Below are 72,089 nucleotides of genomic sequence, written 5' to 3'. Positions count from 1 at the left end.
CTTTTTTCTCAATGGATTATAATGTTATTGCCATTGTTTATATTACTACTTAGATTGTCCTTTATTTGGCCATTGGTACACACTTTAAGAGCTTCTCTGGTGGCTCAGAGTAAAGAATTTGCCTGTCAATGCAGGAGATGCAGGTTCAATCCCTGTGTCGGGAAAATCCCCTGGAAAAGGAAATGACAACCCACTTCAGTATTCTTGCCTGGGAAATCCCCTGGACAGAGGAGCCTGGCAGATTATAGCCCATGGGGTTGCAAGAGTCAGACACGACTTAGCAACTATAACCAACCATACATAGATAGACACGTAGTTCCAAGTGCTGTGTCTTCAAGTTCACTAATCTCTTGCCATGGCTAAGGTAAAGTTAATCTTATCCAGTATAGCTTTCATTTTAAATATTGTAATTGAATCTATAGAATTTTGATTTGGACTTTTTATATTTTCCATGTTTCTTTTTACTGTTTTGAACATAGATACACAGTTATAATATATTTTAATTTCCTTTTCTGTGAATATTAACAGCTGTGTCAGATTCAGGTCAATTTCAGTTGGTTTCTCCTTCATTATGGGTTGTGTTCACCGGATTCTATGTATGCCTGTAATGTGTTACATGCCAGACACTGTGAATTTCACCTTGTTGGATACTGGGTATTCTTGTATCTCTAGAAATATTTGGTACCTTTTTATTAGGATGCAGGCTAGTTACTTGGAAAGTTTGATTCTTTGGATTTTTTAGGTAGCACCAGAACCATATTTAGTTCAGGAGTAATTATTCCCCACTACTAACACAAGAACTTTCTGAGTACTTTACCCAATGCTCTTAATTTTGGTATTTTTAAGTCTGGCAAGTAAGAAATAGGTTCCATTCTCAGCCCTGTATAAGTGCTGGGTACTGTTTCCTCCAGCCCTTTTGGATAGCTCTTACCCAGTTTTATCTTCCCTGGTGGATCAGATGGTAAAGTGTCTGCCTACAATGCGGGAGATCCGGGTTCAATTCTTGGGTCGGGAAGATCTCCTGGAGGAGGAAATGGCAACCCACTCCAGTACTCTGGAAAATCCCATGGGTGGAGGAGCCTGTTAGGCTACAGTCCATGGGGTCGCAAAGAGTTGGACATGACTGAGCAACTTCACTTTCACTTTTACCCAATTTTGCAGTTTCACACCCCACACATATGTATCCCTGAAGGTATCCTAAGTTGTCTCTCTGTGCAGTCTTCTCCAACACCACAATTGCAAAGCATCAATTCTTCAGTGCTCAGCTTTCTTTACAGTCCAGCCCTAACATCCATACATGACTACTGGAAAAACCATAGCTTTGACTATATGGACCTTTGTTGGAAAAGTGATGTCTCTTTTCCAGTTCTCTGTGCAGTTGTCTCTCTGGTGCTCTCTCTAGCAAACTTGAGCTACTTCATTATTCCCAACACTTCTTTCCATCTCAACTCAGAGAGTCCACGCTGCTCTGCTGCTGAGACCTGAAAACTCAAGTCAGTAAGCTGGGACAATTGTGGGGAATACATCGTCTGTTGTCCATCTTTAAGGGTCACCATCCATTGTAATCTGATGTCCAGTGTCTTGATAACATTTGTTAGTCCTTGATTGTTCACACATGAGAATAAATTAGTTTCCATTATTCTATACTGACTAGAAGTGAGATTTCTTTTTTTAAAATATCTTTAAACATTGTGAGCATAGTTATTTTGTGGTCTGTGTCTGATAATTGTTGTTGTTGTTCAGTCACTAAGTCATATCCGACTCTTTGCAACCCCATGGACTACAGCACACTAGGCTTCCCTGTCCTTCACCATCTCCCGGAGTTTGCTCAAATCATGTCCATTGAGTCAGTGATGCCATCCAACCATCTCATCCTCTGTTGTCCCCTTCTCCTCCTACCTTCCATTTTTCCCAGCATCAGGGTCTTTTCCAATGAGTTGGCCCTTCACATCAGGTGGCCAAAGTATTGGAGCTTCAGCTTCAGCATAAGCCCTTCCAATGAATATTCAGGGTTGATTTCCTTTAGGATTGACTGGTTTGATCTCCTTGTAGTCCAAGGGACTCTCAAGAGTCTTCTCCAACACCACAATTGCAAAGCATCAATTCTTCAGTGCTCAGCTTTCTTTACAGTCCAACCCTAACATCCATACATGACTACTGGAAAAACCATAGCTTTGACTATATGGACCTTTGTTGGAAAAGTGATGTCTCTGCTTTTTAATATGCTAAGTTAGTCATAGCTTTTCTTCCAAGGAGCAAGCGACTTTTAATTTCATGGCTGCAGTCACTGTCCTCAGTGATTTGGAGCCCAAGAAAGTAAAGTCTCTCACTGTTTCCATTTTTACCCATCCATTTGCCATGAAGTGACGGGACCAGATGCTGTGATCTTAGTTTTCTGAATGTTGAGTTTTAAGCCAGCTTTTTCACTCTCCTCTTTGACTTTCATCAAGAGGGTCTTTAGTTCCTCTTCACTTTCTGCCATAAGGGTGGTGTCATCTGCATATCTGAGGTTATTGATATTTCTCCCAGCAGTCTTGATTCCAGCTTGTGCTTCATCCAGCCCGGCATCTTGCATGATGTACTCTGCATACAAGCTAAATAAGCAGGGTGACAATAAACAGCCTTGATGTACGCCTTTCCCAATTTGGAACCAGTCTGTTGTTCCATATCTGGTTCTAACTGTTACTTCTTGACCTGCATACAGATTTCTCACAAGGAAGGTCAGGTGGTCTGGTATTGCCATCCCTTTAAGAATTTTCCAGTTTGTTGTGATCCACACAGTCAAAGGCTTTAGCATACTAAATGAAGCAGAAGTAGATGTTTTTCTGGGATTGTCTTGCTTTTTCTATGATCCAACTGATGTTGCCAGTTTGATCTCTGGTTCCTCTGCCTTTTCTAAATCCAGCTTGAACATCTGGAAGTTCTCGGTTCACATACTGTAGAAGTTTGATAGTTACATTTATTGACATTTTGTGTCTCATTTTGGTATATTTTTCTGCTTGTTATTGCCCATGGTGCCTTGTTTTTTTATGTGCCTGGTTATTTTGGTCATCATACTTGAACAATTATCTGCAGCAATAACTTTAGGCTAGGATGGGGTCACATTCCTTCAGAAAGATTTCCATTTGCCTCTGTCAAATGGAGCACTTGGGGGATTACTGGGGCTTCTCTCAGTTGAAGATAATGTTAAATTTTAAGGCTTGTGATTCCCTACATATCAGGCAAGTAGAACCTGCAATGAAATTCTGTTTGAGGGCTCGGCCACATTCTACACCCTTTTGGGGTGTCAGCTTATTGAAGGATGGCTCTCATGTTAGACTCCCTTCTTTGTCTACATCTTGACCTTTGTTTTGTGTTCCTCTTGTCTTAAGATATTATCAGAACAATTTTCTGATTTGGAAAATATTCACATGGTAAAAGTGGCCTCCAGTCCTCATTTGTCTCTCTAGGTCTCCATTTTACCTTTATTTTGTCCAGGTAATGCCTTATTTACTTTAAGGCTTTTAAAATAAGAATATATTGTTTATTTTTTATACAGGGTTTTAAAAATTGCTTTCAGATTGTTGGTAGGAATAACCTAGCCAGTCTTAACAAAATCCTGGAAGTATGCTGTGGAGCTGGGGAGGGTGGCCTCAGACATTGGCAGATGGAGGCGCTAGTGAACCTGTCCAACCTGCTCATACACTTTCTGGTCCATCCTGTCTTTGAAAGCATCTTCTGGGTGCATGTCCTTTTTCTTCTATTTGCTGAAATTTATTCTTGAGACACATCCATTAGGAACACCTGACTCTGTTTCTTGAATTTATACTTAATTTATTAGTAAAGGGGTCATGGTATGAACCTATCTGGTTGATTATACAATACTGACAACTTCTGGTGAGCTCTCCAATGGGCCTGCAGGCTGGCTTTTGGAGGAAGATGGCTAATTCTGCACTGAGGCTCTTCCTAGATAGGACTGCCTTCATTTCCAGTTTTCTTACTAGGGTTCAGCCAGGACGGTGAACAACTCAGCATAGTTAACATACAGAACATTTAAGACATTCCTAAATTTGGGAGTAGAGGAGTGGTTGAATGAGGAAACCTTTGAGCTGTGCAAGTTCTTGTTCAAACAGAACTGTGCGCTTGAGTGGGCAGCATTTTATGCATGGACCCTAAAGCTCTGCTCCAGGGTCAGATATTTACACCACATGGAATGGCTTTCTATCTGTGGGTGGAGGGAGTTCTACTTTCTCTCATATGTTCCCAGAGAACACGGGGACCCAAGTATTATGCTGCCAGGCCTGTCTCAACCCAGAGCATAGCAGCAACTACACCAACCCCAGGGCTTTGAAGAAAACTAGGACCAGAGAGCACTTAGCAACCAGCAGACACAGTTTATGAAACCAGGAACAAAGCCCAAAGACAAAAACCAGGAGCTCTAAAGGGGAAATGCCATTAAAAAAAAACAGAGAGGTAATTTCTGTGGTCTTACTATGAGAGTCCAAGATGACAAATTAGAAGAGCTAACATATATGCTAGGTATCATCTTAAGTGTTCAGAAATACAGATTCATTTTGTTCCCATAATAACTCCACGAGGTAGGTACTGTTGCAATTCTCCTTGTATTTATGAGGACACATGGGCACAGAGAGGTTAAGTAACTGGCTAAAAGTCACACAGCCACCAAGATGTGGTCTGTGTCCTTAGCCGAGCCCACAGTAGTTGTTGGCTGGGTTATGCTGAGGTCGAGAAAGAACATGGACGCCCCTCTTCGACAACGTGAGGGGGGAAGGCACTAGGTCCAGGGAAAACACGGACAGTCAAAGACAGCTGCATTCGCAATACCTATCCTTGCTGATATTATTGCTGGAGGGAGTCATTCACACTGTGTGATCAGGGAGGGGACAGGATGCTAAAGGGAGTGTCCCCGGTGGAGCAGGAAGTGGTTTTGTTCAGCGTTCGCTCACTTAGAGACGTGTGTGAGAGATGAGGGGAAGATACGGGAGTGCCGTTTGTCCTGAGCCCTAGTTTCACTCGCCGGATGAGGACAAACTTGACCTGTGAAAAGCTGCCATTAGACCTGGAAGGGGGCTTCCCTGGTCGCGCAGCGGTAAAGAATCTGCCTGCAATGCAGGAGATCCGGGTTCGATCCCTGGATCGGGAAGATTCCCTGGCGGAGGGCGTGGCAACCCACTCTACTATTCTTGCTTAGAGAATCCCATGGACAGAGGAGCCTGGCAGGCTGCAGTCCGTAGGGTCGCACAGAGTCGGGGACACGACTGAGGAGACTAAGCCCGCAGCAGCAGCCGCCCCGAACAGAGGCGAGGCGCCCGGGCAGGTCTCTGTCCCCATCTAGCGGCCACTGTGGGGAACGACACCCAGAGGCGACCCTGCCGCAGAGAGCCGAACTCAAGTTGGGAGGAGAGAGGAGGGGTTCTGAGCTCCGGGGTTTCAGGGGAAGGGCGGGAGGTTGTGTGAACAGAAATCCCCTTGAACCATATGCAAAAGCGGCTCCGGGGCATCTCCCCGCAGCGGTCACCAGGGCTGCAGAGGCTTTTGTGAGGCACCCAAGTTCAGAACCACAGCCGGAGTGTCGGAAAGTGGGGCCCAGAGCAGGTGGCTCCAGGCTGGGGGACCCTCCCCCTGTGTCGCAGCCCGCTGAGCAGAGAGGCCGCAGGCGGGGCCCAGCCCTGCGCCCTCTGCTCACAGGGGCAGGACGTTGGAGGGAGACCTGCACCCATGAGACCGTCTGCTGGTGGCGCTCGGGCCCTCTTGGTATTCCGAGGGCCGGGCGGGCCTCCTGACGGGGCCCCGGCACGGCTCACCGCTCCTTGTCGGTCAGAGGCTGGCCCGTCGGCTCTGGGGCCTCGCTCCCCTCAGCAGCCCGCAGACCGGCACAGGCCCAGCCTGTCGCCCAGGCTCTCCTTCCGTCCCTTCGCCGTGAGACCCGGGACCCTGCGTCCTCCCCTCTCTGTAGCTGCCACCTCCACCCTCCCGTGGGTTGCCCTTTTCCCTGGAGGCCTGGCTGCAGAGGGGGTCACAGCCCCCCTGCGCCTCCCTTCCTGGGCCTCGGATGCCCGGCACGCAGAGCATCCTGCTTCAAGGGCTGCCCTCCGGATCAGGCAGGGAGACGTTCAGGGCACACACAGCAGGGCTACCAACACTACTAACTAACTGCTAACCCTACTAACCAACCACTAACACCACTAACCAACCACTAACACTACCAACTAACTACTAACACTACTAACTAACTGCTAACCAACCACTAACACCACTAACCAACCACTAACACTACCAACTAACTACTAACACTACTAACTGCTAACCCTGCTAACCAACCAGTAACACCACTAACCAACCACTAACACTACCAACTAACTACTAACACTACTAACTAACTGCTAACCAACCACTAACACCACTAACCAACCACTAACACTACCAACTAACTACTAACACTACTAACTGCTAACCCTGCTAACCAACCAGTAACACCACTAACCAACCACTAACACTACCAACTAACTACTAACACTACTAACTACTAGCACCACCAACTAACACCACTAACCACTAACACTACTAACTAACCACTAACTACTAATTACTCGCACCACCAACTAACTACTAAACTACTAACAATACTCCCGAGAGCAGCAGGCAGCAGAGCGCCCTCTGGCGGTCTCGGAGGCCCCGTAGCGGGTCTGTGGGTTCCTTCTGCCTTTGACTCAGTGCTGACGCCTGGAGGCCCACCTGGGCTCCTGTCTTTCGCTTTCTTCTCTGATGGTTGACTCTCAGCACTTTCCCGTTTTAGTGTGCTACATTGCAAGATAATCGTGACCTGACCAGAATATGTATTTTTGTAAAATACTGTTCAAATTCCCCCATACTATGATTTTTAAAACAAGTCTTTGTCATTTATAGCTTGTTCAAGCAAGATTTCTGAATTCTTTACTCCTGACATCCGGAACAAGAGAAGAATGCCCAGTTTGTCAATTCTATTGAACATTTTAGCCAACGTAATCAGGTAAGAAAAATGTACTAAAGGCCTCCAAATTGAAAGGAAGTAGTTGAATTATCTGTCTTCAAAAATAAAATGATTACATTTCATGAAAATTCCAAGAAATCCACAAAAACAATATAAATGCTGATTAATGAATTTAGCAAGTACTATAGGATACAAAAGCAACTCACAGAAATCAGTCATATCTGTATAAACCAGCAATGAACAAATGAATTTCTGGGTGTGCAGTATAGGCTTTGGTATTTTTTTTAAAAGCCCCCTGTGTGAATTGAAGGGGCAGCCAAGTGAGGCACATGGCACTGGGTGACCAGATGAGCTCTTAATTCAAGGCACCAGCAGAAGTCTGCTGAGGCAGTTGGTGAGTTGGGAGTTGGTGACCTATATCCAGAATACTATGATGGTATGCTAGCTGGTCATACAGCTCGCTTCAGCTCTTGTCTGAAGCCCTTTTCTAATACCTATCTCCTGGACACCCTAGTGAAGTGTCAATGATGAGTGTGATGAGTGGGGATGAGAAACCTCTTTGATATGTGACAGCCTTCAAAGCCCATCCCATGGGCTCACACCCTGCCCAATCTCCTGGGTGGTCACTGTCTGCACAGTGTAACAAAAAGAATGTCTTAAATGCTAGCAGAACATTGTGACTAATTACAAAGGCCATACCTAGAAAAGATACATGCACCCAAATGTTCATATCAGCTCCATTTGCAATAACTAAGACTTGGAAACAACCCAAATGTCCATCGACTGATGAATGATTAAAGAAGAGGTGGTATGGAATATACTCAGCCATAAAAACAGAACAAAATAATGCCATTTGCAGCAACATGGGCACAACTAGAGATCATCATCAGTTCAGTTCAGTTCAGTTCAGTCGCTCAGTCGTGTCCGACTCTTTGTGACCCCATGAATTGCAGCATGCCAGGCCTCCCTGTCCATCACCAACTCCTGGAGTTTACTCAAACTCATGTCCATCAAGTCGGTGATGCCATCCAGCCTTCTCATCCTCTGTTGTCCCCTTCATACTAAGTCAGAAAGGAAAAGACAAATACCATATGATATCACCTATATGTGGAATCTAAAATACAGCACAAATGAACCTATATACAAAACAGAAATAGACTCATAGACATAGAGTCTATGTCTATGACATAGACTTGAGGTTGCCAAGGGGTAAGCGGGAAGGAAGAGGGATAGACTTGGACTTTGGGGTTGGTAAATACAAACTCTTACATATAGAATGGATAAGGTAATAGCACAGGGTACTATCCAGTCTCCTGGTATAAACCATACTGGAAAAGAATATTTTTAAAAGAATGTATATATATGCAGATGACTAATAAGCACATGAAAAGATGCTTAACATCATCATTATCAGAGAAATGCAAATCAAAACCACAATGAGGTATCGTCTCACGCTGGTCAGAATGGCTGCCATCAAAAAGTCTATAAATGATACATGCTGGAGAGGGTGTGGAGAAAGGGAACTCTCTTATATTGTTGGTGGGAATGCAAACTAGTACCACCACTATGGAGAACTGTGTGGATATTCTTTAAAAAAACTGGAAATAGAACTGCCATATGACCCAACAATCCCACTGCTGGGCATACACACTGAGGAAACCAGAATTGAAAGAGACACGTGTACCCCAATGTTCATTGCAGCACTGTTTACAATAGCTAGGATGGAAGCAACCTAGATGTCCATTGGCAGATGAGTGGATAAGGAAGTCATGGTACATATACACAATGCTATTAAAAAGAATGCATTTGAGTCGGTCCTAATGAGGTGGATGAAACTGGAGCCTATTATACAGTGTGAAGTAAGCTAGAAAGAGAAACACCAATGCAGTATATTATCGAATATATATGGAATTTAGAAAGATGGTAACAATGACCCTATATGCAAGACAGCAAAAGAGACACAGATGTAAAGAACAGACTTTTGGACTCTGTGGGAGAAGGCGCGGGTGGGATGATTTGAGAGAATAGCATTGAAACATGTATATTACCATATGTAAAAGAGATGACCATTGCAAGTTTGATGCATGAAGCAAGGCACTCAAAACCGGTGCTCTGGGACAACCCAGAGGGATAGGATGGGAGGGAGGTGGGAGGGGGTTCAGGATGGGGGAACACATGTGCACCCGTGACTGATTCATGTTGATGTATGGCAAAAACCACCACAGTATTGTAAAGTAATTAGCCTCCAATTAAAATAAATAAATTTTTTTAAAAAAAAGAATGTATATATAAATGGCTTCCCAAGTGGTGCTAGCGGTAAAGAACCTGCCTGCCAGTACAGGAAACCTAAGAGACACAGATTCAATCCCTGGGTAGGGAAGATCCCCTGGAGAAGGGCATGGCAACCCACTCTAGTGTTCTGGATTGAAGAATCCCATGGACAGAGGAGCCTGGCAGGCTATGGTCCATAGGGTTACAAAGAGTCAGACACGACTGAAGCGACTTAACACACACACGCGTGCGCACACACACATATGTTGTTGTGTAGTTGCTAAGTCATCTCAGACTCTTTGTGACCCCATGAACTGTAGCCCCAGGCTCCTCTGTCCATGGGATTTCCCAGGCAATAATACTGGATTGGGTTGCCAGTTCCTTCTTTGGGGAATATTCCCAATGCAGGGATCGAACCCATGTCTCTTGTGTTTCCTACATTGGCAGGTGGATTCTTTACCACTAGCACCCCTGGCAATACTACTCAGCCATTTAAAAGAATGAAATAATGCCGTTTGGAGCAACGTGGATGGACCTAGATGTTATCATACTGAGTAAAGTGAGTCAGAAAGAAAAGGACAAATACCATCTGATATCACTTATAAGTGAAATCTAAAGTATGACAGAAATGAACTTATCTACAAAACAGAAACAGACTCAGATGTAGTAGCAGCCTTGTGGTTGCCAAAGGGGAGTGGGGTGGAGAGGAATGAACTGGGAGCTTGGGATTAGCAGATGCAAGCCCTTATGTATGGGATGGATAAACAACAAGGTCCTACTCTAGCACAGAGAACTATATTCAATATCTTGTGATAAACCATAATGGAAAATAATTTGAAAAAGAATTGATACGTGTAACTGAGTCAATTTGCCGTACGGTAGAAATTAACACAACAATGGTAAATCAACTATACTTCAAGAAAATAAATTTTTTAAAAAAGTCTTTAGTATTTTTACTATTATGAGACCTACCCTCCAAATTCTTCAATAAAAATTGCTTTTCAAAAAATAATACATTAATAAAATGACATAACCATTTTTGGGGAAAAATAATAATTTAGCTCCATAAGTGTTACACAGAAAAAAAATCACTGTGGGAGAATGAAGTCAGGGGTGTTAATGGATGTGTGTGGGGGGTTGTGTGTGTGTGTATCTATGTGTGCAGGGAAGTTCATCTCTTTCTTCCCCTCTCCTTTCTCTTTTTCTCCTCTCCACTCTTATCGCCCCAGTAACTGCCATTTCAGACCGCCCTTTGCAGTTCTTGATGCGTGTCTTGCAAAACCTGGCTGCAGAGGAAGGTACAGTAGCCACTGTCCACTCCTCCCTTCCCTGGGACCCCAGATGACTACTACCCAGATAATTCTGACTTTAAGGATATGACTTTTGGGACTTCCTAGTGGCTCAGTGGTTAAGAATCCACCTGTCAATGTAGGAGACAGGGGCTCGATCCCTGGTCCAGGAAGATTTCACATGCTGTGAAGCAACTCAGCAGATGGACCACAACTACTGAACCTGTGCTCCAGAGCCCGGGAACTGCAGCTACTGAAGCCCATGTGCCCTAGAGCCCATGCTTTGCAACAAGAGAAGCCACAAAACAAAGAGTAACCCCCACCTGCCACAACCAGAGCAAGCCTGAGTGCTCAATGAAGACCCAGCACAACCAAGAACAAATAAAAAAAGAAATGCCTCTAAGGCTATGACTGTTGACCATCTTGGGAAACATTCAGGACATAGCACAGCTTATCACTTGAAGAAACAAATTTAAAAGAACCAACAGTTCTCAAAATCACCATCCTGCTTCTGTAGTTCCCAGTTTCATTTTGACTCTGACAGTTCCTGAACCAAGATTCCAGTGGTCTCCCATATTCTTCTTCATTTCTTCTCTACTCAACGTGCTGTCTTTTGAGAATCGAAGACATGAAGATATAAAGTAGAACACCATGAGGTGCCCGTTGATTCTGTGTAACAGTGATCTGAGAGATTTTTAAGAAATAGTGGTCTCCTACCTTAATTTGGACTTCCCTGGTGACTTAGCAGTAAAGAATCTGGCTGTAATGCAGGAGCCGCAGGAGATGCAGGCTCGATCCCTGGGTTGGGAAGATGCCCTGGAGTAGGAAATGGCAACCCTCTCCAGTATTCTTGCCTGAAGAATCCCATGGACAGAGGAGCCTGGCAGGCTACAGTCCATAGTGTCGCAAACAGTCAGACATGACTGAGGCGACTTAGCATGCACCCTAATTCACTAGGCCTCTGCCTTTCAGGCAGGAATGATTTCTATCAGTTTCATGTAAGATTCTATCATAGATAATGTTATAATTTATGTCTGGAGGTCATTCTAATATACTCCCAGGGCCTGGCCTAACATAAGTACTAGTCTGGACCATCATATAATCACTTCAGTGACACCATCTCCATGAAGAGGAAGTACTCATTTGACCACAGTGAGGTTTCTAGAAAATGCTCTTTATTTAACTAGGAAATAATGCAGGTAAAGGTATCTTTAGTTCTACATGAAGGGGACAGCACACTCTGCAAAGGCTCAGATAGTGATAAATTTAAGCTTTGTAGGCAATATCTGGTCTCTGTTGTATATTCTTCATTTTTTCAAACAACTCTTTAGAAATGTAAGAACTTTTCTTAGCTTTCAGGCCTTATAAGTACAGATCACGAGCCAGATTTATTCTGTGAGCCATAGTTTTCTAACCCCTGTTTGGAGAGTCTCACCTCCCAAATCCATCAAAGGCCTCCACCATTTCTTGGGCTTTCCATAGTGCCAGTACAGATTTATGATGCATTTACCTTCTTTGACTCCTGAAGAGGGACTATGAAATTGATTTTTGTATATAGTGTGAAGGAGGAGTAAAGTTTCACTGGTGTACATGGATACCCAGTAGTCCCAAGACCACTTATTGAAAGGCAGTCATTCCCCCATAGACTTGAAATGACACTACCGTCATATATCACATCTTTTAGATAGCTATGGATTTCTCCTCAGTAAGCATGGAGAGCAGAAGACGATGGAACATCCCCTTTATTGTGATTTTATTTTTTTTAAGGAGTATAGTTGATTTACAACATTGTATTAGTTTCAATGTACCTGGAACATTGTCTTGAAAGTGCTGATGGGTAAAAAATCAACCCAGAATTCTATATCCACTGAAAATATCCTTCACAAATGAAGATGAAATGTTTTCAGAAAAAATAAAGCTAAGATTATTTGTCACCAGCAGACATACACTAAAATAAATGCTATAGGACATTCTTTAGGCTGAGGAAAAATGATACCAGGGGATTACACAGATCTTCAGGAGCCAACAAAGAACATCAGAAAATTTGACTATCTGGATAAATACAAAAGACTATGCAGTTAGCACTCTGTATCCTTAAGTTCTGCATCTGCAGATTTAATTAACCATGGACTGAAAATATTTGAAAGATAAAAAATTCTAGAAAGTTTCAATAAACAAAACTTGAAGCTGTTTACATAGCATTTATATTTTTTCAAGTATTTACATAACATTTGCATTGTATTAGGTATTATAAGTAATGTAGACATGATTTAAGGTATATGGGAGAATGTGTGTAGATTATATGCAAATACTATGCAGGGTTGCCACAAACCTCTAATTTGTAAAATACACAGTATCTGTAAAGTCCAATGAAGCAAAGTTCAGTAAAATGAAGTATGCTCGTAACTACTTTAGCTATCTTATGATTTGTGTTTATGTAACTTTTCCACCTGTTTAATTTTAGTCTATGTTCTGCAGATTTAATGTACCATAAACATCCTGTAAGCGGGTTTTCTTTACTTATCCATACTGGCGATTTCTGCCTTTTAGCTGGAATTGAGTCCATTTATATTTAATATTAATATGGCTGGGTTTATGTCTACTGTTTTGCTCTTTTTAGTTAGTCCAATCTGTTCTCTCTTCCTTTTTGCTTCTTTTGTCATCTTTTGAATTGTTTGGGTGCTTTTTAAAATACCGTTTTATTCCTTCTCTTGACTTCTTAGATATACCACCATTTGTGGTCAATGCTAGGGTTTAAAATATAAAACTTTTATTATATTCTACCATCAAATAATATTATACTTGTTTAGGTATAAAATAATGGAATAAAGTTATAAGAGGGTGCTTTACTACTCAAATCTTCTGGTTTTATTTACAGATATTGTACTGCTACATGTTTTAAATATCACAATATACTATTATTTTTATTTTATGTAGTCAATTTCCTTTAAAAAATTCAGAAAATGTAAAACCTGCTTTACATTTTCCTATATATTTACTATTTCCAGCACTCTTCATCTCATCATCTGGAGTTTCCATATGCCATCATTAAATTCTAGCTTGAAGAACTTCCTTTAACATTTATATTAGAACAGGTGTGCTGGTAGCCAATTCTATCAACTTCTGTTTGCCTGAAAATGCCTTTTTTACCTTAATTTTTGAAGGCTGGATTTTCTGGATAGAAAGTTATAGATTGGCAGGTTTTTGTAACAGTGATTTATAGACAGTAATCCTTTGGCTACTTTGCATCAAATTTAATAAAAAGTCATCTGTCATTTTTATTGCTGTTCTGCTCCATGTAACCAGTCTTTTTATTCAGCCTACTGTTGATTTTCTCTTTGTCAGTGGTATTTAGAAACTTGATTGCTTTCCCTTATTTTGGTTTTCTTTGTGTTATTTGACCTTCCTCAATCAGAATATTTATAATTTTTATTTAATCTGATAAATGGTTTACTTTTATTTCTGCAAATATTTTCTGCCCTTCACTCCTGCATTTTCTCTCTTTTCTTTCATGAACTCAAAGTACATGAATGTTATTTTGATATGATCCCAAAGGTCACTGTGATTCTTTCCATCTTTTTCTGATTTAATTTTTCAGTTTATATTGGAATATAGTTGATTTATAATACTGTGTTAGTTTCAGGTATACAACGAAGTGAATCAGTTATACATATACATATATTTACATTTTTTAGAATTTTTTTCCTTATAGGTTATTATAGAGTATTGAGTAGTCCCCTGTGTTTTACAGTAGGTCCTTGTTGATTCTTTTATGTATAGTAGTATGTATATGTTAATCCCAAACTCCTAATTTACCCCTCTCCCCCATGTTTCCCCCTTGGTAACTGTAAGTTTCTTTTCATCTTTCCACCTTTTTGTCCTTATTTATCTGTGTGCTTAAGATTGGATGATTATTGTTACTTTTCACATTCACTGATATTTTTCCCACAGTATTAAATATGCTATTCCGTATCCTGTGAATTTTTCTTTTCACATAATTTTTTAGTTTTAGAATTTCCATTTGGTTCTGATTTTAGTTTCTATTTGTGTATTTCATTTTCTGTTTTTCTCTCTCATTATGGTCAGATTTTCCTTTAAATCCTTGAATGTGTTTGTAAGAACTCTTATAATCTTTGTTCACTCAATTTATTCAGTTACACCTGGGCCAGATTCTACTGGCTAATTTTTCTCTTGGTTATGAGTCACGTTTTCATGCTTGTATGTGCATCTAAAGTTTTAGATTCTATACACATACGTGCTCCTGCAAACACTTAAGGGAATCTTCAGAATTCATAAAGACTAAATTCCTATCTTTATATCTCACACCACTGATTTAGAGGAAACCAAATTATCTTACCTTCAGGATCAAACTCTCAGTTTACTGAGAAAAAGAAACAAAACGAAAGACCGTTTTCTCTATTTTATGATTACCTACAACCATAAACACATTTAGTTTGTAAAGAATGAATATGCACAAAGCAAAGTATCTGGAAGACTTCTAAGCAAACTACTAATAGGATCTACCTCTCAAGAACACAAAGTAGATTATATGTCAATTATATCTCAAAAAAGCTGGGGGAGGGGAAGAACACACGGTAGAGTCTACATGTTTTAATTATGCCTCTCTTAAAGACTGAATGTTTGAAAGCAAACTCAGGTTATTTTTGAAATTCACAAAAAACAAAACATAAATGGTCCTATTATAAATTTAATGAAACAGCAAGTTATAAAAGATCAGTAAGATGCTATTTTTTCTATAGAAATAGACATAGTTAGGATTTCCCTGGTGGTCCAGTGTTTGAGACTCTATACTTCCAATGCAGGGGTGCGGGTTTGATCCCTGGTTGGGGGAACTAAGGTCCTACATGCCACAAGGCCAAAAAGTAAATAAATAAAAAAGAAATAGACATAATTCTATGTATATGGGTCTTCCCTGGTGGCTCAGTTGGTAAAGAGTCTATACATAATGTAGGAAACCCAGGTTCAATCCCTGGATCGGGAAAATCCCCTGGAGAAGGAAATGGCAACCTACTCCAGTATTCTTGCCTGGAGAATTCCACGAACAGAAGAGCCTGGTGGGTTACAGTCCATGGGGTCACAAAGAGTCGGACACAACTGAGTGACTAACCCTTTCACTTTCTATGTACATGCTGAAACGATTAACTGTCCTGCCTTTAATGGTCATGGAAACAAAAGCTTTTGGCAAATTATTACTTAATATAAAATCCAGTGTTCTTGGGTATATTTAATTGGAAGTAGCCTTGCTATTAAAGATGTGAGAAAAGTATGGAAAAAAATTTCTAACCACAAGAAAATCCCATATATAGATGATGTCAGTTAAAATTTATAGCTAAAAACCTCTGTCTAGAAGCACAGAAATACACACACATGCACACAAATACAATACATATAGAAAAAAAGGACAGAATGCAATAGATTGCCATGTCAATTGAGTTTGTTAGTGAGAATCTCCCCTCTTTCCTATTTTATAATTGATTAATTTATCATTTCTTTCCAGATGTGTATATTGTCATTAGAATTTGATCAATAGCAAAGGAAATTTATGAGTATCCATTATCCAATGCTGAGTGAAGAAACAATGACAAAAACGCCACCTATGGTATAATCAGGATACAACTGAAAAAAACAATGTGTTTATTTGTGGTTGAAAGTTTTGTGTTTCAAGCACTGTGTGAGCAAATAGGGGAGTTTATTGATGAACAGTAGGCTATATTTGTTTCGTTATGTAATATCAGCTCTCATGAATGAATGGTTGTACATCTTGTCTACAACATTTGAACACATGTACCCATTAAGCTGTCCATAGTGGTTCCCTTGGGATAGATTGATTTGGGATGAAGTGTTTCCATATGTCTTTCAGAGATGTGTGTATTCTGCAATAGTCTTCACAATGTTTGTACTATAGTGTAATTCAATAGCAAGTACAGAACAAATATGCGCAGGAAAAATTATTCATGACAACTTCCTGTGTTTATCTCAGGAGTACTGACAGATCTGAACATACACAACAGGAGGCTTGAAGAGACAACTTATTTTTTAAGTTCTTAGGCTTGTGACTTCCTTGCACTTCTTTGTAAATTGTCTGTTGTACCTGGACTTACTATTAAGAACCATGTCTAATTTTGAGAAATCCCAAACTCAAGAGACTTCTCTTTAATAAAATAACTAATGTTACAAGGAATATTTGATGAAGTCTGGAAATTATTCTAGCCTCAGTAAATGCAGAAAACATATTTGAACACCAGAAATCTGAAGGAATTTTCATTTTATTTTTAAAAGTTATTAGTATATTGTGTAAGAGGTGAGAATGACATTTTAAGTCTTTATTCTTGTTGGGATTGAATATCCATTATTTTTGACCTTGTGACTTCTCAAAATTTGAACAATTTGTCTACAACAGATATTTATTTTGTAAATCTCTTTGATAATAAGTCTCTTCCTATAGGAGAATAAAGAAATTCCAAGTTCTCTAAATATGTATATGTATGTGAGAATATGGAAATTGTATAAGATAATGATGATTTTGTCAGAACTACCTTCAATATGCATCCAATTATGTTTAAAGAAAAAACATGAATATTTTTACATCACATATAACCATCTGTATTTACACATGTGTAAAAATTATATATTAAATCATAGTGATTATTATGATAAGAATGCAATTAAACTTCACCCTCTGTGTCCATATATGCATGTATGAAATGTGTGTTTATGTGTATGTGTGTGTATATATATATATATTTATGTGTATATATATATATATATATATATGAAAAGTGAAAGTGAAATCGATCAGTTGTGTCTGATTCTTTGCAACTCCATGGGCTGTAGACCATCAGGCTCCTCCATCCATGGGATTTTCCAGACAAGAACACTGGAGTGGATTGCCATTTCCTTCTCCAGGGATCTTCCCGACCCAGGGTTTGAACCCATGTCTCCTTCATTGCAGGCAGAAGCTTTACTGTCTGAGCCACCAGGGAAGCCCCATATATATACATATATATGTATGTATGTATACACACACACACACACACACACAAGTATAAATTGATATTTAGCTTCATACAAAATAGTCTATACTAAAATGAAATTTATTGGGACCTCCCTGGTGGTGTAGTGGTTGGAGCTCTGCCCTTCCACTGAAGGCAGCACAGGTTCAATCTTTGATTGGAAAACTAAGACCCCACATGCCACACTGTGCAGCCAAAAAAAAAAAAAATTGGAATATATTCATATATCATCATTTCTGTCATATTTTCACTTCTGTTTCCTGGAAACTTTGTCATTATCTTGAAAAATTGCTAAGACTTAATATTTAATAGGTAAATAAATAAGCATTGATGACCTATTATTGATGATTATAAAAAATGTGACTGCTTTCATCATCATGACTCTTTGATAGAATACACACCTGGATCACAATGTTAGAGTGATGTAGACACAAACTTTATTTATACAGTAATGTAATCTGTTGTTATATTTTCTAATAAAATATTAAGATTAAATTTTAAATAAAAATACAGTTTAAATTTTTGAGAAGTGGGAAAATCCTATATTTTCTGAGGCATATGTGTATAATTGTCACTCAATATTTGTTTTAAGAATATATATATATCATGTTAGCATAATAAAGACTAGAAAATGTAGATCTTGAAGTAATGGTGTTTGAGGGTTGGCACTATAGGCATTAAATTTCAATAGTTAAATAAGTGTCTTATGAGCTGAACGTTTCTTCATTAAGAGCTGAATATTTTTGGTGAATGTGGCAATCGAGAAGCTCTTTGCCAGTGTTTTACCAAACATCAGGTCTTGAAAATTTTTCATGAAAATATGATCCAAATTATGACGTACAAATTAATGTACGTCATTTTAATGTAAGTTTGTTGCCTTTGAAGCTAAATACACATGTATGTATGTATGTGTTTATTGAAATAAGTGCATGAGTATATGGAAGCAGTTTGTATAAGCATGTTGAAAACATAATCCAAATGTTTATCAGTGGTACTAACGAGTACTGTTTATAACAGTGCTTTACTCTTGATCATGGTTATTTTCTGAATCCTTTGCAAGTACCATGTCGTATTTACATGTGAGAAAATGCTATGTGACTGACCCCTAAGATATAATCAGTGAAACATATACACAATAAAGTCATAGGAAGCCACTGAGGCCCTTTAATGCTGTAGGAATGTGGCAGTGTTCCAGTGTTAAATGATGAAACCATGAGGCTAAATGATGTCTGTCCCCTCTAACTGGAATTTGTACATATTTGAGTATATGTGTCATTTCACTTGGGCACTGTATATCATACAGTCTTGAGAACTATCTAGACACTTATCTTAGGCTTCCAGACAAATAGTTACCTCTGTCTTAGTACCCACAAGTACTAGCGCCCAAACCAGTAAATGGACGAGGACGCCCAGGGAACCTGGGAGGTGAGCCAGGTCAAGAACCACGTGAACTAGTGCCTAGACTTGCTCTTCTTCAAGCCTTTAGGTGCAAATATTTTCTGTTCCCCCTTAGGCCTGGATCCCAGAGGTTAGCCTCTTAATATCCCAAAACAGTTTGGTAACAAGAAAACACTGGTGATAAAATGCTGAGTGAAGACAAGGTAAAACGGCAAAGACTACGTAAGTGGAAACTGAGTTCTTGAACCAAAAAGTTGTCTGAGGAGAGTGCAGCTTTAGGCCTCAGTTCGATGCTGATGGAAACCAAAAGCAGAATCACAATAGTGTGAGCATGTTTCTTAAAACTGGGCAAGAAGCGAGGCAGCCATGTTTCTTGCTGCCTGTTTCTCTTGGTCACATTTTTTTTCATACCAGACAGGCGGGAGAAGAGGGCATGGGGTGTGGGAAGTGTAATGTTAGATAGAATTTCTGGAGCAATACTGCCATCGTGAGGAAGTCACTGGGAGAAGTCCCAAAGGTTTCCTCTGAAAGGACTTTTCGTCTGGAAAGGTCCCTTCTGTGAAGAGACTGAAGGGCTGGCCACCCAGCCCGAGCTCAGAGCCTCCTCCAGAAGCCAGCTGGGAGCTCTGGGCTAAGGTGGGGTTCAGGTCTAGGGGCTGGCCTTGGGGGAGGCAGGACAGCCAGCAGCTGCCAGGAAGTCCAGGCACAGGAAGTGGTGGGGTGGGGTCTCGGTATTCTCCCAGGGTGGGCGGGACCAGAGGGAGCCACTGACAAAGTCTTAGGCCTCTGGGTATTTTTCTCTCCCAGCCCTTCTGAGCACGTGGTACCCCTTGCTCTGGGACCTGGGCCCCTTGTGGTAGCAGAATCAGAGCACAGAGGACAGGACAATGCCTGGGGGCTTAGAGCAAGACCCAGTGTGTTGCTGGAGGTCTCAGGTGGAGCTGGTGGAGCCTGAAGAAAAGTGGAACCACCCAGCCAAGCCAAGAAGGGTTAGTACTTCTGCTCTGAGAGCAGACCTCACACAAACAGATGGGAAGCAGAAACAAGGGAAGAGGATTGAAGATGAACCCACGTTTTAAAAGTCCTTGTCTGCCGGAGGTGGCATTACCTGTGACCTCGCTTCACTTCTTCATACATGGCTGTTGTAGCAGGTACATTGTAAAGAAGCATGATTATTTCTAGAAATGTGAAAACAGGTGGCAAAATTTTAAAACATGTCAGAATTCCGAAGAATATTTAATGCTGTTTTAAAAAGTATTCAGGCTGGAAAGTAAAAAAAAAAATACTTGTTTTAATGCTCAAAGTAGAGGGAATTTGAACATTGTTTTTTAAGTACCTGTATGTGCAAAGTGAAGAGAGAAGAATGCATGGCAAAGATGTTTTAAAAGTGGTTATTCTGATTGAGGTACCGATTGTTTTCAGCTTTATAATTTCTCAAAATTTGAATACTTTGCCAGCAGTAGATATAACTTTTATAATTTCTTAAAATAGGAAAGTCTTCTAGAGTACTTTATAAAACATTTTGAAGCACACAAAAATATATTGATATGCAGATATGCAAATGATATAAGGAAGTGCTGAAGATTGTGTAAAACTACATCCTACAATATGTGTCCAATTCTATTTAGAGAGAAGCAGACCTGTGTGTATATTTGTATATTTGTGTGTCTGTATATATATGTGTAAACATGTATTTAAGTATATGTATATACTTTTACATATATATAAGCATTTTTAAAAGCTACATATTTAAAATGATGGTCAGTGTTGTAGTGAGTATGCTTTTCAACTTGAAATTCTCAGGTGACATATAAATAACATAAGGTATTAATGAAAGATTACAGCTGCATGTAAAGGGTGTGAGTGCATCTCCTTAAAGTCTTAGGATACACATCTGGGTGGAATTTGAGAGATACCAATTTCAATCTTCAGTTAATTGAGTTCTGTTTTCTTTCTTTATAATTTTTAAAGAAATTTTTAAGATAAAAATTGGGTGTAAATTTTGAGAAGTGTTTAAAAAGAAACCTTAATGTTCTGGCTCATGAATATCTAGTGTCTGTTCCAATATTAGTTTTAGAGATAAAAAGCATGTACATGTATGTCATAGTATTAATGATTAGGTAAGGCAAATCTCAAAATCAAAATTCCTGAGTGGTAGCATTATCAGTATTTTAGGTTCTGTGGATGAATTTAAAAAAGATTAAGTGAGAACCTGACTAATATTCTTTAATTAATGGATCAGTCAAGTAGTTCTTTGCAACTGTTTTATTGTCTGAAATCCAAGTCTTGCAGATGTTCCATGATAATTTCAAACTACCCAGGAAACAGAAGTGAAAATTTGAGATCTAAAACAGGATGCATATATAAAACCAATTTAAGGTCAATTTATTGTTAAGTTATTACCATAAATATAAAACTGTGTGTGTGTGTTGAAATAATGGAAGTAAATGTGCAAAAGATTATCAGTGTTTAATACAGATTTTCTGACAGCATGTTTACTCTTGATCAGCACATGGTTATTTTCTGAATGCTTTGCAAGCACCAAGTGTTGGTTGCTTATAAGAAAATAAAGGAGACTGATACCTAAGACTTAATTAATGGCGTACATATACATAATAATAAAGTCACAGGAAGTCAGTGAAGGTCATAATCACATGCATGGGAATGTGGTTGTGTTCCGGTATTAAATGATGAAACCGTGAAACAAAATCCTGTCCCTTCTGATTGGAATTTATATACGTTCAAGTATCCATGTCATTTCAAGTGGGACAGTGTATGGAATTCAGATTGGAGAGCTATCTGGATCCTCCTCTTAGAGTTCCAGTCAAATAGCTGCTTCCCACTCAACACCAGGCCTAGTGCCCACTCAGAAAATTTAGAACTCCCAAGGAACCTGGCAGTGAGATCCAGTGAAGAGCCACGTGGCCTAGTGCCTAGGTTTGTTCTTCTCCAGGGCCTTATTTCCATCATTTTCTTTTCTCTCTTAGCCCTGGATCCCTAAGACTGCCAGTTAAAGTAAATAACAAGGGACAATGTTGGGGATCAAGGCAGGGGAAGGGTTTGGTAGAATAGAAATGAAATTCTTGAAAACATGGCTGATGAGGATAGGTGGTTTAGGCCTCAGTTTGATTTATGAGGGAAACTAGGAGCAATTGATTTATGAGGGAAACTAGGAGCAAAAATAGGTCTGTTTGAGCAAATTTCCCCCACACAGGGCACTAGCAAGGCAGCTTTGTTTCCTGACTTCTTTGTCTCCTGGTGGCTCAGATTGATTAGGCGGGAATAGGCCTAGGGTGGGTGGAGGCGGGCTGGGTTAATTGGCTTTTCCAGAGCAATACTGCCACCAAGAGGAAGTAGTCTGACAGAACCCAAAGTTGTTAGAACTCCTGTGAGACCTAGAAGTTGATAAGCTTGCCTTTTGCAAGGTTGAGAGGATGCTGGCCCTGAGCTGGGCCTTCTTCACTTTGAATCTGAAACATTGGGTCTAGATGTTCTTGAAGCTGTTCTTGGTTAAGGGCTGTCAAGGAAGATATGGAGACATTTAAGAAAGCATACCCCAATGGTCAAGTACCCTATGAAGATGTAATGTGACCTTTGACCTCTTCACCCTACTTCAGCTAAGCGGATAACAAAGAAAGCTTGTATCAGATGAACTAAGCTGCCTGAATTCTGTAAATCTGACTTGTTCATATGCGAGACTAAGGAAGCTAGATGTATGAAGACAATGACCCATATCTGCAGTTAGAGTTGAGTGTGACAGAATTCCCTAGACCTGGAATTCTTCATGCTCAAGAATTTTCAGTTCACAGATTTTGGTATACATTAAGAGACTGTATTTGGCCAGGAAGTGGATGGAAGCCTAAAACAACAGCACCTTTCTGAGTGTCAGGAATTCAAGCGTGACACCATGACCCAGCAGTAGATTGGAACTCTTGCCAACCCTAACTACTGCTCAACCATTGGCACTCATCTCAGATCAAAAGCTGCTTCAGGATGAAAAGTTAACAACAACAAAAAACCCATCTAGTAGGAAAGGTGGCAAAGGAAAGAGCAGACACTTTCCAGACAATAAAAGGCCATGCAACACAACAGTCTTACTAGTAGAGATTTTCAGATTGACCAGTACCAGAGTACATTGCAATCCCACTTGTGCTCTTATCATACTCTTCACTCCTCCTTATAACCCTGAGCAAACCACTGAAAATAAAACAGTATCACCCAGTTTGTGTAGTGATTTGTATAATAGAATTGGACAGCCTCCTAACCAGGTGAGATGTATTGTCAGTTGATCCAACTGTTTGGAGGTCAAATGGTCAGCATTGACCAACTGGTCAATTGGTTATCTTTCACAGGAGAATACCCTTTGTACAGAGACTCTGCCTCTCAAAAGTAATCACACAGCCACACTCTCACAGCGAAGCAGAAAGGTAGGGCCAAGGGTGATCATGAAGGTTTCCTTTATCAGAATGGGAGGGGCAAAAGGTCCATTTTCTAGGTTCAGCTACAGCAAGTTCAGCTAGCGCAGGCAATCTTCATTAACCTTTGGAAAAATTGAAATCCGTTCTCTTTAGTCCTTCTCAGGAGAGATGTCCAAACCTTTGATTGAGGGGCAAAAAGCAAAGTACTGAAACTTCAGGATCAAACCATCCTATGTGGCTAATACAAGAAAATGAAAAGAAAAAGCTTATCTTTTTCTACTTATTACATGCATGATTAATTCAAGTTGAACACATAAACACATGCATTTTAAAAAGTGAATAGGCACAAGGGAAGTATCTGGAAAGTGTGCAACCAAACAACAGACAGTGTCTAACTTTGTAAAGTGATGTTTTCCATGGCTTACCTTCACGTTTTAACTTTCTGCTTGTCTGAAGTCTTGAAGTGTTGAAAGCAAGAAAAGCTTGCATTTGAAATTGTTTAAAAAAGAAATGAACATTATCCCAATATGCAATTAAGAAAAGACTGTGTTACAAGATCTATTTTTCTTATAGATATGTGCACAGGTCTATGTATATGCAAGATTTAAAGACCTCACTCTTAATTATTATGCCAGCAGAATGGCATTTCTAAATTGCGCTTAATAGAAAATCTGGTTTTCTGAAGCATATTTAATGTCATATAAAGAGGCTTTTATGATATAAGACCTAAGAAAATGATAGAAGGAAGGAACTCAAACTTCAAGGATATTGCACCTGCATCATGTAAGTCAAAATCCATACAGCAAACCATGAAAGCCATTACACAGGTGCCCACACATGTATAATTATATAATAAATGTAATATAAAAGCAAAATGCAATAGCTTAGATATCAATGGTATATCTATTGAGTTCCTGTGACTTAGAGTATCATTTCTTTACTGCTTTATATTTGGTCAAATTACTGAGTTTTTTCTAGATGCATGTTATTCTTATGATTTGATCAATAATAAAGGGATACTATGAAATTTAACCATGAAAAACTATCATATTGCTTATGAATAGTTAATGCTGTTGGCAATTGCGCACTGTCCACTGCTTACTCAAAAATTCATGGCACCAAACTCCATGTATAGAGTGACCAAGATGGGTTTGAAGAAAAAAAAGGAAATTTCTTTTTGTGTGTGTGTTTAGTGTTGTGCTGAGGAATATAAGGAGTATAATGATGACATGTAGACTAAATCTATTTAGCTGTTGAAAATAGTTTTATATCACTTTTATTAAATTTAAACCATCATTACTTATCAATTTGCTAATAGTGGTTCCCTTGGGAAAGAAGGATTTTTGGATAAAGTGTTTGTATTTGTTCTTGATAGACTGTGTTTTTCAAGAAGCCAATAATACATTTGTAATTTGAGAACAAATTCAGAACAGATACGTACAGAAGAAATGATTAACATAACTTATTTGGTGGCCATTTGATAACTAATGTATTTATATCTCTAACTGATCGCAAAAAACAAGACATTTGACACACCAATATTTTGAAAGTAATTATCTGCTTGAATGGGCATTACTTATGCCCTCACTGCACTTTAAGAATGGCTAATGTACCTGGTAATTTTGTAAACAAGAATGCTTAAATCTAAGAAATGCAAAAAAATGGGAGGCACCTTTAGAAATAGGAAGTATTCCAGGGAACATTTTATGATGTTTGCAAAGAACTGAAACTATAATCAGCGAAGAAAACATGTTTGAACACTTGAGGTACAAAGGAACTAGGATTTTAGGCTAAAAAATATATGTGCACAGGAAATATGTAAGAACATATGACAAAGATAGGTTAAAAGTTATTTCTACTTTTGACTGAGGTGCCATTTGTTTTGGGCTTTATTAATAAAATATGAACAGGTTACCAACCGTTAGGCGTCACTCTTTTAATTGCCTGAAAGAGAGACCTCTTTCTAGAATAAAATGTAAAAAAATTTCAAGCTGGGTGAAATATATATTGATAAGACATTAATAATTTATATAAGGTTATCCAGAAGACTTTGTGTAAAACTACACCCAATATAAATAAAATTATAATTAAGCAGAAACAAGTATGTACATGTATACATATGCATATAACAGATACCTTATATATATTATATATTCAATATATGATAAATAGGGTGATAAAAAGCATTTTCATAAACTATTTACTAAAATGAAGACTTGCAAATTTTATATAAATCTTAAAATGCCTGGGAATCAAGAGTGAAAATTTCTATGGAAACCATAATGTACTAACATACAGTTTTAATATAAATTATTGTTGTGTTTGAACCCAAATGTAGAATTCCGTGTATTGAGAGGAGTGGAAAGATATAATCCAAAAGGTTATGAGTGGTCATAAGTTTTGTGGCAGGTCTTTACTCTTGATCAGCACATGATTATTTCTGAATCCTTGGCAAGCACATCTTATTAGTGAGGAAATGGTTTTAAAACTGATCTCTAAGAGACAAATGGTAACACACACATACCTATACCCTATTAGAAAAGTAATTGGAGGCCATTTAATGACATGAGAAAGTAACCTCTGATGTGGGTCATTGTATGGCATATAATGAGGAGAGCTACGTGGACCCTCTTCTTGGGGTCCCTGTCAAATGTCTGATGACAATTCAACACATAGAGCCTAAGTCTTTACCTAGAAAATGTTGGGACATCCCTTGAGAGGTGTAGAGATAAGCCAGGCAAGGACACATGGATGTGTAGAGATGCCCTCCTGGATGAATCTTCAGCATTTTGTTTTTCTGTTTAGGCCTGGATCCCTGAGACTTACCCACAGAAGTAGACAACTTGATGACTTGGGAACAGGCTGGGGATGAAATGCTGAGTGAATACAAACAGAACTGTGAAGACTAGGCCTAATGGAAATTGAATTCTTGCAAAGAGAAGATGCCTGATTAGAGTGGGTAGTTTTAGGCCTCATTTTTCAGATGAAAATCAAAGCATAAGTACAGCAGTGAGCAGGTTTTCTCAAACTGGGCAAGATACTAGGCAGCCATATTGCCTGGTGACTTTGCCTCTAGGTAGTGTTTTTTCTGACGGGATGGGCGGGTGAAGAGGGCTGGGGGGCAGGGAGGACAACACTTGCTGGCATAGACAGTGCTCTACTGCCATCGTGCGGAAATAAGTTAATATCTAATCTACCAACTCCAGTTTTGTTTTGTTTCCGCGATGACTTTCACTTTCGAAAGATCCATTCATTGGAAGGGATACGTGAGCCCTGGTCTTAAATTAGGCCTCCCTGTCTTCTCTGGATTACTATAGGAGCTCTGGCCAAAGGCCTAATGCTGCTATGACAAAGGAGAGGTCCAGGTGTAGGAGCTGGCCAGTGGGACTGGCTGGACTAAGCCATCTGCCACAAGGAAGTCCTGGCACAGGAAGTTGTGGGGTGAAAACTTCAAGTGGTTAAAAACACATACAAAGACACAGCAGTGCTCAAACTCCTGAAACCTAGGAGCAAGAGAAAATTCAGAGGATCCGTGGAGAGGAGCAAAGATAAGGTTTATAGAAGACTGGACAAGCATTATGCAAGCTACAAGGAAACAGACTGGCATCTTAACAGTGCTGAAGACAAAACAAAGATAAAATGATCAACCCAGAAGTTTATACCATCAACAATGTCTTTCAAAATAAGGAGAAATGCTTTTTCAGACAAAATCTAAGAGAATTCATTATTAGCAGACCTTCACTACAGTAAATATTAAAGAAAACTCTTCTGGCAGAAGGAATGTGGTGTCAGACACACAGGATTGACACAAAGAATTAGAGATCTATAGAAATGGTTAAAATGAAAGTAAATACGAAAGGCATTTTTCCTTATTTCTAATTGTTTTCAAATATGTTTGATTGTCTGCTAGAAGAATAGTAGCTTATTTTAGAGGTATAAACACAGCACAAAAGATAGGAAGCAAGAACGTATTGTCATAAGGTTCTTCAACTACATGAGATGCGATATATTTATTTGAAATCAAACTGGGGTTAATTGCATGTATATTTTTTAAACCTGAAATCAGCCACATATGGGCTTCCCTGAGGGCTCAGAGGGTAAAGAATCCACCTGCTAATGCAGGAAACCCTGGTTTGATTCTTAAGTCGGGAAGATTCCCTGGAGAAGGGAATGATGACCCACTCTAGTGTTCTTGCCTGGAGAATCCCATGGACACAGGAGCCTGGCGGGCTACAATCCTTGGGGTGGCAAAAAGTCAGACATGACTGAGCAAGTAAGCACACATACACACAGCCACATACAAATTTAAAAAGAAGTATAAGTAATGAGCTAATAGTAATAAAACTAGAATCATAAAAAATGCTCAACTGATCCACTAGAATTTCAGGAAAGATGAAAAAAAAAAAGAACTAATAGAAAGCAACCAGAAAAAAGATATATTTTATTACTGCCATATTAATAATTGCATTCAATATAAATGATCCAAGCAAGTATTTAAGAGACAGAAATTTTCAGATTGTATTACTTTAAGTAAGAACTGAGTATGTTTTGGCTGCAGGAAATCCACTTTAAATATAAAGATATTGACATGTTAAAAATAAAAGTGATGGGATAATATATACCAAGCAAACACTATAATCAAAAGAAAACCATATTGCCTCTTTTAATCTCTAAGGAGAATCCTAATGGTAACGGATATAGACCCAAATATAGAAGAACTATATTGGAGAAGATCAACTTTAAGGGAGAAGAGAACTTTAAAAAATAATTATTATCAATATCTTCAAACAGGCAAGAGATAATATTTCAGCTATGATAGAAAGGATATGATGAAAAAAATAAGGTTACAATGAAAAAAAACACAATTAAAAATAACATAGCAGAAATACTAAACTCATCAAAGAGGTTGGAAAAAGACCATACTTGTAATTTTAAAAATTGAAAAAGGGAAGAACACTACAAAAATTAGAGTGCATCAGTAAATGTGATTTATTATCCAAATAATAGGAGTTCCCAGCAAGTTCACAGAAATGTGAACTACTATATACCAGGTTGAAAGGGGACACTAAGTTGCCAACATAGTGGGTAAAAAGAAACCTATCTGAGGACATATTATTATGAAATTTTACCACACCAGTAATAGGGAAATCTTATCACCTATAAATACAGAGAATCAGAATGACTTTGAACTTCTGAACATCAACACTGGAAACTAGAATTCAATGAAACAATGTCTTCAAAATACTGAGGAAAAATTATTTCCAACCTAGAATTCTATACACAACCAAACTTTCAATGAAATATAAGGATAAAGATATCCTTAGATTTGCAAAATTGTAAAAATTTACTTGCCATAAACCTTTTTTCAAAAAGTTACTTGAGCCTGCATTTTCAAAAAGTTTTACAATTAAAAGGGAAAATGTGGGTTTCAGGAAATTGGAAATCTCATAGAGGAGATAGGAAAAAGAAATTCCCAGAATGTGGATGAAAGAAATATCAAAATGATAAACACCAGACAGAGGGGAAACCAGGGTGCATCCAAGGGGCTCAGAAAATTATGAGATAAATTTTGCCAAGTAGATCACATTGATATATATGAATTAGATTCTTGAGAGATATTTTAGGCAGCTTGTATACATCTATAGAGAAATATATAATAAATTTATTTCAGTCATGCATGAGTGAAATGCAATTTTTAAATAACATGTTTTCATTATGATACATATGAAGTATAGGGATTTTTCAAAAATAACTATGATAAATTAATGAAACAAATAGAGTTGTTTGTTTAATATCTAGGAACAAACCCCAAGAATATAAGATTTTGGCAAGATGTTCATTATGCAGTATGTAACCAAAGAAAGATATAAAAACATATATTAAGTATAAATTTATTTTATGAATAAAAGCTATTAATAGTATATCTGCAAGGGAAAGAAGGGTCATAAAATTTTAAAATTCTAGTTACTACGTATAAAAAGTAGAATTATGAACATTTATTCATTTCTAATGTATAAACTTTTTAGTTTTGAATATTGTAAAGTGATGCATATCACCTTAGTAGCATGGGAAAATAAAGCCATTCTCATAGTAAAATATAAAGGATATGGGCCCATGTACAATAATTATTGTGTTAGAAATATAGGACAAAATTAGATTCAATAATATCAAACACAATTTCTAAAAACTCACATGTGCACATATAGTCATACTCACCAAATAAATTCATTTCTTTTGGCCGAATTATATAATTTATGTCAATGTGTGTAAAAACAGATTCCTGAACAAATATGCATGAAAAATATCATCAAAAATGTACATAAAATAAAATATAGTACTTCTACCTGAAAAGCAGATGTTGGAAATGACATGAAAATTCAAAATATAGACAGGCATGCATTGAAATCTTAAGTTCCAATAATATGTCCCCAAGATTCACTGGAAACAAATCATCTTCTATCTATGGTAACCTAGAGAAGCAAAAATTAGCTTCTGCCATAGAAGTGATAGAAACATGTGAAAAATAATCAATATACATTTTAAATTTAAAAATGAATATAGGGGTACATATGGTATCCCATGTTGGATGTGCCATTAACCAGTAAGAGTTACCTTAGGCCTTAAAGAAAGAATCTCAGGAGCTGAGTCAAAAAACAGCCTTCCACCAAACATAAAAGTATTAGTGTGTCCCAGAAAATGGATGGAGACTCTCCCTGGGAGGCCCTTGAGGACAGGTGACTAGACAGTCTCCTCCAGGCTTGGAACTTCCAGCATTTTCTTCCATTTAGTCCTGGTATTCTGAGACTTGTCCTGAACTTGATAATTGGGATAAAATGCTGGAGAACTAATGCTGAGTGAAGACGAGCTGAACTGTGAAGCTGACATCTGGTGCAAAGCGAGTGCTTTATGGAGAAGGTGCCTGATACTGAGGAGTAGTTTAGGCTTCAGTTTGATTATAGATGGAAATGGAAAGCAAAACCACTGTAGGGTGAGCAAACTGGGCAGTGTGTGAGACAGCTTTGCTTCCTGCTGCCTTTGCCTTTTGATTTTTTTTTTTCAGACTAGACGGGCGGGAGAAGAGGGCCTCGGGGCAGGGCTGGTTGACATTTCTGGAGCGCTACTGCCATCACGAGGAAATCATTTGGTGGAGCTCTAAGCCCATCACTATTTTCTCCCAGGAAACCCAGAAGTTGAAGACTGTTGGACCTGTGGGAGGTTGAGCATATTCTAACTCCAAGCTTTGCATCCTTGCCTTCATCTCAGAGGCCTTCCCGGATACATTGACAAAGGCAAGAATAATTGTAAAAGCTGGCTACCGAACAGGCAGCTGCCAGGAAATCCAGGCACAGGAAGTCGGGGTGGAGCCTCTCCCAGTGCAGGCAGCACTACAGGAAGTGGTTTAAAACCCAGTGCAGAATTTATGATATTTTGCCTCCTCTTTGTGTCCCTTGAGCATGAGGGAGACAGTCTGGGAAACAATACTTCGGCACACTGGGACCTTGGCACTATTTGGCAGTGGTGTCAGAGCTCAGAGTGCAGGGAGAAAAACCTCACTGTTTATCATAAGGGATATTTTGAAGAGTGTATTTGAGTTGAGAAGTGTAATTGATCAACGACAAAGTGTCATTAGCTCTCAGGAGAGTCTTGAAGACATTTGGCAGAGCATGCCTCAGTGACCCCTGGTGCCTTATGAAGGTGGGAGGTGACTCCTGACCTCCTGAAATGATTTCTGCTGAAACAGAGCAAGAGAGAAAGCCTGGACCAGATGTGCTGGAGATCAACACTTTGACTTAGCCACATGCTTGAGTAGAGTAGACAAGTGTATAGAGAGAGAATCGTGAGCAACACAAGTAGTGGCCTCAGCTCTGGAATTCCTTGGGCTCAAAAGTACTGTGTTCACTTCACCCCAGCTATCCTTAACAGAAGCCAATGGACAAAGACTGGATAGAAGATTAAGGAAATACCTTCTACCTGAATTTCAGTATTTCAGTTACAGTGAAAATAGCAAAAACTAGATACTAAGAACAACTATTGTCAATGATTACTGCCCTTCAACGATTGACGTCCATTACAGATCATTGGCTATTAAATGGAAAGCTAAAAGAAAACAATTTAGCAGGAAAGGAGAAAAGAGAACAGGGCTCAACCTTCCCAGAAGAAAAAGGCCATGGAACAGAAAAATCTGTTGGCAGAGGTTCTCAAATTCACCATTACCCAAGTAAGTTATGGTTCAAGAAGTTGTCAACCATCTCCATCTCCCAATTAATACATCCTGAGCGAGCCACTGAAACTGAAGCCATCAATATTGCCCAGTGTCTGATTATTTGTAGAAACAGACAAGCTCCTATGAGCTGGGAAGCATTGTCAATTGATTTAACTTGTCTGAGCACAATTTATGTGCATATTTCACATGGCCATACCCTTCCTCCAGATAGTATGCCTTCCAAAATTGATCACACAGCCACATTCCAAATAGGAGATGAGAGTGTAGGGAAAGTAGATTCATTGAGCTTTCCTTTACAACGGCTGACATTGCAGAGGGAAAAGACCCATTGTTCTCAGGTTGGATCTCACTTGGTTCAGTTACACTAGACAGTCTTAAGTCCTTGAGAAGACTGAATTCCATTCTCTATGTCCTGATCAGGCAAGATATCTCATACCTTTGATTAGGGATTAAAGCAAATTATCTTCAGAATCAAATCATCCTAGCTTGTTAATATAAAAAAAGAGAAAGGGAAAAGTAAAGTCTCTGCTTATCACATGCATTATTACTCAAAGTTGAATACATAAATATATATGGATTCTAAAGAGTGAATATGCACAAAGGAAGAACTCTAAGCAAACTGTTCATTGTGTCTACCTTTCTCGAGTAATTTTTCTAAGGTTATACCATCAAGTTTTAACTTTATATATGTCTGAATCTTTGAAATACTAACAAGCCTGGGTCACATTTGAAATAAAAAAACCCAAGATATAGCCCTCAGGCTTTAAGATAACCTTCCGTGTAAGATTTCATTTCTTTTAGAAAAATCTGCATAGTTCTATCCACAAATAGGAATGAAAAAGGTCAGTTTTTGCGGTAAACAAAACAAATATCTTTGGGCAAACTTCTAAGTAATACAAAATCCAATGATCTGAAGAATATTTACTGACATGTGAGATGCCCTTGTGATAAAAGGACTCAGAAATGTATGACAGAAGGAAAACAACCCAAAACCCAAGGATATCCTTATACTAAGGTATCCTTATATAAGTATCCTTATACTAAGGTATCCTCATAAGGATATTCTTACACCAACAACCCCATGAGAGCTATACATGGGAACATTCAAATAAAACAGATTTAGAAGGAAGAGCAGGAGAAAGAAGATAAAGATACAAAGCTTGTTTCCATGGACTGCTCGGCCTTTCTCTAAGGGATTATATCCTGAGATCATATCAGGTACAGAAGAGTGAGTGGCACTAAAACAGGCGAAAGTTCAGGAGTCCTGATGTACTCGGTTTTCTGAAGAGGATATCTTGTGAAGCCTACAAAGAATTTTCATCAGTGAAAGGCTAAGAAGCAGGCTCAGAGAATAATACTAGCTAAAATGAATGAATGATTAGGTCCCAAACCCCAAAGGTCTAATCTTCCTTAGGTAAAAGCTAACCACTTAGGAACTCATCTCTGTTCCTGATGACTGGGTTGCTTTAAGGAGTAGAACTTCACAGTAAGCCCTAGAGAAAAGCTGCAAAGTCACAACCTCCTGGGCTCAGAAGATAACTCCAGGTCTTCTTCTTCTCCATTCTTGGTTCCCATATGGTTGTTACATCGGCACTCCTACTAATGTTCTAGAATTCATCGGCTTGGCGTGGCAGCGTGACCATCCCTGCTCCAGGCAATGAGTGTACCAACCATTTGGGTATCCCTGAGAACTCCAGATCACAGACCAGCTGCTGTTAGATGTGACATAGACTGAGATTCCCATCCCAGACCCCAACTCTGACCCTGCTGATACAGGGTGCCTAGGCCCCAGAGTACAGAGACAATTTGTGTCAGCCCAACTGTTTCATTCTGTAAGAGGCAGGAGACAGATGCACAAGGTCTGCATAGACTCTAAATGATTTCTTCTAGTTCTGCCCCCCAGCCCCCACCCCCGCCACAGTCCTGGCCCCTCACCTAGAAGCTTCTCTACCAAAATTCTTCCTTTGTCCAGAACTCATAGACAGTCTCAGAGTTCAAGTAAAGGAGACGCAGCTTGGTCAGGGCCCATTTATCCTGGGAATTAGCCTTACATTTCTTAAAGGCTAGATCTCAGGGGGATTCACACTAACAATTGTGTATTTTCCTTTTTTCAAATATTTATTTATTTATTTGAGATCTCAGATCTTTGTTGTTAGGGATCTCTGATGTTCATTATGGCATGCTGGATGTTTTCTTTCTTTCTTTTTTAGTTGCTGCATGCAAGATCTTTTATTTGAGGCACATGGGATCCCTTTCCTCAGCCAGAGGTTGAACCCGGGCCCCCTGCATTAGGATCATGGAGTCTTAGCCACCGGGCCACCAGAGAAGTCCAAATTTTGCCTTTTCTAAAACTACTTCCTCATGATGGCAGTATGGCTCCAGGAAAGCCAACCAGCCCTGCCCCCAGCTCCTCTTCTCCCGCCTCTCCAGTCTGAAAAAAAACACCACCTAGAGATAAAGGAGCTAGCAAATGTGGCTGCCATGTTTCAAATCCATTTTGAGGAAACAGGCTTGCAGTAATTTTTGCTTTCGGTTTCCACTTAAAGGACTTCCACCGGTGGCTTGGACAGTAAAGCTTCTGTCTACAGTGCGGGAGGCCCAGGTTCAATCCCTGGGTCAGAAAGATTTCCTGGAGAAGGAAATGGCAACCCACTCCAGTATTCTTGCCTGGAAAAATCCCATGAATGGAGGACCCTGGTAGGCTACAGTCCATGGGGTTGCCAAGAGTAGGACATGACTGAGCCACTTCACTTTCACTTTTCCATTTAAAATCGAAATGCACCCGAAAATCACCAACCCTCATCAGGTATCTTTTCAAGAGTTCTCTTTCCACTAGACCAAAGCTTTGCAGATCTCTTCCTCAGTCAACACTCTGTAGGATTTTTCTCATTTTCAGGTTTTCTGATACAAGGCTCAATTCTCAGGGATCCCTGTAAGAGGAAAAGAAATCGCTGGAACCTCATAGCTTGAAGTATGCCATTTGCAGGCATTAGACGTGGTTTTTGATTTGGCTCACTTCTCAAGCTCCTATAGGGCTTCCCTGGTGCCTCAGATGGTAAAGAATCTGCCAGCAATACGGAAGACCTGGGTTTGAGCCCTGGGTCTGGAAGATCCCCTGGAGAAAGGAACAGCTACCCACTTCAATATTCTTGCCTGGAGAATTCCATGGAAGAGGAGCCTGGAGGGCTACAGTCCATGGAGTGGCAAGAGTTGGACACGACTGAGTGACTAACCCCATTCTACAAGCTCCTATGAGCTGAGAAGCATTGTCAATTGGTTTAATTTGTCCGAGGGCAATTTATGTGCATTGGTTAACCTTTCACATGACCATACTACCCTTCCTCCATAGACGATGCCTTTCCAAAGTAATCACACAGTCATTTCAAATAGTAGATGAGAGTGTAGGAAAAAGACACTATTGAGCTTTCCTTTAAGGTGGCTGGCATTGTAGAGGGAAAAGGACCTATTGTTCTCAGATAGGTTGCATTTCATTTGGTTCAGCTACACTAAGTAGTCAAAGCTGTGGTTTTTCCAGTAGTCTTGTATGGATGTGAGAGTTGGACATAAAGAAAGCTGATCACCATAGAATTGATGCTTTTGAACTCTGGTGTTGGAGAAGACTCTTGAGAGTCCCTTGACTGCAAGGAGATCCAACCAGTCCATCCTAAAGGAAATCAGTCTTGAATAATCATTGGAAGGACTGATGCTAAAGCTGAAACTCCAGTACTTTGGCCACCTGATGCGAAGAACTGATTCCTTAGAAAAGACCCTGATGCTGGGAAAGATTGAAGACAGGAGGAGAAGGGGACGACAGAGGATGAGGTGGTTGGATGGCATCACCGACTCAATGGACATGAGTTTGAGTAAACTCTGGGAGTTGGCGATGGACAGGGAGGCCTGGCATGCTGCAGTCCATGGGGTCACAAAGAGTCAGACCGACTGAGCAACTCAACTGACTGAAGTAGTCCTCTTAAGTCCTTGAGAAGACTTAATTCCATTTCCTCTAGTACTGCTCACAATGGGAGGAAACAAAACCCCCCTGCCACAGTCCTGGCCCCTCACGCAGAAGCTTCTCTACCAACATTCTCCCTTTGTCCAGAGCTCCTAGACAGCCTCAGACTTCAAGTAAAGGAGACCCAGGTTGGTCAGGGCTCATTCAGCCTGGGAATTAGCCATAAATTTATTTAAGGCCAGATCTCATGGGAATTCACACTAACATTTTTTTTTCTTTAAAAAAAATATTATTTATTTATTTGACTGCCAGGGTCTTAGTCATGGGCTCTTGGATCCTCACTGAGTTAGTGGATCGCTGATCTTTCTTGTGGCACTTGGGATCCTTTTTTTTTTTTTAAAGTTGTGGCCTTCAAGATCTTTTAGATGAGGCATGTGGGATCTAGTTCCTCAACCAGGGATTGAACCCTGGCTCTCTGTATTGGGAGCATGGAATCTTAGCCACTGGATCATCAGAGAAATCCGAATTTTGGCTTTTCTAAAACTACTTCCTCGTGATGGCAGTATGGCTCCAGGAAAGCCAACCAGCCCTGCCCCCAGCTCCTCTTCTCCCGCCCATACAGTCTGAAAAAAACACCACAAAGAGATAAAGGAGCTAGAAAACATGGCTGCCATACTTCAAATCCATTTTGGGGAAACAAGCTTGCAGTACTGTGCTTTTGCTTTTGGTTTCCATTTGAAATCGAAATGCACCCGAAAATCACAGACCTTCATCAGACATCTTTTCAAGAGTTCTTTTGCAGATCTTGCTACGGAGTCCAGGCTCACTCTGCTCGCCGCAGGATAGGCCAATGAATCCGAGGCAAGGTGTTGAGGCAAGGAAGAGACTTTAATCTGGGAACCAGCAGACAGAGAAAATGGCAGTCTAGTGTCTCAAAATAACCATTTTATTAGGGTCTGGATGCCGGGTTCTTTTCTAGATAAGAGTGAAAGAAAGAATGAGGAACTAAAGTCAAAAGTCAGAATAGAGAGGAAGATGCAGTGGGGAAGTAAAGATAAAAGGTCTTCAGTCTTATAAAACATCTCCAAGAGAATGTCCAGCCTTTGAAAGACGTGTTAATCTCTTCCAGCTTTAGTCAATCCTAAAGGAAGTCAGTCCTGAATATTCATTAGAAGGACTGATACTGAAGCTGAAACTCCAATACTTTGGCCACCTGATGCAAAGAACTGATTCATTGAAAAAGACACTGATGCTGGGAAAGATTGAAGGCAGAAAGAGAAGGGGATGGCAGAGGATGAGATGGTTGGATGGCATCACCAACTTGATGGACCATGAGTTTGAGCAAGCTCTGGGAGTTGGTGATGGAAGGGAAGCCTGGAGTGCTGCTGTCCAGGGGGGTCACAAAGAGTCGGACACGACTGAGCTACTGAACTGAACTGACTGAATCTCTTCTAATCACAGATGGGCAGTGACAAGCTATCTCTCCATGAGCTGAACAAAGGCACTTTAGTTTACAGTCAAGTAGAGGGGCAGAGTCCTCCAGGCAAATCGTTGAGTATGATTATAATAATAAAAGCAAGTCAAAGAAAAGTTTCCAACATGGAGTCCACATTGGCTTTCTCTCTGCAACAATCTCTTCCTCAGACAACACTCTGTAGAATTTTCTGCATTCTCAAGTTTTCTGATGCAGGGGCTCAAGTCTCAGGGATCCCTGCAAGAGGAAAAGAAATTGCTAGAATGCCAGAGCTTGTAGGAAACCATTTGCAGGCATTGGACTTTGTGGTGTTTGATTTGGCTCATTTCTCAGCTTCCCTGGTGACTCAGACAGTAATCTATCCAAATTCAATCTCTGGGTCAGGAAGTTCCCCTGGAGAAAGAAATGGCAACCCACTCCAGTATTCTTGCCTGGAGAAGTCCATGGACAAAGGAGTCTGGCTGGCTACAGTTCATGGGATCACAAAGAGTCGGACATGACTGAGCCACTATCACTTTCACTTTCAGGCTCCTATGGAGTCCTCCATTTGCTGGCTCACATACTTTAGAAAGTAACCAAAATGGCGTCTCTCCTTTTCAATGTCTTTGTAGATGGAGAGGACACTAGTAACTCAAAATAAGCATTCATATTTAGTTACTTTCATTTAAGGAAATGCTAAAAACCAAAGTTCAAAAGAGAAAATTTTAAAATCTAATTGGTTTTATTGAATGATTCATGAATTAGGCAGCACCCACCTAGCAAGTAGAAGGGAGCTCCAAAGGGCTACAGAAAGGGAAATTTTTTCAAAGGCAGGACGAGGAAGTCATAAACAGAGAAAACTATTATTTCAGAGTAGGTCTTCTCCCTTCTGGGATAAGGGAGTTTTATTATTTGATTTACCTCATCTTCCTTTGGGGGATGGAGAGGGCCCATGTAACATAGTACCTTGTTGGTGCTAATGAGAAAGTTATTGATTGACTGTTTCAATTAAGACTGTATTTCTGAAGGAGGTTGAATTGTCAATTCAGTTAGACATTAAGCCCTAGTTTGCTGGTATGGCCTAGCATAAGTGACTCCATTTTGGGCCTATGATTTTCTTTTTTACAGAAATTAGAGTCAAACTCTACATAGGTTTTTCTTTTTTTTCATTGAAGTATAGTTGATTTACAATGTTGTGACAATCTCTGCCTCATATAGACCCATGTTTTAAGTTTGGCATAAGTATTAGTGCTTTATAAGAATATACAAATAATGTGTTTTTAATAATGAATTTCCTAATTAAGTAGAGACTATAAATTGTGTACTCTAAGTGCTTACATAATTTATGGACCAAATTAGACAGCTGCTGTAAACTGTAATTTCCCAAGGCAAGTAAAGAGGAATGTTCACTGTATTTACAGTTCCACAGACAAACACTGATTACATTTTTATTTGATCTTTACCATGTTTTATATTTACATGAATATATTGATGCATTTTAATTTATATATATACATACATGTTTTATAATACTTGGCTATTTTCTTACTTATCTGTTTCATTTTATATGTTTTTCCCTTTTGCATTTTATGAGCATTTTGACAGGGTACTTTAATTATCCAAACTATAATTTAAAAATATGAAAAAAGGGAATTCCCTGGTGGTCCAGTGGTTAGGACTTCTCACTCCCACTGCAGGGGGCACAGGTTCCATCCCTTGTTGGAAAATGCAAGCTGCACTGTGGGGCCAGGAAAAAAAAAAAACTGTTTATTACTTATGAAAAATAACCTTTTTTCAATATAGAATATTTAGTTAATGTGGAATTTGTATGAGTGAACACAAAGCTACCTATAATATTATTTGTATTTTATATATGTATTTTATCTTTATATACAACTTGGGTAATATATGTTGGAATTCTGCTGGCTAACTTTATATCCTCTTCTTTATCCACTCTTCATTTTTCTCTACTACTCAGTGCCTCATAGTCCATGGGGTCACAAAGAGTTGGACACGACCGAGTGACTTTCACTTTCACTTTCACTGTGCCACAAATGGTTGACCTGTATTGATTACATAATCTGGCTATCTTGCCATATTTATGAGTCCTTCCTGGTTATGTTCTGCCATAGAGGGTTCTGGTATGATTTCAGAGATAGGTTGGGGTATTTCTTTAATCAGGCCTCTCGGTTTGACTTCATCCCTTGGCCCAATACTGCTGATCTTAACAATATCCAGGAGGAGTAATAGAAATATTTGGTAAGTAGCCAAAATTAATTCATGATAAGGTACTGGCAGATATATATGAAGACACATGTACCACTTACACAGTTAAACAAGGTCAGCAGGTTTCTTCTGATTATTGAAACACAGACTTGAATGTGTCTCCTTTCCTCTCCACTCCCAATTCATTAGCATTTTCTGAGCCAAAGGAGTCCGGAGATATACAGGTAGCTGAGTGTAAATAGGGCCTTTATGGAAATTTCTTCCTAGGCCTGCTTATCCAAATAAAAGTCAAGTTAGGGGAATTTGGAAAGTTTAAATCAATCAATTCAGTCACTCAGTCGTGTCCGACTCTTTGTGACCCCATGAACCGCAGCACGCCAGGCCTCCCTGTCCATCACCAATTCCCGGAGTCCACACAAACCCATGTCCATTGAGTCGGTGATGCCACCCAACCATGTCATCCTCTGTCGTCCCCTTCTCCTCCTGCCCACAATCTTTCCCAGCATCAGGGTCTTTTCCAATGAGTCAGCTGTTCGTATCAGGTGGCCAAAGTATTGGAGTTTCAGCTTCAACATCAGTCCTTCCAATGAACACCCAGGACTGATCTCCTTTAGGATGGACTGGTTGGATCTCCATGCAGTCCCAGGGACTCTCAAGAGTCTTCTCCAACACCACAGTTCAAAAGCATCAATTCTTCTGTGCTCAGCTTTCTTTATAGTCCAACTCTCACATCCATACATGACCACTGGAAAAACCATAGCCTTGACTAGACGGACCTTTGTTGACCAAGTAATGTCTCTGCTTTTTAATATGCTGTCTAGGTTGGTCATAACTTTGCTTCTAAGGTGTAGGCGTCTTTTAATTTCATGGCTGCAATCACCATCTGCAGTGATTTTGGAGCCCAGAAAAATAAAGTCAGCCACTGTTTAGTTTGCAATAAAATGCAGCACATTGTAGAAAGAGCTTAACCTGAGAAAAAAGTGGGCTAATATTTAGAAGGTCAATAGAATCTGACTTATTTTTATCTGTGTTCCTGTATGCCAAGAATCCAAGATGGAACTGAACTTCCCTCCTGAATCCTCTCTGCACCTAAGTCTTAGAGAATGTAAGAAAACCAGAAAAGGTTGGGAGGCTTCCTCAAGGTGCCCCAGAACAGCCTATAGTTTGTTTCTCTAGTGCTTAAGAGTGGGAGAGCTGAAGTCTGATTATTCTGACTTTTAAATTGTCTATATTATTAGCTATGTGACATTGGAAAAGGTTTGTAAAATTTCTGTGCTTCATTTCCTTATTTATTAAGTGGCAAGAATCACTCTACTCACCCAGAGGGATGCTGTGAAGAATCAGTCTATGAATTCTTACCAAAAATCTGTGGAATACCCTCTGGTACACTGTAAATACTCTATAATTATCAGCAACGGTTGTTGCCTAGAAATGCCCTAGTGCTGTCCTTGATGTTCTGGACTGATCGTTTTTCTCCTAGGCCTGGCTCCTTGAGACTTGGCCAGAGAAGCAGACTACTTGGTACATTGAGAAATTCATGGGATGTAAAGCTGAGTGAAGAACAGAACTAGGTCAGGTAGAAATTCATTTCTTGAAAAAGAAGATGCCTGACGGAAATACATAAATTAGGCCTCAGTTTTGATTTCAGTGGAAACGAAAAGCAAGAGAACAACAGCATGAGCAAGTTTCCTGAATGGTCAGTCATGTTCCACTCTTTGTGACCACATGGACTGTAGCTGGCCAGACTCCTCTTGTCCGTGAAATTCTCCGGGCAAGAATACTGAAGTAGCTTGCTGTTTTCTATTCCAGGAAATCTTCCTAAACCAGGGATGGAACCTGTGACTCCTGTATCTCATGGATTGCTAGGCAGATTGTATACCATTGTGCCACCAGAGAAGCCAAGCAACTTTCTTAAAACCCTCCAAGATACAAGGCAGCCATGTTTCCTGGGGCCTTTGTCTCCCGGTGGTGTTTTTTTCAGACCGGTTGGGTGGAAGATGAGGGCTCAAGGACCTGGCCTGCCTACATATCTGGAGCACTACTGCCATCGTGAGGAAATTGTTTCAAAACACCAAAAACCCTTAGGATTTTCTTCCTTTGAGGCCAAAAGTTGTAGAAGAACACACATGTGCGGTCCTGGAAAAGGCTTGGACCCAAGCTGGGCCTCCCTGCCTTCTTCTCTATGGCCTTACAGGATTCTTGAACACTGGTGGAATCCTGGTGTCCAATGTGGAGAGTGAGGGACTAGAACTGAGCCAGCAGCTGCCTGGTCCAGGCAAGAAAGCCATGGGTAAGGCCTTGTTCTCCACCCAGTGCAGACAGGATTGGAGAAACCCTCTGAAAGACAAAGGCAGGCTCTTGTGGGCATCTGTCTCCTGTTCCTGCTCTTTGGAGAAAAGAGGTAGTAGGCTTTCAAGTGCTACCCAGGTATTAGGGGATGTGGATCTTTAATGGCAGCAGTGTCAGGACACCAAAGACAAGCCAGTTCCAGGTAGCATTATGACAGGAGCAGGTGTGCTTGCTAAGTACTCTGGTACATCCAGATGTTTACAGGCCCACCGCCTGGAGTTCACGGGCCTCAACAGAAGCGGAACCACCCAGACAAACTAAGAAGTGTTAAATGACCTTGTGTTATTTCTTCATATATGTCTGTGGTAGCAGGTACTTTCTGAAGAAGCATGATTCTTTGTAGAAAGGTAAAACCATGTGGCAAACATGATGTCACTGAAGATGGTGAAGTAGGCAGTTCCAGTGATCCATCCCTCCATAAAAGTAACAAAAGAGCTGATAAAGTGTCAGGATCCAATTTTACAAAGGTCTAGAGCTAGTTGAAAATGTACGAAAAAACAACGGCTTGGTGAAGAAAGAGGTGACTACTTTGCAGTGAGAGAAGACTGTGGCATTTAAAATTCCCCACCTACCACCCCCTAAAAACCACACTGACTTAAAGATGGCTCTTGTCATCCTGGTACGTGATGTGAGTTCCTGAGGAGGAAATACGGAGTTACTCTCAAAGAACTGTGGTTGTCAATTTTGACCTCTCTGGAGACTCCCTGAAAGGTTGGTTCAAGAGGTTGTTTTTGTCTTGACTTCCTTGGATTGTTTCCACCGCTGGGCTGTCTTGAAGAATGGCATTTACAGGCAATGTAATTGCCTAAATTGGCAATTTGGCAATTTAGGCAAAAAAGCCTAAATTGGAAAAAATTTAAAGGCACAAGAATTGACCAGAAAAGCCTGGAACAACAGACAATACTTTGGACCAGAAGCAGACAAATGGAGAAGCACAGAAAGGAGAAGGATGTGAAAGGAAATATGTTGGGGAAGAAGGAACTTTAAAAGTTCTTACATGTACTGGAGAAATTAGAAACCTGCAGACTTGTGCAGGGCTACACAACGATTCAGATGAGGCCTGAGACTCTACATATTCCTAGTGTGGGCCCTTATTTCTTCAACTAGTGTTTCTGCCTCTTGCCCTCTCTCTCCTTCTTTGTAATATTATGTGTAAGATAATATACTAAATCATGTCATATACATCTTGCAAGACTAGGAATTTGATGGAGAAGTGAATAATCACATCTAAGCAGCTCAAGAAACTTTTTATAAGATAAGCACGAAGAGGTCGAAAATGAATCACGTTATAATCAAAGTTACAAGAGCCACAAAGCAACAATCTTGTAAGCATCAATGAAAGTGAAAGTTGCTGAGTCCTGTGCAACTCATCAATACACATCATTATATACAAGGTAACCTCAATAAGATTTGCAGTTGATTTCTCTTCAGAATCCTTGGGAGCCAAAAAGCATTTAAAATTCTAAAAGAAAACCTGTCAACCAAGGATTCCACATCCAGCTAGACTTTTTAAAAAATGAAGGAGAAACTAAGACATTACTAGAAAAGAAGAACAGATGCAGTTTGTTACTAAAAGACCTGGCATCCCAGAAATGTAAAAGGGAGTCCTCCAAGGTGAAATGAAGACACTAATCAGTAACTCAAATTCATAGAAGCAAAAAACAAGGAAGAAGTAACTCCATAGATACATATAAATAACAGAATAATAGTTTTATATGTATGGATATATATTACATATATTAATATGTATGTGGTGGTATTATATGTATGTGTGTGTGATTTGTCCCTAAATCCTGTCCAATTCTTCTGCAATCCTATGGACTGTATAGCCCACAAGGCTCCTCTGTGGGATTTTCCAGACAAGAACTGGAGTGCATTGCCATTCTCTTCGCCAGGTGATCTTCCCAGCCCAGGGATCAAACCTGCATCTCCTGCATTGGCAGGAGAATTCTTACCACTGAGCCACTGGCGAAGTCATGTATATTTGCTTGCAGGATCTTAGTGTACATGTCAGACCAAGGATTGAAACCTAGCCATAGTAGTGAGAGCGCTAAGTCCTAACCACTGGGTTACAGGGAACTCCCTATATTTGTTTTCTAATTTTTTATTTTCCTTTGGAATTTAAAAAGTGAGACAAGTACACAAGGTATAAGTATAAATCTATGTTAATGGGAATGCAGTGTTTGAACATATAACTTGTGAAAATAACAAAGATTTTGAAGCCGCAAAGGACAAAAGTAGTTATTTAATTATGCAGTTTATGGTAATTATACATAGTTAATGAAAAAAGGACTTAAATCTGGAAAAGAGAAGATGCCTGATGAGGCTGAGTCACTGAGATCACAATTTGATATTCAATGGAAACCATAAATCAAATGAAAAGACTAGGAGCCGGTTTCCTCAAACCAGCCATATTTCCTAAGGCCTTTGTCTGTTCAGTGTTTTTTCAGACTGGAAGGGCGGGAGACCAATCCTTGGAGCAGGGCTCCTTGGTTGTTCTGGGACAGTACTGCCATCATGCGGAAACAGTTCGGTCGGGCCCACGCTGTGAGCTGCTCTTCCTTGCAAGGCCTAGCAGGGGAGGCGGGTCAGAGCGACGCAGAACCAACAGAACCTGAACTCAAGCCTGGCCTCCCTCCCTTTTTCTCTGTGATCTGGCAGGATCAGCGGACAGTCAGGTTCTGGGCTTAGCCTCTGATCACGGAGGGCCCAGCGCCCGGAGCCCTCCAGCTGCTGCCAGGAAGTCCAGTCACAGGAAGGAGGGAGGCGGGGCCTCAGTTGCCAAAGTGTGGGCTGGACTTAGAGCCGAGCCAGGAGAACGGGGGCGTTTGTCTTGAGAATCTGCCCTTTGGGGTTCAGGCCTCCTGGTCACCCCTGTGTTGTGGGGTCTGGGCCCATTGTGACAGGAGCAACAGAGCGCAAGGGACTGGCCAGTGCCAAGTACCCTAAAGAGCCGGCGTCACTGATGGAGTTGAGGGGGACCAAAGGTCTCAAGTAGCATGGCTTGGGGCAAGAAGGGCCTGAATGGAAAGAATGGGCATCCACCGCCTTGGAGGTGTGAGCCGGGACATCTAGGAGACTGCAGTTGCTCAAGGGAATGAAAATCAGGAATGTACTGGAAGCGGCTGGCTGGCTCCTGGGTCCTGGCCCCTCACGGGTCAGACAAGCCCACAGACTGACCGTCCCTGCTCCTGCCAGACCACAGAGGAAAAGGTAGAGAGGCCAGGCTCGAGTTCGGGTTCTGTTTTCTCTTCCATTGGCCGGACCAGGTCCTCAAGGAGGAACAGCTCACAGCTTGAGCCCGATCAAACTGTGACCGCAGGATGGCAGTATGGTCTCAGAACAGACAAGGAGCCCTGCTCCAAGCATTCTTCTCCCGCCCTTCGAGTCTGAAAAAACGCCATGAACAAAGATATAAGAAAATGTGGCTGCCTGGTATTTGTTTGATGAAACCTGCTCATACTTTTGCATTTGATTTTTGGTTTCCGTTAGATATCAAACTGAGACGTAAGTCATCCATCTTCATTAGGCATCTTCTCTTTTCCAGATTTCTTTTTCGACTTGACCAAGGCTTCCCACATTCTCTCAGCCTTTCATCTCCAGCACTTTTTCATGCTATCAAATTGTTTCGTGGTGTCAAGGAGCAAACCTCAGGAATCCATGCCTAAGGAAGGAAAAAAAAATTATACCTAAGGACTAGGTCAATCTAGGCAACAGCCCACGTGATGGTCATTATCCTATCTCATTTTCCAAATTTCCTGGGGTCTTCATATGTTAGCCCTTGTGTGTTGTGTTGGAGCAGCCATTTGGTGGAGCCCTAGGAGGAAGGACCAGAGACCTCACATGACTGAATGCAGGCAATCTCCTACTTATAATCATACATTCTTATATGACTATAAATTCCAATCAGATGGGACATGTGACTTTGTCTCATGGTATCTTCATATAACATTGGAAAAAGGCATTTTCCATGTCATTAAATGTCCTTTGACTTTACTATGTATGTACGTCATTTTTTTAAATTTTTATTTTATTTTTAGTTGAAAGATAATTTATTTACAATATTGTAATGGTTTCTGCCATACATTAACATGAATTAGTCATAGGTATACATATGCCCCCTCCCTCTTAAATCTCCCTTCTACCTCCCTCTCCATCCCATGCCTCTAGATTGTCACAGAGCACAGGTTTAGGTTTCCTGTGTCAAAGGGCAAATTCCCACTGGCCATCTATTTTACATATGTAAATATGTATGTTTCAGTGCTACTCTCTGAAATCATCCCACCTTTTCCCTCCCACATTGTATCCAAAAGTCTGTTCTCTGTCTGCATCTCCATTGCTGCTCTGTAGGTAAGTTCATCATTAGCATCTTTCTAGATTCCATGTATTTGTGTTAATATATGATATTTGTCTTTGTTTCTGACTTCACTTTGTGTAATAGGCTCTAGGTTCATCCACCTCATTGGAACTGGCTCAGATGCATTCTTTTTATAGCTGAGTAATATTCCATTGTGAATATGTACCACAACTTCTTTATCCAGTCATCTGTCAATGGACATCTTGGCTGCCACCGTGTCCTAGCTGTTGTAAATAGTGCTGCAATGAACATTGATTGGAGTACATGTGACTTTTTCAATTATTGTTTCCTCAGGGTATATGCCCAGTAGTGGGATTGCTGAGTCACCTGGTAGTTTGATTCCTGATTTTCTTAAGGATTCTCCATACTGTTCTCCATAGTGGCCGTATCAATTTGCATTTGCACCCAACAGTGTCAATGTGTTTTTTTTTCTTACTTAAAGTACAACCTTATAATATTTTCTCATTAATTAGACACAGAGCTTGTTTCTGCCTTTGTAGAAGAGTCAGACGTGACTGAGCAACCAAACTGAACTGAACTGACAAGGTCTTTTCAGTAGGTGCGTAGTCAGTTGTGTCCACGACCCCAGGAACTGTAGCCCTCGGGGCTCCTCTGTCCATGGGATTCTCCAGGCAAGAGGACTGGAGTGGGTTGCCATTTCCTTCTCTAGGGGATCTTCCCAACCCAGGGTTTGAACCTACATCTCCTCAGTCTCCTGCATTGGCAAACTGGTTCTTTACCTGCTGACCTATCAGGATTTCTAGGTCTTTAGCAGGACCTTATATCATTTACCCATATCCATATTAATAGATCTTTCAGAGTATTTGAATTTTCTTTTATTTTATTTTAGAGCACATTTAGGAAATTATGAAGTCAAAAATATATGTTTGATCATTAACCATGAGAAGAATTAACCACTTTCAAAATATCTTTGCCATGCATCATCATCCCTTCCCTATGTACATAAGATACGTACTTTTATAAAATACTGTTCCAATTCTGCAGTACTATGATTGTTAAAACAAGTTCTTATCACTTATAGCTTGAATGTTTTTCAAATATCATTAATAAATCTTTGGAATACTAGCATGTTTAAAATATTGCCACTTTTACAATTTGAGGTTAAAGTCATGTAACATAAAATTAATTATTATTATGTGCATAATTCAGTGACATTTGATATACTTGGAATATCGTGCAAGTATTTTCTGTATCTACCCACAACTGATTTTCATTACCCCAAAAGAAACCCTAGATACATGAACTAGTTTTTCTCCATTACCCAAGTTGTTCAGTTCTCTGCAAGAACTAATCTGCTTTCTACCTCTGTTGAATTTACCTACTCTAGTTATATCATGTAAATGGAACATACATTATGTGGCATTTCCTGTTTTTCCTTTACCACTTAGCAGAATGATTTCAAGGTACATCAATATCATAACATATATTGGTGCTTCATTTCTTTTTATGGCTGAATAATATCCATTTTACATATCCATTGGGTAATAGAGAAAAACTATTTTATGGATATAAGGTTTCATTTGGGGTGATGAAAATGATTTGGAGGTGAATAGAGATAATACTTGCACAGCATTTGGAATATCCTAAGTGTTGCTGAATTATACCCATTAAAATGGTTAATCTATATCACATCTTATTTATCAAATCATCAAGTGATGGAAGTATTGCTTGGGCTGTTATGAATATGTGTTTATACGTGTACTTGTATAAGTACTTGTTTTCACTTCTTTTGGGTATATATTTTGGAGTAGAATTGCTGGGTTATGTGGTAATTTTTTTTTCCAGTCATTCTTCTGCTTCGCTTGTCACACCATTAGCAATATCCCTCAGTAAGTCACCTGGGATTAAGTTTAAAAACCATCTTGACATTTTTCTGCTTACATTGGATGAACTTAAACTGAGATTTCTTTAAATATTTAATTTTATTTGTTTTTGCTGCAGGGTAAATCCTAGAACTTCTAATGGCCTTTCCTTTTCACAGTTCACCTGCAATTCTTTTTGTTCTGAAAAGAAAGACCCTGCATTCAGACATAAAAGTTATGATAGTAAAATTTTTGAAATAATTTTGTGCCCCATGGTAATTCTTTGTTTAAATATTTGAAGCATCGCCAAACTGTTTTCCATGGCAGCTGCACATTTTGAATTCAGGTCAGTACAGTTTCAATTTCTCTACACCCTCATCAATTGTTGTACTTTTCTTTCCTTTATTTTTTACATTATAGTGGGCACAAAGAGGTATTGCTTGGTGATTTTAATTTACAATTCTGTTTTGACTGTTATGTATCTTTTCATGTTCTTACTGGCCATTTATATATCTTCTTGTGAGAAATGTATATTCAAGTCCTTTTCCTATTTTTTGAATTGGGTTGTCATTTCATTCTTGAGTTCTTTATGTACTATAGATACTAGAACTTTGGAAGATAAACAATTTGCAAATATTTTCTTCCAAACTATGGTGGAAGTATTGAAGATAATGGCGACCTCCCTCAAAAGATCCCATGCATGTACTGCTACACTCAGTGGCCCAAACCTTGCAACAGGCCACCACCGACCCACGCCTCCGCCGGAGACTCCGGGACACCCATAGGCAAGTCCGGGACAGTCTCCTGTGGGGTCACCGCTCCTTTCTCCTGGGTCCTGGTGCACAAGGTTCTGTTTGTGCCCTCCAAGAGTCTATTTCCCAGTCCTGTGTAAGTTCTGGCAGCTCTATGGTGGGGTTAACGGCGACCTCCTCCAGGAGGGCTTATGCCACACCCAGATCTGCTGCACCCAGAGCCCCTGTCTCTGAGGCAGACCACCGCCGGCCCATACCTCCACAGGAGACACTCAAGCCCGGTTCTGGCTCAGTCTCTGTGGGGTCCCTGGGTGTGGTGCACACAAGGTTTGTTTGAGCCCTCTGAGCATCTCTGGCAGGAATGGGGTTGATTCTAAATGCGAATTCGCCCCTCCTACCGTCTTGCTGGGGTTTCTCTGACCTTGGACGTGGGGAATCTCCACATGGCCGGTCCAGCGAGGTGCAGCCGCCGCTCCTGGCCTTGGTCGTGGGGTATCTCCTCACAATTGCTCCAGCAAAGCATAGCCGCCACTCCTGATGGCTCCTGACGCCATTTCATGAGAAACGCTGGGCTGGATGAATCACAAGCTGGAATTGAGATTGCTGGGAGAAATATCAATAACCTCAGATATGCAGATGACACCACCCTTATGGCAGAAAGTGGAGAACTAAAGAGCTTCTTGATAAAAGTGAAATAGAAGAGTGAAAAAGTTGGCTTAAAGCTCAACATTCAGAAAACAAAGATCATGGCATCCGGTCCCATCACTTCGTGGCAAATGGATGGGGAAACAGTGGAAACAGTGGCAGACTTTATTTCTTTGGGCTCCAAAATCACTGCAGATGGTGACTGCAGCCATGAAATTAAAAGACGTTTACTCCTTGGAAGGAAAGTTATGACCAACCTAGACAGCATATTAAAAAGCAGAGACATTACTTTACCAACAGAGGTCCATCTAGTCAAGGCTATGGTTTTTCCAGTGGCCATGTATGGATGTGAGAGTTTGACTATAAAGAAAGCTGAGCCCCGAAGAATTGATGCTATTGAACTGTAGTGTTGGAAAAGACTCTTGAGAGTCCCTTGGACAGCAAGGAGATCCAACCAGTCCATCCTAAAGGAGATCAGTCCTGGGTGTTCACTGGAAGGACTGATGTTGAAGCTGAAACTCCAATATTTTGGCCACCTGATGCGAAGAGCTGACTCATTGGAAAAGACTCTGATGCTGGGAAAGATTGAAGGCAGGAGGAGAAGGGGACGACAGAGGATGAGGTGGTTGGATGGCATCACTGATGTTATGGACATGAGTTTGAGTAGGCTCTGGGAGTTGGTGATGGATAGGGAGGCCTGGCGTGCTGCAGTCCATGGGGTCGCAAAGAGTCTGACACGACTGAGCAACTGAAATGAACTGATTTTCTTCCATTTTCCAGATTTATCTTTTTACTTTCTTGATAGTGTCCTTTGATGCACAAATGTTTGTGGGGGGTTTTTGTTTCACTTTTAGATTTTGATGAAAAAAATTTTTTCCTGTTCTTCTAGTGACATATCTAAGAAACCATGATCAAATCCAAGGTCATGAAGCTTTGTCCTTATATTTGTCTCTTAAGTTTTATATTTTCACCTCTTAAATTTAGAACTTTGACCCATACTGATTTAGTTATTGGATATGGTGTGAAGACGTGTCTGAAGTCATTTTTTTGTATACAGATAGCCAGTTTTCTTAGCACCATTTATTCGTTAAACAGACAACTCTGCTTGCTCTACATGACAGGCCAATTAACTGAGAGACGAAGTGCTAAGGCAAGGAATATGACTTTATTTAGAAAGCTAGCAGACCATGAAGATGGCGGAGTTATGTCTCAAGATGATGATCTTTTTTTTTTTTTTCCAAGATGATGATCTTATAGGGGTCTGGATGCCAGGTTCTATTATAGAACAGTGATGGGGGAGATAAGGAAGTAATGTTAAAAGGACATTAATCTTGTAAATATCTCTTGGAATTGCCAGCCTCATGGAGGAGATGTGTTAATTTTTTCCTTCCTGTAGCCATCCATAGGTATATGGTGTTTTGAACAAAGGCATTTGGTTTAACATTCAGGCAGAGGGGCAGAGTTCCCCAAGGCAGCCTGTTATGTATTAACAGTATCCTTTTTGTGAACAAAACCAATGGGAAGCAAAGGTTAGAGAAAAAGAAGCAGATCCAACATGGAGTCATTTCTTCCCTGTAACACTTTGAATTCTCAGACGTCGTTTTTAAAAATCAATTGACCATCCTGTATGGGTTGATTCTGTACTCCCAGTCTATTTATTGTTCCACATGTCTATTCTTATTTTAGTATCACACTGCTTTTATTACTGTAGCTTTCTAGCAAGTTTTGAAATATGGAAGTCAGTCCTCCAGCTTGGTTTTTCACATTCAAGATTGTTTTGGTTACAGAAGTCACTTGCAATTCCATAGCAATTTTAGGATTAGCTTTTCCATTTCTGCAAAAAGACTGTTGTTGGGATAATAACAGAGATTATACTGAATTTGTAGATCCCTTGGGGTAGTATTACTTTGTTGACAATGTTTAGCCTTCCAACCCATGAGTAAAAGATATCTTTTTTATTTAAGTCACCTTTAATTGTCAGTGACTTTCAATGCACTTCTAATTTTTAGTTATATATTGTCCTAAGTATATTATTCATTTTGAAGCTATAGCAAATGGAATTGTTTTCATTTCCTTTGCAGATTGTTCATTGCTAGTTTATTCAAATATGACTGATTTCTGTGAGCTGCTTTTCTATAAGTAAGTAAGTGTTAGTCACTCAGTCATGCCTGACTCTTTGCGACCCCACGGACTGCATCCCACCAGGCTCTTCTGTCCATGAGATTTTCCAGGCAAGGATACTGGAGTGGGTTGCCATTTCCTTCTCCAGGGGAACTTCCCAACCTAGGGATTGAACCCAAGTCTCCTGCACTGCAGGCAGATTCTTTACCGACTGAGCTACAAGGGAAGCCTATAGTACTTGCTAAATTCATTAATCAACTAGTATAATTTTTTTGCATTTCTTGATATTTTCTTTCTATGTAAGCATTTTATCTGAAGACAGATAATATTACTACTTCCTTTTTTTTTTTTTTTTACTACTTCCTTTTTAATTTGGATGCCTTTAATATATTTTTCTTGCCTAATTACCCTGGCTAAAACATTCAATAGAATTGACAAATGTGAGCCTTCTTATCTTGGTCTGGATGTCAGGGGTAAAGAATTCATGAATCTTGTTTGAATAAGCTCTAAGTGATAAAAAATGTTTTAGAAATCATAGTACTGGGGAATTTGAACAGTATTTTACAAAAGTACATATTGCATGGACATAGCGAAGTAATGATGATACACGCCAAGGGCGTTTGGAAAGTGGTTAATTCTTCTCACTGTGATTGACCTAGCATGTATTTTTGACATTATAATATCCTGTGTTCTAGAATAAAATATATGAAATTCAAGCGCTCTGAAAGACCAATTAATATGGATATGTATAAATGATAAAAGGTGCTGCCAAAGACTTTGTCCATAAGTAAAAACAAGCTCTCTTTCTTTCTTATTAATGAGAAAATATTATAAAATGGATCTTTAAGTAAAAAATCAGTGATAATATACAATAATGTCTAAGGCCATTTAATGACATAGAAAATGCCTGTTATTTTCCAATGTTCTATGATACCATTAGACAAAGTCACATGTCCCATCTGCTTGGAATTTATAGTCCTGTTAGAGTGTATGATTACACGTAGATGATTGTCTGCATTCAGTCATGAGAGGTATCTGGGTCATCCTTCTAGAGCTTCATCAAATGGCTTCTTCAACTCAATACACAAAGCCTATAATTTGAAGACCGCAGGAAATTTGGGAAGTGTGTGTGTGTTATTCGCTCAGTTGTGCCTGACTCTTTGCGAGCCCATGGACCCACCAGGTTCCTCTCTCCATTGAATTCTCCAGGCAAGAATACTAGCATGGTTTGCCAGTTCCTTCTCCAAGGGATCTTCCTGACCCATAGATCAAACCTGGGTCTCCTGCATTGCAGGCAGATGCCTTACCATCTGAGTGAGACAAGATAATAAACATGTGGCCTGTTGCCTAGATTTGGCAAGTCCTTAGGTATAGTCATTATCTTTTGTCCCTTAGGCATGGATCCTGGATGTTTAGCCCTTAATACCTCCAAACAATATGATAGCTTGAGAAAATGCTTGAGACAAAAAACTGAGTGCAAAAGAGCAAATGTGGGAAGACGTGGCCAAGTGAAAATTGAAATCAGGAAAAGAGAAGATGTGTGATGAAGTTGGGTGCCTTTGATCTCAGTTTGATATCCAATGGAAACCCAAAAGAAAATGCAAAAATATGTCCAGGTTTCCTTGAATTGAGTCAAATATAAGCCAGCCATATTTCCTGGTGTCTTTGTCTGTTTAGAGTGTTTTTTTCAGGATCAAAGGGCGGAGGGAGAAGCATGCTTGGGGCAGGAAATCTCGGTTGTAGCACAATACTGCCATCGTGCGGAAGCAGTTTGATCGGGCCCAAGCTGTGAGCTGCTCTTCCTTGCAAGGCCTAGCAGTGGAGGCGGGTCAGACCAACTTAGGAAGAACAGAACCTGAACTCAAGCCTGGCCTCTACCTTTTTCTGTGCGATCTGGCAGGATCAGTGGACAGAGTCAGGTTCTGGGCTTAGTATCTGATCAGGGAGGGCCCAGGGCCCAGGAGCCCTCCAGCTGCTGCCAGGAAGTCCAGTCACAGGAAGGAGGGAGGCGGGGCCTCAGTTTCCTAACAGCATGGTGGGCCTTAGAGCCAAGCAAGGAAAACAGGGACATTTGTCTTGTGAATCTGCCCTTTGCAGGGCCTGGGCCCATTGTGACAGGAATGACAGAGCGCAGTGGACTGGCCAGTGCCAAGTACCTTAAATAGCTGATGTCATGGACGAAGTTGAGGGTGACCAAAAGTCTAAATACAGTGCCATGGCCTGGAGCAAGAAGGACCTGTATGGAAGGAATGGGAATACTCTGATTTGCTGGTTTAAGTGAGAACATGTTCTAGGAGCCTGCAGATGCTCAAGTGGATGAAAGTCACGAATGTAGTGGAAGGCCTACCTTCTCTGAACCCACCCACCAGCTGGGAACTTCTGTGTCTTTGCAGGCTCACTGTAAAGCCCAGGGTTGATACCTTTGTCCTGACCTGACCCTGATGTTATCTCAGTTCTTGCAGGGTGGGCAAAGACCTGGCTTTGGGGTTGGTGTGCTGTCTCTTCAGTCCTGTCAGACTCTGTGCGACCCTATGGACTGCAGCCTGCCACTCAGGATGGCATTATTTCCTTCCTGTGATTTAAGATGGAAAACAAACTGCTGCACTTTGAGGGTCATGTTTTATCTACTTCTAAGCTATGTGGTTTTACTCTACTTCTAAACTACTTGATTTTGGGGAACTCCCAAATGACTGCAGATGGTGACTGCAGCCATGAAATGAAAAGATGCTTACTCCTTGGAAGAAAAGCTATGACCAATCTAGACAGCATATTAAAAAGCAGAGACATTACTTTGCCAACAAAGGTCTGTCTAGTCACAGCAAAGTTTTTCTGTTAGTCATGTGTGGATGTGAGAATTGGACCATAAAGAAAGCTTTGTACCAAAAAATTGATGCTTTTGAGCTGTGCTGTTGAAGACTCTTGAGGAGTCCCTTGGACTGCACGGAGATCCAGCCAGTCCATCCTAAAGGAAATCTACCCTGAATATACATTGGAAGGACTGATGCTGAAGCTGAAACTCCAATATTTTGGTTATCTGATGCGAAGAACTGACTCATTTGAAAAGACCCTGATACTGGGAAAGATTGAAGATGGGAAGAGGAGAGGATGAGATGATTGGATGGCATCACCGACTCTATGGACATGAGTTTGAGCAAGCTCCGGGAGTTGGTGATAGAAAGGGAACCATGGCGTGCTGCATTCCGTGGGGTTGCAAAGAGTTGGACACAACTGAGTTACTGAACTGAACTGAACTCAGGCCATTTAATGACATGGAAAATACCTGTTGTTTTTCCAATGTTATATGATGATACCATGAGACAAAGTCATGTGTCCCATCTGATTGGAATTTATAATCATGTAAGAGTGTATGATTACAAGTAGGGCATTGTCTGCATTCAGACATGAGAGGTATCTGGGTCATCCTCCTGGAGCTTCACCAAATGGCTTCTTCAACTCAACACACAAAGCTTAGAATATGAAGACTCCAGGAAATTTGGGAAGTGTGTGTGTTATTCGTTCATTTGTGCCTGACTCTTTGGACCCCACGGAGTCTTTGGACCCACCAGGCTCCTCTCTCCATTGAATTCTCCAGGCTAGAATACTGGAGTGGATGGCCAGTTCCTTTTCCAGGGGATCTTCCTGACCTATGGGTCAAACCTTGTCCTCCTGCATTGCAGGCAGATGCTTTACCATCTGAGTGAGACAAGATAATAAACATGTGGCCCGTTGCCTAGATCTGGCAAGTCCTTAGGTATAGTCATGTTTTTTTGTCTCTTAGGCATGGATCCCAGAGGTTTGCCCCTTGATAACTCCAAATAGTTTGATAGTTTGAGAAAATGCTGGAGATTAAAAAAAAAAAAACGTGATCAAGTAAAAATTGATCTGGAGAAGAGAAGATGCGTGATGAACTTGGGTACCTTTGATGTCCAATGGAAACCGAAAAGAAAATGCAGAAATATGACCAGGTTTCCTTGAATTGAGACAAATTCAAGGCAGCCATATTTGCTGGTGTATTTGTCTGTTTATGGTGTTTTTTTCAGGATCAAAGGGCGGAGGGAGAAGAATGAGTAGAGTTGGATGTCTCTCTTCTGAGACAATACTGCCATCGTGCGGAAGCAGTTTGATCGGGCCAAGGTGTGAGCTGCTCTTCCTTGAAAGGCCTAGCAGTGGAGGCGGGTCAGACCATCTTAGGAACAACAGAACCTGAACTCAAGCCTGGCCTCTACCTTTTTCTGTGCGATCTGGCAGGGTCAGTGGACAGAGTCAGGTTCTGGGCTTAGTATCTGATCAGGGAGGGCCCAGGGCCCAGGAGCCCTCCAGCTGCTGCCAGGAAGTCCAGTCACAGGAAGGAGGGAGGCGGGGCCTCAGTTTCCTAACAGCATGGTGGGCCTTAGAGCCAAGCAAGGAAAACAGGGACATTTGTCTTGTGAATCTGCCCTTTGCAGGGCCTGGGCCCATTGTGACAGGAATGACAGAGTGCAGTGGACTGGCCAGTGCCAAGTACCTTAAATAGCTGATGTCATGGACGAAGTTGAGGGTGACCAAAAGTCTAAATACAGTGCCATGGCCTGGAGCAAGAAGGACCTGTATGGAAGGAATGGGAATACACTGATTTGCTGGTTTAAGTGAGAACATGTTCTAGGAGCCTGCAGATGCTCAAGTGGATGAAAGTCACGAATGTAGTGGAAGGCCTACCTTCTCTGAACCCACCCACCAGCTGGGAACTTCTGTGTCTTTGCAGGCTCACTGTAAAGCCCAGGGTGGATATCCTTGTCCTGACCTGACCCTGATGTTATCTCAGTTCTTGCAGGGTGGGCAAAGACCTGGCTTTGGGGTTGGTGTGCTGTCTCTTCAGTCATGTCAGACTCTGTGCGACCCTATGGACTGCAGCCTGCCACTCAGGATGGCATTATTTCCTTCGTGTGATTTAAGATGGAAAACAAACTGCTGCACTTTGAGGATCATGGTTTATGTACTTATAAGCTATGTGGTTTTACTCTACTTCTAAACTAGTTGATTTTGGGCAACTCCCAAATGACTGCAGATGGTGACTGCAGCCATGAAATGAAAAGACTCTTGCTCCTTGGAAGAAAAGCTATGACCAATCTAGACAGCATATTAAAAAGCAGAGACATTACTTTGCCAACAAAGGTCTGTCTAGTCAAAGCAAAGGTTTTTCTGGTAGTCATGCGTGGATGTGAGAATTGGGCCATAAAGAAAGCTTTGCACCAAAAAATTGATGCTTATGAGCTGTGCTGTTGAAGACTCTTCAGGAGTCCCTTGGACTGCACAGAGATCCAACCAGTCCATCCTAAAGGAAATCTACCCTGAATATACATTGGAAGGACTGATGCTGAAGCTGAAACGCCAATATTTTGGTTATGTGATGCGAAGAACTGACTCATTTGAAAAGACCCTGATACTGGAAAAGAATGAAGGTGGGAAGAGGAGAGGATGAGATGATTGGATGGCATCACCGACTCGATGGAGATGAGTTTGCGCAAGCTCCGGGAGATGGTGATGGACAGGAAAGCCTGGCGTGCTGCATTCTGTGGGGTTGCAAAGACTTGGACACAACTGAGCTACTGAACTGAACTGAACTCAGGCCATTTAATGACATGGAAAATACCTGTTGTTTTTCCAATGTTATATGATGATACCATGAGACAAAGTCATGTGTCCCATCTGATTGAAATTTATAATCATGTAAGAGTGTATGATTACAAGTAGGGCATTTTCTGCATTCAGTCATGAGAGGTATCTGGGTCATCCTCCTAGAGCTTCATCAAATGGCTTCTTCAACTCAACACACAAAGCCTAGAATATGAAGACTCCAGGAAATTTGGGAAGTGTGTGTGTTATTTGCTCAGTTGTGCCTGACTCTTTGTATCCCATGGACTCTTTGGACCCACCAGGCTCCTCTCTCCATTGAATTCTCCAGGCTAGAATACTGGAGTGGATGGCCAGTTCCTTTTCCAGGGGATGTTTCTGACCCATGGGTCAAACCTTGGTCTCCTGCATTGCAGGCAGATGCTTTACCATCTGAGTGAGACAAGATAATAAACACGTGGCCCGTTGCCTAGATTTGGCAAGTCCTTAGGTATAGTCATGTTCTTTTGTCTCTTAGGCATGGATCCCAGAGGTTTGCCCCTTGATAACTCCAAACAGTTTGATAGTTTGAGAAAATGCTGGAGATTAAAAAAAAAGACGTGATCAAGTAAAAATTGAAACCTGGAAAAGAGAAGATGCGTGATGAACTTGGGTACCTTTGATGTCCAATGGAAACCAAAAAGAAAATGCAGAAATATGACCAGGTTTCCTTGAATTGAGACAAGTACAAGGCAGCCATATTTGCTGGTGTATTTGTCTGTTTATGGTGTTTTTTTCAGGATCAAAGGGCGGAGGGGAAGAATGAGTAGAGTTGGATGTCTCTCTTCTGGGACAATACTGCCATCGTGCGGAAGCAGTTTGATCGGGCCCAAGCTGTGAGCTGCTCTTCCTTGCAAGGCCTAGCAGTGGAGGCGGGTCAGACCAACTTAGGAACAACAGAACCTGAACTCAAGCCTGGCCTCTACCTTTTTCTGTGCGATCTGGCAGGATCAGTGGACAGAGTCAGGTTCTGGGCTTAGTATCTGATCAGGGAGGGCCCAGGGCCCAGGAGCCCTCCAGCTGCTGCCAGGAAGTCCAGTCACAGGAAGGAGGGAGGCGGGGCCTCAGTTTCCTAACAGTGTGTTGGGCCTTAGAGCCAAGCAAGGAAAACAGGGACATTTGTCTTGTGAATCTGCCCTTTGCAGGGCCTGGGCCCATTGTGACAGGAATGACAGAGCGCAGTGGACTGGCCGGTGCCAAATACCTTAAATAGCTGATGTCATGGACGAAGTTGAGGGTGACCAAAAGTCTAAATACAGTGCCATGGCCTGGAGCAAGAAGGACCTGTATGGAAGGAATGGGAATACACTGATTTGCTGGTTTAAGTGAGAACATTTTCTAGGAGCCTGCAGATGCTCAAGTGGATGAAAATCACAAATGTAGTGGAAGGCCTACCTTCTCTGAACCCACCCACCAGCTGGGAACTTCTGTGTCTTTGCAGGCTCACTGTAAATCCCAGGGTTGATACCTTTGTCCTGACCTGACCCTGATGTTATCTCAGTTCTTGCAGGGTGGGCAAAGACCTGGCTTTGGGGTTGGTGTGTGCTGTCTCTTCAGTCCTGTCAGACTCTGTGCGACCCTATGGACTGCAGCCTGCCACTCAGGATGGCATTATTTCCTTCCTGTGATTTAAGATGGAAAACAAACTGCTGCACTTTGAGGATCAAGTTTTACTCTACTTATAAGCTATGTTGTTCTACTGTACTTCTAAACTACACTATTTTTGGGAATTTCAAAATCACTGCAGATGGTGACTGCAGCCATGAAATGAAAAGACTCTTGCTCCTTGGAAGAAAAGCTATGACCAACCTAGACAGCATATTAAAAAGCAGAGACATTACTTTGCCAACAAAGGTCCATCTAGTCAAAATTATCATTTTTCTAGTAGTCATGTATGAATGTGAGAGTTGGAATATAAAGAAAGCTGAGCGCAGAAGAATTGATGCTTTTGAGCTGTGGTGTTGGAGAAGACTCTTGAGAGTCCCTTGGACTGCAAGGTGATCAAACTAGTCAGTCCTAAAGGAAATAAGTCCATGAATATTCATTGGAAGGACTGATGCTGAAGCTGAATTATAATATTTTGGTCACCTGATGCGAAGAACTGACTCATTTCAAAAGACCCTGATACTGGGAAAGATTGAAGGTGGGAAAAGAAGGGGATGACAGAGGATGAGATGGTTGGATGTCATCATTGACTCTATGGACATGAGTTTGAGCAAGCTCCGGGAGTTGGTGATGGACGGGAAAGCCTGGCGTGTTGCCGTCCATGCGGTTGCAAAGAGTCGGACATGACTGTGCGACTGAACTGAACTGAGCTGAAGCAATGAGGTAATTTTGAACCAAACATACATTTACATATTGTACAAAGCCAATATTAACATTGGAATTTATGTTTAAATATTTGTGAAAACAACTAATGTTGTCTTCACTTCTAAGGTGATTTTTTTGTGGTTGTACTTTCAATTTTGCCCTTGTATAGTGACAAACAAGGCTTAATTTTGATAGTATTCTGTGTAACCTCATATTCTCTAAAAATGACACAGCACTATCAACATAATGAAATGACTAAATATTTTGCTGTTATAGTCAAGGGTTTTAATAAATCATTACTTGACACAAAATTCAGTCATCTATACTTAATGACATTTAAGTAGCCTCTCTATATAAGACCTAAGAAACTAATAGGACAAATTTCCAACCACAAGGAATTTCCACATAAATGTTGTCATTTGAAATCCTTAACAAACAAAACGTTCATACACACCTGCTGCAGCCTTTAAAATTATAAGTAGAATAACAACCGGACTGTAATAAATTTAGATATTGAGATTTTACTGAGTTTTGGCCAATAATGAATATCCTACATTTACTTCTTTATAATTGTTAAATTTTGTATTTCTTTGCCAGATGCTTAAAATATCCTTGGGATTTGAACAATTTAAAAAGTGTTATAAGATTTAGCAAGTAAAGTGTTATTAGTTACCACATAAAGAATAATACTATTGGAAAATTCAAATTATCTAAAATTGTGGGAAATATCAGTGGCACTTAATTCTACCTATTTTGTTACCAGGATGGAATTGAGCAAAGATTTGCTATGGTTGTCTATGTATGTATGTGTTTGAATGTTTTGAACACTCCTTTGATCAAATATTGATGGGCTTCCCTGGTGGCTCAGAGGGTAAGGAATCTGCTTGCAATGCATGAGACCTGGGTTCCATTACTGGGTCAGGAAGATCCCCTGGAGAAGGGAATGGCAGTACTCTCCAGTATTCTAACCTAGAGGATTCCATGGAGAGAGGAGCCTGGTGGACTATGTCCATGGAGTCTCAAAGAATCAGACATGACTGAACGACTAATATACACACAATGATTGATGGGCCTATATCTATTTACTTAAATGGTATCAGCCTTTTTGATTAATCATATATATGAATGTATTTATCATGTTGGTAATGGTGGATGCTGCAGGAAAGTGGCATTTGTGATCAACTGTTTCTATTTGACCTTCGAAGGTTTGTGAATTCTCATCACTTGAGAAATTTGCAGTCTCCTAGAAGAAGCCTCTCAGAGAAGGCAACGGCAACCCACTCCAGTTCTCTTGCCTGGAAAATCCCATGGACGGAGGAGCCTGGTGGGCTGCAGTCCATGGGGTCGCGAAGAGTCAGACACGACTGAGCGATTTCACTTTCACTTTTCACTTTCATGCGTTGGAGAAGGAAATAGCAACCCACTCCAGTGTTCTTGCCTGGAGAATCCCAGGGACGGCGGAACCTGGTGGGCTGCCATCTATGGGGTCGCACAGAGTTGGACACGACTGAAGCGATTTAGCAGCAGCAGCAGAAGCCTCTGGCTCACACCAGCAAGTCAGTCTACTCCCATTTCTTCCAAACAGGTCCTTCTTACTCCAAGCTATGGTGTGTGTGTGCTTTTGTGCTCAGTTGCTCAGTTCTGTCTGACTCTTTACAACCCCATGGACTGTAGCCTGCCAGGCTCATTTGTCCAGGGCTTTTTCCTGGCTTTACTCTAGGCTTTTGGGCTTCCCTGGTGGCTCAGAGGTTAAAGTGTCTGCCTCCAATGCGGGAGACCCGGGCTCAATCCCTGGGTCGGAAAGATCCCCTGGAGAAGGAAATGGTAACCCACTCCAGTATTCTTGCCTGGAGAATCCCATAGACGGAGGAGACTGGTAAGCTACAGTCCAAGGGGTTGCAAAGAGTCGGAGACGACTGAGCGATGTCACTTTCACTTTCACTTTCAATTTTATCAATGACACCAGCTCTTTAGGGTACTTGGCGCTGGCCAGTCCATTGCCCTCTGTCACTCCTGTCACAATGGGCCCAGGCCCCACAACACCCAGAGGGCAGATTCATAAGACTAATGCCTCCCTTTTCTGCACTGGGTTCTAAGTCCCATCCACACTGTTAAGAAACTGAGGCCCCGCCTCCCTCCTTCCCAGGCTTGGACTTCCTGGCAGAAACGAGGGTCCCTGGGCCCTGGCCCCTCACTGATTAGACACTAGGCCCGAAACCTGACTCTGTCCCTGTTCCTGCCAGGCAACAAAGAGCATGCCAGGCTTGGGTTCAGGTGTGTTAGGCTTGCACTGGCCTGAGCTACGTCCACTGTTCCTCTGAACAAACAGATCACAGCTTGGGCCCGATCAAACTATTTCCGCACGATGGCAGTATTATCCCAGAACAGACCAGAAGCCTTGCTCCAAGCATTCTCCTCCCGCCCTTCAAGTCTGAAAAAACACCATGAACAAAGACACCAGGAAATGGCTGCCTTGTATTTTGCTTGGTTTGAGGAAACCAAGTCCTAGTCTTTGCATTAATTTTTTTGGTTTCCATTGGATATCAAAATGAGATCTAAGTGGCCCAACCTCATCTTGCATCTTCATTTTTCTAGATTTCATTTTCTACTTGACCAAGTCTTCTCACGTTTGCTCATCTTCACCCAGCACTTTATCTCCAGTAATTTTCTCACGATATCAAATTGTTTGGAGGTATCAAGGGGCAAACCTGAGGGATCCATGCCTAAGAGAGAAAAGAAAATGACTATGCCTAAGGACTTGGCCAATCTGGGCAATGGGCAACGTGATTATTATTCTGTCTCACTTCCCAAATTCCCTGGGCTCTTCATATGTTAGATCTTGTGTGTTGAGTTGGGGGAGCCATTTGGTGGAGCTCTAGGAGGAAGGACTAGAGACCTCACATGACTGAATGCAGACAATCTTCTAATTAGAATCATACATTGTTACATGAGTATAAATTCCAGTCAGATGTGACCTGTGACTTTGTCACATGATTTGACACTAGAAATCAAGCATTTTCCATGCCATTAAATGGCCTTAGACTTTACTGTTTATGTTTGACACTTTTTTTTTAACTTCAAGATCCATTTTATAATATTTGCTCATTCGTAAGAAACAGAGCTTATTTTTACTCTTGCACCAATCCTTTAGCAGCACCTTGTATCATTTACACATTTCCATATTAACGTATCTTTCAGAGTTATTAAATTTTCTTGTATTAAAGAAAATTTTTTTACTATGCTGGGTCTTCATTGATGTGCGGGCTTTTCTCTAGTTGCAGTACAGGAGCTTCTTGTGATGGCTTTTCTTCTTATGGGGCACAGGCAATATGGCACGAGGACTTCAGTAGTTGCGCCGCATGGGCTCAGTAATTGCGGCTCCCAGGCTCTAGAACACAGGATTTGTAATTGTACACAGGCTTAGTTGCCCCATGGCATGTGGGATCTTTCACGATCAGGGATTGAACCTGTGTCTCCTGCATTGGCGGACAGATCCTTTATCACTAAGCCACAAGGGAAGCCTGAGTTTTCTTATATTTTATTCCAGAACATGTGTGTTGTATTAGTCGCTCAGTTGTGTCCAACTCTTTGCGACCCCATGAACTGTAGCCCACCAGACTTCTCTGTCCATGGAATTCTCCAGGCAAGAAAACTGGAGTGGGTTGCCATTTCCTTCTCAGGGGATCTTCCCGACCCAGGGTTTGAACCCGGGTCTCCTGCACTGCAGGCAGATTCTTTACCATCTGAGCCAAACATGTTTAGGATATTATAATGTCAAAATATATTTTAGGTCATTTACAATGAGAAAAATGAACCACTTTCAAAATGTCCTTTCCACACATCATCATCATCCCTTCCCTGTACATAAATACATAAGATATGTACTTTTATAAAATAATGTTCAAATTTCCAAGTACTATGTTTGTTAACAAACAAGTTTATTTATATCATTTATAACTCATTCAAACAAGATTTCTGAATTCTTTACTCCTGACATCCGGAAAAAGAGAAGAATGCCCACTTTTGTCAATTCTATTGAACATTTTATCCAAGGTAATCAGGCTAGAAAAATGTATTAAAGGCAGCCAGATTAGAAAAGAAGTAGTAAAATTATCTGTCTTCATAAATAAAATGCTTACACTTAATGAAAATTCTAAGAAATTCACAAAAGCAATATAAATGCTGATTAATGAATTTAGCAAGTACTATAGAAAAGCAACTCACAGAAATCACTCATATTTGTAGAAACTAGCAATGAACAATCTGCAAATGAAGTGAAAACAATTCCATTTGCAATAGCTTTAAAATGAATAATATTCTTGAGACAATATATAACTAAGGAAATAGAAGCCTAGTACATTGAAAATTACTGACAATTAAGGATGATCTAAATAAATACAAAGATATCATTTATTCATGGGTTGGGAGGCTAAATATTGTCAAGACAGTAGTACTACCCCAAGGGATCTACAAATTCACTATAATCTCTGTCATTATCCCAACAACACTCTTTGCAGAAATGGAAAAGCTAATCCTAAAATTTCTATGGAATTGAAGCCAAAATAATCTTGAATGTGAAAAACCAAGCTGGGGGGCTGATTTCCATATTTCAAAACTTGCCCGAAAGCTACAATAATCAAATCAGTGTGATAACAAACAAAAATAGACCCTTAGAACATCAGATTGAGAGTGGAGAATCAACCCATACCCTATGATCAAATGATTTTTGAAATAGTTGTGTAGGTAAATTAAAGGGCAGAGAGTTGCCTCTTAACAAATGGTGCTGAAATAAAAAATGACTTTAGACACCTACTTCACACCATATACAATAATAAACTCAGTATGTGTCTAAGTTCTTAATATAAGAGGTTGAAAGTATAAACTTGTAGAGAAAAATATAAGGACAAGCTTCATGTCCTTGAATTTGGTAATGGTAACAACTTTTGTGCATCAAAGGACCCTACCAAGAAAGTGAAAGGGCAATCTTGAAAATGGGAGAAAATATTTGCAAACTGTTTATCTTCCAAAGTTCTAGTATCCAGAGTATATAAAGAATTCATGAACAAAAAGACAACCCAATTTAAAAAATAGGAAAGAGACCTGAATATATGTTTCTCCACGATACATGGGCTTCCCTGGTGGCTTCGACTGTAAAAGATCTGCCTACAATGCAGGAGACCTGGGTTCGATCCCTGGGTCGGGAAGATCCTCTGGAGAAGGGAATGGCTACCCACTCTAGTATTGTTGCCTGGGAAATCCCCATGGACAGAGGAACCTGGTGGGCTATAGTCCATGGGGTTGCAAGAGGCGGACAGAGTGAGCAATTAACGCTTTCACTTTTTAAAAATTTTAAATTTTTTAATTGGAAGATAATTGCTTTACAGAATTGTGTTGGTTTCTGCCAAACATCAACATGAATCATCCATCGGCATACATATAAAGGAGATACATAAATGGCCAGCAAACCCATGAAAAGATACATAGCAGTCAAAACAAAATTGTAAATTAAACCCACCAAGTGGTACTTCTTTATGGCCAGTATAATGTAAGAAAGGAAAGAAAAGTACAAGCATTGATGAGGATGTGGAGAAATTAGAATATTCATGCAGTGCGGGTGGGAATTGAAAATGTGCAGCTCTATGGAAAACAGTTTGGTGATGTTTCAAATATTTAAACATAGAATTATCATATGGCACAAAGTTACTTCAAGAATTTTACTATCATAATTTTATTTCTGAAGGCAAGATCTTTCATTTCAGAACAGTAAGAGTTGCAGGTGAACTGTTAAAAGAGAAGGTCATTTGGAGTTCTTTTAGAATTTATCCTGCAGCAAAACAAAATTAAATATGACCCAACAATTCTTCTCCAAGCATGTGTGCCTGCTCAGTCAATTAGTCATGTCCAACTTTTTGTGACCCCATGGATTGTAGCCCTCCAAGCTTCTCAGGTAAGAATACTGGAGTGGGTTGCCATTAGGATTCGTCTCCAGGGGCTCTTCCCTACCCAGGGATCTAAATCGCACCTCCTTCATCTCCTGCATTGACAGGCAGTTTCTTTACCACTGAGCCACCTGGGAAGATACACCCAAAAGAATGAAGACAAGTACTTACACATACATGTATATAGATATATTCAGAGCGGCCTATTCACAACAGCCGAAAGGTGGACACAAGCAATACTTCCATCAGTTGATGATTTGATAAGTAAGATGTGATATAGATTAACCATTTTAATGGTATAATTCAGCAACATTTAGGATATTCCAAATGCTGTGCAAGTATTATCACTATTCACCTCCTAATCATTTTCATTACCCCAAATGAAGCCCTCAGTTCAGTTCAGTCGCTCAGTGAGGTCTGACTCTTTGCAACCCCATGGACTGCAGCACGCCAGGCTTCCCTGTCCATCTCCAACTCCCAGAGCTTACTCAAGCTCTTGTCCATAGAGTCGGTGATGCCATCCAACCATTTCATCCTCTGTCGTCCCTTTCTCCTCCTGCCTTCAATCTTTCCCACCATCAGGGTCTTTTCAAATGAGTCAGCTCTTTGCATCAGGTGGCCAAAGTATTGGAGTTTCATCTTCAACATCAGTCCTTCCAATGAATATTCAGGACTGATTTCCTTTAGGATCGACTAGTTTGATCTCCTTGCAGTCCAAGGGACTCTCAAGAGTCTTCTCCAACACCACAGTTTAAAAGCATCAATTCTTTGGTGCTCAGCTTTCTTCATAGTCCAACTCTCACATCCATTCATGACTACAGGAAAAACCATAGTTCTGACTAGATGGACTAAAGAAATCTCTCTGCTTTTAATATGCTATTTAGGCTGGTTGTAGTTTTTCTTCCAACAAGCAAGCGTCTTGTGATTTCATAGCTGCAGACACTATCTGCAGTGATTTTGGAGCCCCCCAAAATAAAGTCTGTCACTGTTTCCATTGTTTCCCCATCTATTTGCCATGAAGTGATGGGACTGGATGCCATGATCTTAGTTTTCTGAATGTTGAGTTTTAAACCGACTTTTTCACTCTCCTCTCTCACTTTCATCAGGAGGCTCTTTCGTTCTTCTGCCATAAGGGTGGTGTCATCTGCGTATCTGAGGTTATTGATATTTCTCCCGGCAATCTTGATTCCAGCTTGTGCTTCATCCAGCCTGGCATTTTGCATGTTATACTCTGCATATAAGTTAAATAAGCAGGGTGACAATATACAGCCTTGACCTACTCTCCCAGTTTGGAACCAGTCTGTTGCTCCATGTCCAATTCTAACTGTTGCTTCTTGACCTGCATACAGATTTCTCAGGAGGAAGGTCAGGTGGTCTGGTATTCCCATCTCCTTTAGAATTTTCCAGAGTTTGTTGTGATCCACACAGTCAAAGGCTTTTGCACAGTCAATAAAGCAAAAGTAGATATTTTCTTCTGGAACTCTCTTGCTTTTTCGATGATCCAGTGGATATTGGCAATTTGATCTCTGGTTCCTCTGCCTTTTCTAAGCCCAGCTTGAACGTCTGGAAGTTGTTAGTTTACGTATTCGTACTGTTGAAGCCTGGCTTGGAGAATTTTGAGCATTACTTTACTAGTGTGTGAGATGAGTGCAGTCGTGCAGTAGTTTGAACATTCTTTGGCCTTGCCTTTCTTTGGGATTGGAATGAAAACTGACCTTTTCCAGTCTGGCGGCCACTACTGTTTTCCAAATTTGCTGGCATATTGAGTGCAGCACTTTCACAGCATCATCTTTTAGGATTTGAAATAGCTCAACTGAAGTTCCATCACCTCCACTAGCTTTGTTTATAGTGATGCTTCTAAGGGCCACTTGACTTCGCATTCCAGGATGTCTGGCTCTAGTTGAGTAATCACACCAACCTAGTTATCTAGATTATGAAGATCTTTTTTGTATAGTTCTTCTGTGTATTCTTGCCACCTCTTCTTAGTATCTTCTGCTTCTGTTAGGTCCATACCATTTCTGTCCTTTATTGTGCTCATCTTTGCATGAAATGTTCCCTTGGTATCTCTAATTTTCTTGAAACCCTAGACCCACAAAATAGTTTTTCTCCATTCCTCTGGATAGGTAAAATGGATATTATTCCACCATAAAAAGAAATGAAGCACTGATGTATGTTATGACATTGACGCACCTTGAAATCATTCTGCCAAGTGGTAAAGGAGAGACAGGAAATGCCACATTATGCATGGTTCCATTTATATGATATAGCTAGAGTAGGTAAATCCAACAGAGGCAAAAGCAGATTAGTATTTGCCAAGGACTGGACAAATTGGGTGATGGAGAAAAACCAGTTCATGGATCTAGGGTTTCTTTTGGGGTAATGAAAATGAATTGGGGATAGAGAGAAGATAATACTTGGCCCAACATTCCAAGTGTATTAAATGTCACTGAATTATACATATGAAAATAATTAATTTTATGTTACATGAACTTTACCTCAAATTGTAATAATGGCAATATTTTAAACATGTCAGTATTCCAAAGATTTCTTAATGATATTTGAAAAGCATTCTAGCTAGATAAGAACTTGTTTTAATAATCAGTGTATTGGGGAATTTGAACAGTATTTTATAAAAGTACATATCTTACATATGTAAGGAAAGGATGATGATGCATAGCAAAGACATTTTGAATGTGGCTAATTCTTCTCATATTGAAGGTCCTAAGGTATTTTTTTGACTTTGTAATTTTCTGAACATGTTCTAGAATAAAATATAAGAAAATTCGAGCACTCTGAAAGATCTATTGATATGGGTATGGGTAAATGATTAAAGGTCCTGCTAAAGACTTTGTGCAAAGGTAAAAACAAGCTCTGTGTCTTAGTGACGAGAAGATACTATTTTAAGACTGATCTTCAAGTAAAAGAAAAAGTGACAAACATACAGAGTAAAGTTGAAGGCCATTAAATGATACTGAAAGTACCTGTTTTTTCCAATGTTATATGATAACATGAGACAAAGTCATGTGTCACATGTGATTGGAATTTATAGTCATGTAAGAATGTATGATTATAAGTAGGAGATTGCCTGCATTCAGTCATGTGAGGTCTCTGGTCCTTCCTCCTAGGGCTCCACCAAATGGCTGCTCCAACACAACACACAAGGGCTAACATATGAAGACCCCAGGAAATTTGGAAAATGAGATAGGATAATGACCATCACGTGGGCTGTTGCCTAGATTGACCTAGTCCTTAGGTATAATTTTTTTTTCCTTCCTTAGGCATGGATTCCTGAGGTTTGCTCCTTGACACCACGAAACAATTTGATAGCATGAAAAAGTGCTGGAGATGAAAGGCTGAGAGAATGTGGGAAGCCTTGGTCAAGTCGAAAAAGAAATCTGGAAAAGAGAAGATGCCTAATGAAGATGGATGACTTACGTCTCAGTTTGATATCTAACGGAAACCAAAAATCAAATGCAAAAGTATGAGCAGGTTTCATCAAACAAATACCAGGCAGCCACATTTTCTTATATCTTTGTTCATGGCGTTTTTTCAGACTCGAAGGGCGGGAGAAGAATGCTTGGAGCAGGGCTCCTTGTCTGTTCTGAGACCATACTGCCATCCTGCGGTCACAGTTTGATCGGGCTCAAGCTGTGAGCTGTTCCTCCTTGAGGACCTGGTCCGGCCAATGGAAGAGAAAACAGAACCCGAACTCGAGCCTGGCCTCTCTACCTTTTCCTCTGTGGTCTGGCAGGAGCAGGGACGGTCAGTCTGTGGGCTTGTCTGACCCGTGAGGGGCCAGGACCCAGGAGCCAGCCAGCCGCTTCCAGTACATTCCTGATTTTCATTCCCTTGAGCAACTGCAGTCTCCTAGATGTCCCGGCTCACACCTCCAAGGCGGTGGATGCCCATTCTTTCCATTCAGGCCCTTCTTGCCCCAAGCCATGCTACTTGAGACCTTTGGTCCCCCTCAACTCCATCAGTGACGCCGGCTCTTTAGGGTACTTGGCACTGGCCAGTCCCTTGCGCTCTGTTGCCCCTGTCACAATGGGCCCAGACCCCACAACACAGGGGTGACCAGGAGGCCTGAACCCCAAAGGGCAGATTCTCAAGACAAACGCCCCCGTTCTCCTGGCTCGGCTCTAAGTCCAGCCCACACTTTGGCAACTGAGGCCCCGCCTCCCTCCTTCCTGTGACTGGACTTCCTGGCAGCAGCTGGAGGGCTCCGGGCGCTGGGCCCTCCGTGATCAGAGGCTAAGCCCAGAACCTGACTGTCCGCTGATCCTGCCAGATCACAGAGAAAAAGGGAGGGAGGCCAGGCTTGAGTTCAGGTTCTGTTGGTTCTGCGTCGCTCTGACCCGCCTCCCCTGCTAGGCCTTGCAAGGAAGAGCAGCTCACAGCGTGGGCCCGACCGAACTGTTTCCGCATGATGGCAGTACTGTCCCAGAACAACCAAGGAGCCCTGCTCCAAGGATTGGTCTCCCGCCCTTCCAGTCTGAAAAAACACTGAACATTCAAAGGCCTTAGGAAATATGGCTGGTTTGAGGAAACCGGCTCCTAGTCTTTTCATTTAATTTATGGTTTCCATTGAATATCAAATTGTGATCTCAGTGACTCAGCCTCATCAGGCATCTTCTCTTTTCCAGATTTAAGTCCTTTTTTCATTAACTATGTATAATTACCATAAACTGCATAATTAAATAACTACTTTTGTCCTTTGCGGCTTCAAAATCTTTGTTATTTTCACAAGTTATATGTTCAAACACTGCATTCCCATTAACATAGATTTATACTTATACCTTGTGTACTTGTCTTACCTTTTAAATTCCAAAGGAAAATAAAAGATTAGAAACCAAAAATAAGGAGTTCCCTAGTAGACCAGTGGTTAGGAGTTAGTGCTCTCACTACTGTGGCTGGGATTCAATCCCTGGTCTGACATGTACACTAAGATCCTGCAAGCAAATATATATGACTTCCGTAGTGGCTCAGTGGTAAAGAATCCTTATGCCAATGCAGGAAACACGGGTTCAAACCCTGGGTTGGGAAGATCCCCTGGAGAAGGAATTGTATGCCCACTCCAGTGTTCTTCTCTGGAAAATCCCATAGACAGACGCGCCTGGCAGTCCTTAGGGTTGCATAAGTGTTGGATAGGACTTAGTAACTAAACTCACACACACACACACACACAAACACATACATATACGTGCATATATGTATATTATTATTATTATTCTGACATTTATATATATCTATAGAGTTACCTTTATCTTTGTTCTTTATTTCTTCATATGACTTCAAGTTATTGATTAGTGTCTTCATTTCACCTTGGAGGACTTCCTTTTACATTTCTGTTATGCTAGGTCTTTTAGTAACAAACTTCATTTGTTTTCTTTTCTAGGAATTTTAATTTAATTTCTAGGAATTTTAAAGGTTTCAGAAGACAAATCAACTGCAAATTGTATTGAGGCTAATTTGTATATATTAATATGTATTGATGCTTACAAGACTCTTGCTTCCTGGTTCTTGTAAGTTTGATTATAAACTTTAGTGTGACATTGTTTTTCTGGTTTTCATCAGTTATTTGTATTTAGTTTTTTTTATCCCTTTCATATGTAAAGATGTCCACCAAATATCCTCATATTTAGGGGAGTTTATTTAAAGTCTTTTCTAGTACATCCATTGCCTAGCCTTCATTCTAGACGACTTTAGTTTATTGCTTTTTCCTATAAATGGACATACCTCTGTTACTTTGGATGTCTCATTTTTTAAGTGGTGGTGAAAACTGAACATCTTGAATTTTCTGGTGCAATAACATGGAAATTAGATTTCCAACACACAGGTTTAGTTGATGGCACTTGTTGTGTATTGCTTTTTTCTTGTTTAGTGACTTTTCTCAATTATTTTTGTAAAGTCTGTACTTTGTCATGTGTGGCCACTCACGTCTATGTTATGTTAGCTTAGTGATCACTTAGTGTTGTGACAGACTTTCTTTAAACATCTGAAAAATGCTGCCAGTCTTTGCAATTGGGTTTGTCTCGAGAACTCTTTCAGTGATTATAAAGACTGCTCACAACCCTACCCTTCACTTCCAGCTTGCAAGGAGCCTAAAGAGACAAGAATATGTAGAGTCTCAGGCCTCATCTGAATCATTGTGTAGCCCTGCACAGGTCTGCAGGTTTCTAGTTTCTCCAGTACATGTAAGAACTTTTAAAGTTCCTTCTTCCCCCACATATTTCCTTTCACATCCTTCTCCTTTCTGTGCTTCTCCATTTGTCTACTTCTTGTCCTACGTATTGTCTGTTGTTCCAGGCTTTTCTGGTCAATTCTTGTGCCTTTAAATTTTTTTTAGTAAATGCCTTTCTTCAAGACAGCCCAGTGGTGGAAACACTCCAAGGAAGTCAAGACAAAGACAAGCTCTTGCACCAACCTTTCAGGGAGCCTCCAGAGAGGTCAAAATTGACAACCACAGTTCTTTGAGAGTAACTCCATATTTCCTCCTCAGGAACTCACGTCACGCACCAGGATGACAAGAGCCATCTTTAAGTCAGTATGGTTTTTAGGGGGTGGTAGGTGGGGAATTTTAAATGCCACAGTCTTCTCTCACTGCAAAGTAGTCACCTCTTTCTTCACCAAGCCGTTGTTTTTTCGTACATTTTCAACTAGCTCTAGACTTTTGTAAAATTGGATCCTGACACTTTATCAGCTCTTTTGTTACTTTTATGGAGGGATGGATCACTGGAATTGCCTACTTCACCATCTTCAGTGACATCATGTTTGCCACATGGTTTTACCTTTCTACAAAGAATCATGCTTCTTCAGAAAGTACCTGCTACCACAGACATATATGAAGAAATAACACAAGGTCATTTAACACTTCTTAGTTTGTCTGGGTGGTTCCGCTTCTGTTGAGGC

At 40.6% G+C, this 72,089-nt stretch overlaps 1 long non-coding RNA gene across 1 annotated transcript; it reads left to right on the top strand.

The window, feature by feature from the left end:
• Positions 1–19,763: 19,763 nt before the first annotated feature.
• LOC133053043 (uncharacterized) lies at positions 19,764–69,892 on the top strand. Its single transcript, XR_009692084.1, has 2 exons — positions 19,764–20,113; positions 68,459–69,892. It is a non-coding gene; the product is annotated as an uncharacterized LOC133053043 (long non-coding RNA).
• The last annotated feature ends 2,197 nt before the right edge of the window (positions 69,893–72,089 follow it).

This window comes from Dama dama, chromosome X (genome assembly GCF_033118175.1).
Source record: "Dama dama isolate Ldn47 chromosome X, ASM3311817v1, whole genome shotgun sequence".
Taxonomy (NCBI): Eukaryota; Metazoa; Chordata; class Mammalia; order Artiodactyla; family Cervidae; genus Dama; species Dama dama.
Note: the sequence above shows the minus strand (reverse complement) of the source record. Positions and strands in the feature narration are given on the sequence as shown.